This window comes from Cucumis melo, chromosome 11 (assembly GCF_025177605.1).
Source record: "Cucumis melo cultivar AY chromosome 11, USDA_Cmelo_AY_1.0, whole genome shotgun sequence".
Lineage (NCBI taxonomy): Eukaryota > Viridiplantae > Streptophyta > Magnoliopsida > Cucurbitales > Cucurbitaceae > Cucumis > Cucumis melo.
In genome coordinates, this window is record NC_066867.1 from 24,577,786 (window position 1) to 24,649,874 (window position 72,089).

The 72,089-nt window shown below is 32.4% G+C and overlaps 4 protein-coding genes and 2 long non-coding RNA genes across 8 annotated transcripts; 2 read left to right on the plus strand and 4 right to left on the minus strand.

The window, feature by feature from the left end:
- Positions 1-13,938: 13,938 nt before the first annotated feature.
- On the minus strand, positions 13,939-15,796 carry LOC103496299 (uncharacterized). Its single transcript, XM_051079650.1, has 4 exons — positions 15,263-15,796; positions 14,989-15,132; positions 14,498-14,656; positions 13,939-14,360 (listed from the first exon to the last, which is right to left on the minus strand). The coding sequence occupies exons 1-4, from the start codon at positions 15,686-15,688 to the stop codon at positions 14,277-14,279; spliced, it is 813 nt and encodes a 270-aa protein (XP_050935607.1). The 5' UTR covers positions 15,689-15,796; the 3' UTR covers positions 13,939-14,276.
- A 7,191-nt stretch (positions 15,797-22,987) lies between these two features.
- Positions 22,988-24,485, plus strand: LOC127144075 (uncharacterized). Its single transcript, XR_007815698.1, has 2 exons — positions 22,988-24,138; positions 24,248-24,485. It is a non-coding gene; the product is annotated as an uncharacterized LOC127144075 (long non-coding RNA).
- On the minus strand, positions 24,067-27,875 carry LOC103496298 (uncharacterized protein At4g15545). Its single transcript, XM_008458089.3, has 9 exons — positions 27,603-27,875; positions 26,622-26,690; positions 25,881-25,931; positions 25,717-25,780; positions 25,526-25,597; positions 25,059-25,310; positions 24,790-24,835; positions 24,620-24,698; positions 24,067-24,523 (listed from the first exon to the last, which is right to left on the minus strand). The coding sequence occupies exons 1-9, from the start codon at positions 27,873-27,875 to the stop codon at positions 24,431-24,433; spliced, it is 999 nt and encodes a 332-aa protein (XP_008456311.2). The 3' UTR covers positions 24,067-24,430.
- Positions 27,171-28,278, plus strand: LOC127144074 (uncharacterized). The gene is made up of 2 exons (XR_007815697.1): positions 27,171-27,659; positions 27,737-28,278. It is a non-coding gene; the product is annotated as an uncharacterized LOC127144074 (long non-coding RNA).
- A 3,050-nt stretch (positions 28,279-31,328) lies between these two features.
- Positions 31,329-43,697, minus strand: LOC103496297 (cyclin-T1-3-like). Of its 3 annotated transcripts, none has more exons than XM_008458088.3 (7): positions 43,378-43,697; positions 42,565-42,800; positions 41,524-41,605; positions 33,874-34,008; positions 33,204-33,379; positions 32,954-33,105; positions 31,329-32,636 (listed from the first exon to the last, which is right to left on the minus strand). In XM_008458088.3, exons 2-7 carry the CDS (start codon positions 42,795-42,797, stop codon positions 31,699-31,701), a joined length of 1,716 nt encoding a protein of 571 aa, XP_008456310.2. In that variant the 5' UTR covers positions 42,798-42,800; positions 43,378-43,697; the 3' UTR covers positions 31,329-31,698. The 3 variants fall into 3 exon arrangements, with proteins under 3 accessions (XP_008456310.2, XP_050935608.1, XP_050935609.1); XM_051079651.1 differs by having other exon boundaries at positions 43,374-43,697; XM_051079652.1 differs by lacking the exons at positions 41,524-41,605; positions 42,565-42,800; positions 43,378-43,697 and adding an exon at positions 35,445-35,544.
- A 15,280-nt stretch (positions 43,698-58,977) lies between these two features.
- LOC103496296 (uncharacterized) lies at positions 58,978-61,113 on the minus strand. The gene is made up of 3 exons (XM_008458087.3): positions 60,693-61,113; positions 60,299-60,487; positions 58,978-59,978 (listed from the first exon to the last, which is right to left on the minus strand). Exons 1-3 carry the CDS (start codon positions 60,876-60,878, stop codon positions 59,481-59,483), a joined length of 873 nt encoding a protein of 290 aa, XP_008456309.2. The 5' UTR covers positions 60,879-61,113; the 3' UTR covers positions 58,978-59,480.
- Positions 61,114-72,089: the final 10,976 nt, after the last annotated feature.

Genomic DNA, 72,089 nt, shown 5'->3' on the forward strand with positions numbered 1-72,089 from the left:
CTCCTAAACGCTGGATCATTATCAGAGAGAATCCTTTGTTCAACAAATCTACGTCTACTTCTAATCTATCAGACAAAGAATCACATCTTGAAGTAGAGTTTGTCATGATGGCAGATGTGACAGTTGAGGCATCCATGGCAGAAATGGAGAGGAAAATAAATTTCCTAATGAAAGTTGTTAAGGAGCGAGATCATGAAATCGCCGCTTTGAAAGATCAAATGAAGGCTTATAAAACTGCTGAGTCGAGCAAAACTTCTGCTATCAAACCTAATGATAAAGGAAAAACTGTGTTGCAGGAAAACCAAACGCAACAGTCTATGTCTGTCACCTCCCTATCAATCCAATAGCTACATGATCTGATCGCAAATTCCATTAGAGCTCAGTATGGAGGACCGCCGCAAACTTCTTTCATGTACTCTAAGCCATACACCAAGAGAATTGACAAATTGAGAATGTCGCATGGTTACCAATCTCCAAAATTTCAGCAGTTCGATGCAAAGAGAAACCCAAAATAGCACATTGCCCACTTCGTCGAAACATGCAAAAATGCAGAATCAAGAGGGGACCAACTAGTCAGGACGTTCGTTCGAAGCTTAAAAGAAAATGCTTTTGAGTGGTATACTGATCTAGAGCCAGAATAGCAGAAGGAAGAGCCAGTCATCGACTACATAAATCGATGGAGAGCTTTAAGTCAAGATTGCAAAGACAAGCTCACAGAACTGTCTGCAGTGGAGATGTGCACCCAAGGTATGCACTGGGAACTACTCTATATTTTATAGGGAATAAAACCTCGCACGTTTGATGAATTGGCAACTCACACTTATGATATGGAGCTGAGTATCGCCAACAGAAGAGGAAAAGATTTCTTGATTCAAAGAACGAAGAGTGACAAAAATGAAACCAATGATACTAAAAATATTACAAATAGTGTCCTAAACGAGTCTATGGTTGTTCAAGAAACTCAATTGAAATCTTTCTCTAAAAGAAAAGAAACAAAACATGAAAGAAATCATAATGGCGATGAAAAACGACGCCCAACTCTTAGAGAAAGAAAGAAAAAAGTTTATCCCTTTCCTGACTCTAATGTTACAGACATATTGTAGCAATTGATAGAAAAACAACTTCTTCAGTTGCCAGAATGTAAACGACCAGAGCATACAGTAAAAGTAGATGATCGTAACTACTACAAGTATCATCGGGTCATTAATCACACTATTGAAAAGTGCTTCGTGTTGAAGGAGCTAAGTCTAAAGTTGGCTCGTGAAAATAAGCTTGAGCTTGATATTGATAAAGTAGCTTAAATGAATCATGTTGCAGTCAAGATGACGTCAAGAGTTCTGCCATCAATGTTGCTTTATGATCAAAGGAAAAGTTTGATTCAATTTGGGACTTTCAAACCTATACTTGTTCGATTCCAACAAAAGATCATGATGACGAACTCTCAAAACAAAGAAGAGCCTATCAAGGATGATGAAAAAGAATGGATAGTCGTGGCTCGTCAAAAGGGAGAAAAACAAATTCCATTCAAATGAAGTCATACTTCCATCAAAAGCATTCAAAAGGAAGCATCTCTCATAAAAATAAGGGAAAAAGAAACAAGAAGATCTCGAAGCCTAGGCCTAACAAAGAAAAAGACGAAGACTTCCTCCGACCTCAACGGTCGATAATTTTGACAGAATTCTTTCCAAGAAGCTTCCTTGAGGATAATCCAAAAGAAATATCAGAAGTCACTACATTTCATGCTGTCAACGTAGTAGGAGTCGACAATTATGCATCTTTCGAAGAAGCCCACAATTCAAATTAAATGAAGCAAAGGACTTCTGTCTTTGATCGTATCAAGCCTTCAACTACTCAATCTTCAGTCGTTCAAAGATTGAGTATGACCATGAAAGAAGAAGAAAACCAATGTCCAACGCCTACTTCCACTCGAACTTTTTCTTTCAAAAGGCTAAGTATCTCTACATCGAAGAAAGATCGACCTTCAACATCTGCTTTTGATCATCTAAATATGACAAATGATCAACAACAAAGAGAGATGAAACTTTTGAAGACAAAACTATTTCATGAAGAAAATAATGATGACAGTAAGATTCACAGTCGTGTCCCATCACGCATGAAGAGGAAGCTATCTGTTGACATAAGTACAGAAGGCTCCTTGACAGTGAAGCCAAGACTTATTATATTCACCAATTCTACAAACGAAGAGGGTAGACAAATCCTTGATGAAAATATGAGCTACTAAACATGCAAAGCTTCTTATCGCAAGAGTCTAACCTGCATGGTGCTCCAAGCCCACAAGAGCTTAAAAGGTGAATGGCCAAAAAAAATTGAACTACGTTATAACTTGATCCCTATATTATAAATGGTACGTAGGCAACTTAAGGGAAACTTTAAGTTCAGTCCATATAAAAAAAATCAGTTGAACTACGTTATGACTTGATCCCTATATTATAAAGGGTACGTAGGCAACTTAAGAGAAACTTTAAGTTCGGTTTAGTTAAAAAAATCAGTTGAACTACGTTATGACTTAATTCCTATATTATAAATGGTACGTAGGTAGCTTAAGGGAAACTTTAAGTTCAGTTCAGTAAAAAAAACAATCAGTTAAACTACGTTATAACTTGATCCCTATATTATAAAGGGTACGTAGGCAACTTAAGGAAAACTTTAAGTTCAGTCTAGTAAAAAAAAGAACTCAGTTGAGAAGAATGGAAAACAAGAGTAGTGTCATGATCACATAAAGCATGGCACTAGCAATTAATGGTTTTCGTTCTTATCAAAGAATATCAACTTAAAGTTGAAGATGCCTTACTGAGGGTAATATAACAAAATTAAAAAGGTGTGGCACTAGGAATAAGTGTTGCAAAGTTAGATGCTTATAAGGTGTCAACACTCCTCTGAAGTTCAACACTCCATCGTTAAGTTTAGAAGTTCCTCATAATCAAAATTCTAAGGCTTTGTTGATGTTTCTTCAAATTCTAGTACAAAAAATTTCATAAAGGCTCATTCAAATGCAAGACTATAGACTTCACCAATGCTCCACCAGCTTCGGGGATCGCATTGTTACTTTTCCATGTCCAAGTTTGAAGGTTTCATCGATGCATCCTCATATTTAAGCACGAAGGCTTCATCGACACTTTCTCATATTTAAATTCAAAAGTTGTCGTCCTCAAGCCAAAAAAAACCTTCATCGTTGCTTCTTCAAGTAAGTTTGAAGACTTTAAGCTTCATCGATGCAGATGCAGCTCCGCATCCTCTAAAAAATGCTGATGCAAAAAAAAACTCTACTTTATCTTCAATATCTTGTAGCCTTAAGAGGACTATGATGGTGTAGCTCCGCCTTTGCCTCTCCAAGATAACGATGATACAACATTTCCTCCATCTCTCCAAATGATGATAATGGTACAACTTTGCCTCTATCTCTTTAAGATATTCGATCGCTCCTACCAGGGTGGTGGATCTGATTGCAAAAGTTTAATTGTTCCCCAGTAGAAGTTGGATCGCTAACGGCGGAATCACCTCTCCAAACGACGAAGATGTCCGATCGCTCCTACCAGGGTGATGGATCTGACAGCAAAAGCCAGATCGTCCCTTAGTAGAAGTTGGATCACTGACGGCAGAGTCACCTCTTCAAACGACGAAGATATCTGATCACTTGTACCAGGGCGGTGGATCTGATGACAAAAGCCCGAATGTCCTCTAGTAGAAGTTGGATCGTTGACGGCAAAGACATATCTCCAAACGACGAAGGTGTCTGATCGCTCCTACCAGAGCGGTGGATCTGACAGCAAAAGTCTGATCGTCCACCAATAGAAGTTGGATCGCTGACGACAGAGTCACCTCTCCAAATGACAAAGTTATCCGATCGCTTTTACAAGGCTAATGAATCTGACGGAAAAAGCACAATCGTCCCCCAGTATAAGTTGGATCGCTGACGATGGAGTCACCTCTCTAAACAACGAAGGTGTTCGATCGCTCCTACAAGGACGATGGATCTGACGACAAAAGTTCGATCGTCCACCAGTAGAAGTTGGATCGCTGACGGCGAAGTCATTTCTACAAACGATTAAGAAAAAAAAGAATAATAAAAAAAGCAAGAAGAAAAAATCCTCACCTTTTGAAGACGCATTTAAAAGCAAAAAGAGGCACGACAACTTTAGTTCCTAAAAAAAAGAGACAGAGAGTTAAAAAGAAAAATTATTAGAAAAGAAGAAAAAAAATAGGGAGAAGAAAACTTTTTTTCTCTCATATCTTTGTTCTGCTTGATGAGGAAAGAATAATCAAGGTATGCCATTTATAAGGCTTGTGTCCAATTCCTAATAGGATTTGGAATGACTTTAAAATTTTTAAATAATAAAATAAAATTAAAATTCAATTATCTTATGTTATTTTATTTTGAAATAAAATCTCAGATTTCACTTTTGAGATATCTAATCATATTTTAAAATAAAATAAAATTTCGAAGTCCACTTTTTGAGATAATTAAGCGTATTTAAGTATTTCAAAATTTAGATTTTACCTCTATTTTTATCTCAAATTTAAATTGAAGTCATAAATCTAAAACTTTATCCCAAGATTAAGGTCTTGTATTTATCCCAAAATTGAATTTGGCCATTTTATCCCAAAATTAAAATTAGTCATTCCAAATTTTTGTGCATCCTCAAAACAAATTGGGGTATGATAGAAACTTAATCCTTATCTCAAATTAAAATATGGTTTCAAATTTTATAAAAAAAATAATCATCAAATTTATGTTTTTTTATTCTTGAATCAAAGTAAGCCGAGGATAAAACCTTACACTTTTTTCAAATTAAAGATTGGTCATATTCCAACCTTTATTTCAAATTTAAGTCAAACTCATGTACTAAATTCATAGTTTGATTAATTTGATATGTTAAATTGAGCAAAAAAAAGGGGGGGGAACTTTCCTAAATATAACAAACCAGTGAAATATTTACGGTCGGGTAACAAAGCGCATAAAATTAGTCATTTTTTAAATATTTTAGGTTTGTCCTTCCATATTTTTCTCCTACTGCGATTTTTTAATCATCCTCCTGTACTCTTCTTTTTTAGCTGCGATTTCTTCTATTTTTTTTAGATGCGTGCAATTCTTTCTTCCTCTTTCTTCTTCCTTTTTTTTCATTCATTGCGCATTGTATCGTCTTTCTTCTTTTCTTTTTTTACGTCTAGATTAGGTAACCAAATCTGACAGTATAAGAATCTTAAAAAAATTGGCTAAACATTTAAATTAGTAACCAAAACTAAAAGAAAATTGTGTATAAAGAATATTCAAAAAAATCGTTTATACCAAATTTTGAAAAAAAAAATTGTTTAGATTTGGGATAGCCAAATCTAAACGATCTTATACCAAATTTTGAAAAAAAAACATCGTTTAGATTTGGAACCCAAATCTACACGATCGTGTAGCCAAATCTAAACGATCGTATACCAAATTTTGAAAAAAAAAATCGTTTAGATTTAGAATCCCAAATCTAAACAATCGTGTAGCCAAATCTAAACAATCGTATACCAAATTTTTTAAAAAAAATGGTTTAGATTTGGGATAACCAAACCTAAACGATCGTGTAGCCAAATCTAAACGATCGTGTAGCCAAATTTAAACAATCGTATACCAAATTTTGAAAAAAAAATGGTTTAGATTTGGGATAACCAAACCTAAACGATCGTGTAGCCAAATCTAAACGATCGTGTAACCCAATTAATTAAACGATCATGTAACAAACTAATCAAATCTAAACGATCATGTACCAAATCGCGTTACGTGCATTGTTGATGGGGTATTTTTGGTATTTTACACGTTGAGCCTCTGGGCTTTTTTAATTTTCGGAATTGTTCTATACAATGTAAATATTTTGCCGCTTTTTTATATTTTTTTTATATTTTTGAAAAAATCCCAAAAAAAAGCTTGTATTTGGACTTTAAGTTTATCTTTTCGAGATTCACTCACCCATATACGTGCATAAATCTCGAAAGTTCTCTCATGGAAGAGGAAAAAAAGTATTGTTTATAACTAAAAAAATTCCTTCAAATGGCTAAAAATTCAAATTGGTGGGGTTTTTTTTATTTTGAAATAATACCAACTTTGGCATACTCCTCGAAAGGAAATGGAGCATTTGACAACCAAAACCTATTGAAAAAAATTAATTATCTACCTACCATAGTTAGTCTAACTAATTGATTTAGTTACTTTAATCAAACTACCTAAAGAGCTTTAAAAATAGTTAAATATCATTCATTTAAAAAAAATGGTTAATCACAAAATAAAAAAAAACTAAATTAAAGTAAAAATTAATTTAGCAATTGAATTAATTTTGAACAAGGTTAGGCAAAATAGGTGACTATAGTTGATACTATCTTAGTTAATATAGCGGAACACATTAAGATACTTGTTAGTTATGTTGAAAAATAATGTCTTTATCATTAAGAAAGAACTAAATTTCAATTTTGACGACTCTATTACTTTGTGATTCATAAAATATGAAATTTTCATGTTTTCAACAAGTATGTGATTCTTAAATTGTATGTCTTCTTTCTTCTCATCTTTCATTATAGATAAGATTTTGTAACACCCATCTGCATGTGTAAAATTGTTGGTGCTTCATCATAATTACTGTAAGGATATTTGTGGAGTACTTGTGTTTGTGAAAGAATTTGATGATTATCTACGCTATTTTTTTCTCTTCCCATTTTCTTTTAAGAAATAATAGATTTCTTTTTCTACTGTCAAAGTTGGTTTTCTCTCAATCAATCGGGCTGTCATTTTATGGCCAAAAAATCCAAAAGTAATTCTTGTCATTTTACATCCAACGCATTATTTTATTTGTTTGTTTGCTTAAGTAAACAACCAGTCTAACATGTCTGTCCAGATCCTCCTCAGACAGAACAGAGAAGACAGTAGCTAAAATATTGTTCCCGAAAAATACATCATAAAATCTTTTAAAGAGGAGGAAGACAAACAAAAGCCTAATAAAACATTTCAAACGGAAGAAACTACTAACTTTGGCTAGCTATTGTGCAACCATATTATATATAATCCCTTGGACACTCAGAAAAAGAAATAAATTTGAAGGCATTAATTAAAACACGAACATTACATGATAGATTATATTCTTGATTTCAGAAACCACTGTTAGGTCTGTTGTTGCACTTCGGTCTTCAATAACGGCTTGGTTAGATAGCCAAATTTTTACGTAGAAATAAGAATAGCAACAGCAAGGCAGATCAGTACTAAAACAGAAACTACAAAAGAGAAACAAAGTTAGTAGACGGTTGAGTCATGGAACACGCTCTCTTTCAGACGTTTCGCGGCTCTTCTCTAGATTGTGCAAACATAATATTGTATCGTCATCCCTAGGATAAAACAACCTCTTGTCTTCAATCGATTTTGCACGGAAATCAACTGGAATCAAAATCACTCAAAATGGCAGACACACTATAGAGCTCAAGAAACTTTGTTATCACAGAATGAGAATGAGAAGACGATTTGTTTGTGTGTTGGAATGAGAGAAAAACCGAGGTATATATAGTGGTATAAAATAGATAGCCAATGGTCACAAAACAGTCAAAAATTTATGAGGGAGAAAATCGTGGGAGTAATGATCTTAAAATGCTAATAACGTTTTTTCAATTAATTTCCAAACGGTAATAAAACTTTAATCTATCATACACTCTAATTGAGGTGATTTTAGTGACCAGGAAAAATGTATCGAAGAAATCTATGTTTTTCCTCTGCCTAAATCTTTTTGCTACTAATCTAGCCTTATACTTATTACTGATCCATCAGGTTTGAGTTTCTTCCTTAAAACCCATTTGCAGCCTATTGCTTTGCACCCAGGGGTAAGTCAACTAGGTGCCAAGTTCCATTGGATTCAAGAGAGTCCATTTCATGATTGATAGTTTCTAGTCATAAATTGGCATCTACTGAGGATAAGGCTTCTGTTAGATCTTTTGGATCTTCTACATTATACATTTCGAAGGTTTCTCCAAAGTTTTTTATGGTTCTAGCCCTCTTGCTTCTTCTATGTTCAGGATCTACTTCCTTTTTTTTGGGTTTGAATCCTAATTGAAGTTAGACTATTGGAACTTGAGCCCCCACTATTTCTAGATTTAAAAGGAAATCTATATCCTCGAAAAAAAATATACGTCATTCGATTATATGATTACTTTGTTTTCTAAGTCATAGAACCTATAGGTTTATTATTTTCAGTGTATCCTATGGAGACACATTCATAGGCTATACTTGCTAGTTTCCTTCTTTTTGGATCAGGTATTCTAACATAGGTTAGACAACCCCAAGTTCTAAGATAAGACAAGTTTGGTGTTTATGTTTAAGGACTTCGTATGGTGAAGTTTTTTTATTTGAGAATCCTATTAAGGACATAATTTACAGTTTTAATTATTTCACCCCACCAAGATGATGATGCTCCTGATTCAAGTAAGATAGCAACTACTAGCTCAGTTAGAGTTCTATTCTTTCTTTCTGCTTTTTAATTCATTTCAGGAGAATAAGGTGCAGTAGTTTCGTGTATTATTTTTTTTTTAGTTATAAAACTCATTAAAAACAACTGAATCATATTCAGTTCCTCTATCACTACGAAGTCTCTTAATTCTTTTGTCAAACTGATTTTCTATTTCAGTTACAAACACCTTGAACATGTCAAAGGCATCACTTTTATTTTTAAGCAGATAAATAAAAGTGCAGTCAGAACAGTCATCTATAAAGGTTATTACATACTTTTTACTGTTCCTAGTTAATGTGTCATCAAATTCACATAAGTCAGAATGAATTAATTTTAGATGCTTTGTTACTCTAGTTACAGACTTATGCAAGGTTTTTGTTATCTTAGCTTGACTACAACATACACATTTTTCAAAATTATGCAAAGATAACTTAGGTATAAGATTTAACCTACTCATGTTGCCAATTAGCCTTTTATTAACATGACAAAGTCTAGCATGTCAAACATTAAAAGAAGATAACATGTAAGCAAAAGATAAATTCTTATTAATTTCTAAATTCAATTTGAACATACCATCAATAGTGTAATTAACCTTTTCCCACAAATACATTATTTTTAGTTAGGATAAACAAGTCTGGTCCTATGGTTTGTGTGAATCCAGCCTTGTTAAGGAGATATCCGAAGATCAAATTCTTTCGAATTTCTGAAGTACGCAGAACTTCCTTCAGCACAGCATCTTACCAGATGTGAATTTCAGTTTTACTTCTCCAATGTCAGCCAACTTGGTTGTGTAATGATCTTTCATAAGGATATTCTTATCATTAACATCATTATATTTTCTAAAAAGACTAAGGTTGTGGCAGACATGGTGAGACGCACTAGTCTCTAGCCACCAACCTTTAGACCCCCCAATTACATTCATTTCAGAAATCATAGCTACTAATTCATCTTCTATCAAGTTCACCTGCGCAGCAGGACGACTCCTGTTTCTATAATTTTTAGCTAAGTGTCCAGGCTTATTACAGTTATAACAAACAATTTGTACCGTACTTCTAGACCAAGGGTTGTTTTGTTTGTTGGATTCACGTTTCATCTTGTTTCCTTTCAATTTTAGGTTCAGTTACAGAAGTGCAGTGGGCTTTTTTCTGGGTATAGCATTCACCTCTATTTTATCATGCTTCCTTGTCTCCTCCTCTATCCTTAATCTCGTGATTAGGCTTTCCAGCGAGAACTCCTTGGTTTTGTGTCTTAGAGTGTTCTTGAAATCCTTCCACAATGGAGGCAACTTATCAATAATAACAGCAACTTGAAATTGATCGTCAAGTGGCAGACCTTCACTGATAATTTCATGGGCTATTTTTTGGATTTTATATGATCGTGCCTCCACGGATTTGTCATCTGTCATTTGATATCGCAATTACGGCTCACAACATACTTCTTTGACCCTGTTTCCTCAGTATCATACTTCTTTTGTCATGCGTCCCACACTTGTTTTGCAGTAGCCATGGTACTGTAACAATCATATAATTCATCAGTAAGTCCATTAAGAATTAAATTCTTATAGATGAAATCAGTTTCTATCCACATGGTGAACTCCTTCATTTGTTCTTCCGTAGGATTCTTTTCTTGAACATTCGGTTTTTCAATAGTACAAGCGACAACCACCTTTTTCAACGTGAGAAAAAAATCACCTTTTGAAGTGTGCCCCTTCAAATCGGAACGGACTGTTGAGATCGGAAGACATCAATTCGGATTGAAACTATCCGGCCATCACACCAAAAAAGGATTCGTCTTGAAATGGTTGTTGCACTTCGATCTTCAACTAAGGGCTCGGTTAATTAGCCGAACTGTAACATAGAAATAAGAACAGCAAAGGCAAGGCAGATCAGCACTGGAACAGAAACTACAAAACAAAAACAAGGTTAATAAATGGCTGAGTCACAGAACACGCTCTCTTTAAAATCGCGGAACACACTCTTTTTAAGGTGTTTCATGGCTCTGCTCTAAATTATGCAAATAGAATATTGCCCCGTCATCTCCAGGATAAAACAATCTCTCGTTTTCAATTGATTTTGCACGAAAATTAACTGGAATCAAAATCACTCAACATGACAGACACACTATAGAGCTCGGGAAACTTTTTTATCACAAAATGAGAATGAGAAGACAATTTGTTTCTGTGTTGAAACGAGAGGAAAACCAAGGTATATATAGTGGTATAAGATAGATAGCCAACGATCACAAAACAATCAAAAATTTATGAGGGGGAAAATCGTGGGAGTAATGATATTAAAATGTTAATAACGTTTTATCAATAGATTTCCAAATGGTAATAAAACGTTAAGCAATTAATTTCCAAATGGTAATAAAGTAAAATGTTTTGAAAAATGAAAAGAATTTTTTAGTAAAAACATACATATTATTTTATCTCTCCTCTTCTCGACTCGCCTCACCACACCTAACTGACCAACCAACGGCGGCGTGCATGCGTGTGGAGATATAGACATATCCATACATCACATAACACACTCTCTTTAAGACGTTTCGCGGCTCTCCTTTAGATAATTGTGCAAACAGAATATTGTTCTGTCGTCCCCAAGATAAAACAATCTCTCATCTTCAATCAATTTTGTACAAAAATCAACTAGAATCAAAATCACTTAAAATGGCAGACACACTATAGAGCTCAAGAAACTTTGTTATCATAGAATGAGAATGAGAAGACGATTTGTTTGTGTGTTGGAATGAGAGGAAAATCGAGGTATATATAGTGGTATAAGATAGATAGCCAATGGTCACAAAACAGTCAAAATTTTATGAAGGAGAAAATCATGGGAGTAATGATATTAAAACATTAATAACATTTAATCAATTAATTTCCAAACGGTAATAAAGTAAAACGTTTTGGAAAATGAAAAGAAATTTTTAGTAAAAATATATATATTATGTTATCTCTCCTCGCCCGACGGACGGCACGTGTGGAGATATAAACATATCTACATTTGTCTATCTCTTCCCTCTTTTCAAAACCTGGATGCTCTGAGGGCCCAAAAACATTGATCAATGAAGGAACCTCCACTATTAAAATTAATCAATGTGAGAATACCAAAGAGAATAAAATAATATTATATTTTTTCTTCCACAAATTTTTCATTGAATAAGGTCCAACAAAGCAAAAAAATAGGCTCAGACGAGTTGGATTCGACAGTCAACGATGGCATCAAAGACTCGAAACGCAGCAGCAAGGCCCTCAAGCCCATCTCAAATTCTCTATAGTTTTTATCTCTAAGCACTTGATCTTCCATTGTTTTGTACAACCATTGGAAGCTCACCCTGATCAAGGATCTAGTAGAGTCACGGATGATCCATCCCACACCACTCCACCTGAGCCTATCACACCAAGAGGCACCGGACTTTAATTTCCAGCCACTAGGAGTCATCCCCGACAGACACTAATTATTCACCGAGGGAAGGGCAGCAAAGCACAAGAAAAGAAACATAAAAAAATATTGAAAAATGAATCAATATTTTGATTGTTCTTCAAAAATCCACTAAAGATGAAAAGTAAGCATCAAAATGATGCAAATGTGAATATAAGTTATATGATATCAATAATTAAATATTTTAACTGGTTTAAAAATATGTAAAAATATTTGCTTTTAAATTTTCTTCGAAATACAACATCAACATCCATATTTTTACAAAATTAAGATCCCAAAACTTTCTATAAACATGGACATTTTTAAATATAGATTTAAGAAGAGAAAACACATCATAGCCAACTCATGCGCTCCAACCACTGCATACTATAGCACTCTCTCATAGAGGGTCATTAACATACACTATATAATAAATTAAAGTTGGGCTCATGTATGAGTTTCCAGTGGGCTTAAAACTCATGGAACTTTTCAATAAACCCCACATTTATATGTTATATATTGTCTATTTTACACTAAAGTTCTTTACACGAAAGATCTATATATCTATTGTACATCACATACTTTATAAATGTTTTAGATTTCAAATTATCTCGTTAAAGAATTTTTAGCTTTAATTTTGAATTTAATTCTTTTCTTGTTACTGAAATTTCAAATTCTTTTTTTTTTTTTTTTGTTGTTTATTAATTTCAGTTAATCTTCATTTAAATCAGTATTTCTTTCGAATTCAAGAGATTTCATTTATAAAGTAAAGTTGGTCAATATTTTGCGTGAAATAATAAGTCATTAGGTTATTGATATTAAAATATGAAAGTTTACAATTGTACAGGTGAGTCTATGTATTTAAGCCTATGAATGTAGAAAAGTCCTAAAGTATTCATACATGCACGGGACTCCTTTTTATTTATTCATTCATTCATATTTGATGGTAAGACAATGTTCGCATCTTCAACAAATGAGATCGCTTTTCAAAGAGTTTGGTTTATCTTTTATTGATGTAGGAAAGAAAAGAATCTATGTTTAAATGGTTTATCAACCACCAAAAAATACAAGTAGGAAAAAAAGGAAAAAGAATCCATGAAAGTCTCTTTGTAAAACACATCAAGGAGGCAATAAGTCACCCACAGAATAGGTCACCCACTTCTCAAGGCTCAATTATATGTACTTAGTGCTGTCTTAACATGATATGATCTCTCCCAAAACCCTAATGTGACCCCCATCACCTTTTTCTCGATTCCTAAATGATTTCATATGCATCTTTGATTTTGAGGCCAAATTTAGGGCCAACAAATCATACACACCCATTTGGAATATCTTAACTTGCTACTGTTTGTTTTAACTTTAACCTCGCACCCCGTGTTTCTTTTTTTCAATCTCTAATTAAATTAACACCATTTCTTATAGATTTATTTGTTTTGATAACTACCCCCCAGCTTTGTATGGGTGTTTTAAAAGAATCTAAGCTAAGTATTGTGAGAAAATTAGAAAATGATGCTTAAGGAAAGACGTGTCTGAGAAATTTAATACGAAAATAAGAGAGCTACAAAGATACGTGCTAGTAGGAGGCCGGCAATAGTAGAAGCATCATAATTATGAAAAAGAATATAGGATTTAGTTGACCAAAAAGACCAAAATTCAAGGCTATCGTGTCTTCCAAAATGATGTTCATGTTATTCGTGATTGATCGCCAAAATTCGACAAATAGTTGTTTGGAAAACTTGAGAAAAAGTAGTTTTTAAAATACTTATATTTTTCTCAATTAGAATTAGATTATGAATTTAAAAATGTTTCTTTTTGAAAAAGATGAATACGAGACATAAATGAGATCATAAAGAATGATAAAACAATGGAAAAGAGGGGTTAAGTTGGAAACAATGAGAATAGTAGAATGAGTTTGATATTACATATTAGGCCTTAAACGCTCAATATCAAAACATGGTGAAGTTTTGGATATACCACAAACTTATTACATAACAGACATCGTCCAAACACTTTGACAATGTTTAAAGAATGACAGTGAAAAAAGCAAACACAAATTTCATAAACCAAAAATAAAAAAATGAAATGATAACTCATGTGAAGCTTTGGTCAAAGGCCAAAGGGGCCCTGACTACATATAGCAACAACACACACACAGAGATTACAGGCACATGATCTTCACAAAAGCAATCAAATATAACTTGACTTTTATCTGTGAAGAAGCACTAGATTGAAAAAGAGAGAGAATTTAAAAACCCCATGCCTACAAAAAAAAAAAAAAAAAACAAAGGCCATTTTTAAATAGTTAGTTTAAGATACAAGGGTAGATATACATATAAAATTTTACATTTGAGTAATAATTATTGTTAATTTACTCAAATTACATTCCATAATTTGTCACATAAGGTAAATACATTAAACTTGCTGCCAATTCTTGTAGCCAGCTCTCTTCTTCTTCCTTGTTCTGTCCAAAAAACAATCATAACTAGAATAATTAGCAAATTGACTAACCCCATTTGATAAAGGTATTATCTTTATGAACAAAAATTAATTAAGAAAATGGAAATGAAACAGTAAAAAAGTTGTATGGGGGTTTCTTACCGTTTGATCTCTTTGTTTAATTAGGTTGTGATTAGGGGTAGAAAATTGGTTGGTTTTGAGAGGGATTTCATGATCATTGTCACAAAGTTCATTATTATTGCGAGCAAATCTTCCTCGTACTCTTGTTCTTCTGTCTGCTAGGGTTTTCCTACATGCATACTAACATAAAAAATAAATCAATTAATTAGCCATGATGGTTATTTTAAGATCAACATAAAAGAAAAATAACAGATTTGCTGCCCGTAATTTGGTAATCCTTTCGTTTTTTTTTTTTTTTTCCCTCAAATTCTTACTGTGATTTGCATTATTATTAAAATTTCAAACACTCTTTAGAAAAATATAGTTTCAAAATTTTCGCTTCTAAACATTATCTAACCTTGGGTGAATTGAACAAAGTTTTTAATAGGTTTGATTATTAAATACCAAAAAACTAAATGATTATCCAAGGAAGCTTTCTTCATTTAGAGAAAATAATTGAAAATTATCTAGACCTTGATGGTTTTGTTGAAATTCCTCTGGTTTCTCTTTTTTAAATATCTGACAATTCTCTCTTTCCTTTCTTCTTCTGAGTAGCGACTCGCCACCTTAATATTTGTCTCTTCCACTGCATGTGTCTCATACCTACTCTGATTTCCCTGCATCCCAAAAATTTAATTTTCAACTTCATATATCAAAATGGACTAAAGATTCATAGGTTTGAATTTTCGATCAACCACGATCATTAGTTATATTAATTACCCTAAACAATAGTAAAATATTAATTACCCATGTGTCGCGGTAAAGGGGCTTCAATTCGGGCACGAAGCCTAAGAGTTCGTCGCCGTAGTTACATGTACCAGGGACTTGTGGTTGACAGGTGATTAAGCTATGAATGTCATACGTACTCATGTTAAATTCAGGCAACGACGGAACGGTCATATCGGAGACCGGCCCGTATAGGTCAGGATGCTGCATTGTTAGGAAAGGCGATAGGCCGGTATCAGATGACGATTGCTCAGGTGACACGGTTTGATCAAAGAAAGGGATGAAAGTTTCTTCCCTCGAAACAAATAAGTCGATGTTGTTGTTGTTGTTGTTGTTGTTCCGAATGCCACACATTCCACTGTCTCCAGCAGCCATTAATAGGGTTTGAAGGTCAGAAAAATTGTTAGGATAAAGGTCAGAGTAGAAATTATGAGGAAATGAAGCCATAGAAAACTGATTAAAGATCTGGAAAAAGAAAGAGAGAAAGGGAGGGGTCTCTCAATACAAAAATTTATGCTTTTTCTTTTAACCCAAATGCTTTTGTTAATGCATTCAACTTTTATAGATAACAAATATGGAGAAACATAAATAAATAAATACATAAAATGGAAAAAAAGAAAGAAGTTGGTCTGGCAAGGGGTAAGACAGTAAATTCGTATCATGAATTTTCCTGTTCATTATTCACTCAAATTTCCAACAAAAAATTCCAAAACATCACCCAGTAAACTCTTCTTTAATCTTTTTCCTTTGGCTAAATTAGCAAAATAGCATGAAATTTGAGGTAGATTTCAATTATTATATAAATATATATATATATATATATATAGGTAAAAATATATTTCTTGTCATTCTTTTTTAGCATAGAGGAAAGGAATTGAACCTTTCACGTATTGAATGAAAGGTCTTTACTAAACGGAACTCATTTTGAATATCATCTTTGGTTTCAATATTTTAAGGTTTAATTTGTTCAATTTTCATCCGTGTAATTTCAAATATCCATAATTTAGTCCTTTATATTTTTAATAAATCTTAGATTTAGTCCCTCAAAATTAACTTTTATCAATATTACCTCAATAATAATAATTTAAATACAAATAATAATTAATAATAATATGTCAATATGTTTTTAAAGTTTAGAGTGAAAATGCCAATAAATAACCAAATGTGTGAAAAGAACAAAAAAGAAACAAAGATTTTAGATTTAGGGGTTTTCAAAAATAGTAAAAAGAACAAATTATTTACCCTACGTAAATAAAACCACTACAAAACAAAATATCATTATACTTATTTTTCTATAAACTGTAAATATTTTGTTATTTTTATTATTTTTACTGATTTTCTTAAATTTAAGTTTTTATTTCCTTAAAGTTTGAGACTAAAGTTATGTACAATTAAAAATACAACTATCAAAATAATCGAGATGAAAATTATATATCTTAACCCTATATATATTATTATATGAATTAAAATAGTTTTTGAGAAATTTTATTTTAACTGTTTAAATTTGAAATTGTTTTAAAGAGTAATATATCCTTAAAGATTTTTCTATTAAAATGATGAATAAAATCAATAACAACTAATAAAAGTTATACATGAACGTTTTACAACTTAAATTGGCATAATTTATGATTTTTTTTTAATTAATATTTTTCTTTTTTATTATTTTTTTTCTTTTATTTGTAGTATTATCTATTTAATTACTCGCTTATATTTAGTACGGAAAAGCTTAATTTAATTATTCAAAAATATTACACAAAATTATAATGTATAAATGAGTTGAAATAAATGGTAAGAGTTATAATAACTTTCAATGGAGTTAAATTGAAATGTAAATAAAATTAAAATCTCTCTCTAATTTGCTCATTTAGCCTCTAAATCAATTTCTATCTTTAATAATGATAGAGAAGAAAAGTCTCTAACAACATTATATCTATCTATGTATATATATACGGGAGCAATTTCAAAATTTAATGAAAATTTTGAAATTCTAAAGGTGAAACAAAACCAACATAGGTTAAAAGTATCTATGGATATATATTATTTTTTAATATTTTTCATAATAATACATTGAAAAAAAAAGAATCAAGTTAGTACAAATAATTGTATCTTATAATTAAATCCCAATCATAAACTCATACATAAACATAGTTTGACTAAACTGAGACATTATTATTTTTGGAGTCGTACGTTCGAATCACTGCCGCTATCATATTCTTGCCAATAATATATAGAGAGAGAGAGTGTGTAATTAATAATGTATATTATATATATATATATATATATATATATATATATATATATATAAAATAGAAAATTAAGGAGAAAAATGAGAGAGAATTGTAATTAAAGGGAGAAGGTTAATAATATAAAAAGGGAAAAGGATGAAGAAGCAAAGAAGAAAAAGGGAAAAATGACAGGCCTCGTGCGAATAGTATTCTTGTAGTACTGATTAAAGTGCCTATTTCAGACACACTAAGTACTTCCAAAAGAACTAAAACCCTATTCTCTTCTTTCTTTTTTTTTTTTTTTTTCTTTTTAATAATATACAGAATAAGAAATCTGTTCGTTCTTAAGGTTGTTGTTTAATTTGGTTTTCATTTACTTCCTAAGTTCTAGCATGTTACTTTTAGTTCAATTTTTAATTTAGCCTTTATTTAATAAATCATCAAATTTATTAACTAAAATTGAAACAAAACAATTTCAAGAATATATAAATTAAAACTATAACATTTTGAAACCTAACCCCATAAAATATAAATTGAAATCAAACTCGAGCTTAAAAGGATAAAAACAAGACCAAAAGTTTGAAATGTTATTTTAAAAGATATAAAACATATTAAAATATTTATAAATATAATAAAATATAGTAATTAATCTATCTTAGATAAATATTTGTCATATTTTGTTATATATTTTATAAATATGTTAGTTGATTTCGCTAAAATAACCAAAATCAAAAGGTGGTTTTGTTTTTTTTTTTTAAATAAATAAATAAACAAGTATGTATATATATATGAGAATCAAACACATGGGTTGGGGTTTAATTTGCAACATACAAGATATCAAAGTACAACAATATATCCCCAAATCTGAAGGCTTCTTTCTTGCGATTACCCATTTTTTTTTTTTTTATTATTGTTTATAAAAATATATAATTTCATAGCATTGCCATTAGATGATAAAGTGATGAAATAATATTCCTTTTAAATTGCTTATTCAAAGTCTTTATTTTCTTCAACATTTGGGCATTTTCAGATGTCCTTTAAAGGATTGATTTGAATTTTAGTCATTGCAATGACCATAGAATTGGGTTCTCTCTCTCTCTCTCTCTCTCTCTCTCTCTCTCTCTCTCTCTCTCTCTCTCTCTCTCTCTCTCTCTCTCTCTCTCTCTGTGTATATATATATATATATATAATTTAATTATCTCAAAAGGGTTTGTTTGTTTAATTCTGTATATAAATTTAATTAATTATTTGAATGGTGCAATACGACCAAAGCTAACTTTTGAATGGCTACCTATCTTTTCTTTGTCTTGACCACACAAAAGAAAATTATTATTAATCAAAGCATATATACACTGTTTGGTCTTATTTCTCAAATTAAATGCAACTGTTTTTGGGTCTTAGGGCTTAAAAGGAAAACTTAAAATAGGAAAGTGAATATATATATATATATGTGTGTGTGTGTGTGTGTGTGTGTGTGTATATATAGTTATGAGTGTAAAGTTAGATATCTTCTATATTTGGTTAAGTTGATAAGACATTCAAATTGGGCTAAGGGCTAAGATGTTAATACTCTAGCTAACTTAATTAACAAGGTCTATGTGTCTATATTCAATTTGGTACTTCATTTTTAAGTTTCTTTTTCTAAAAAAAAATATCCAACTTTATATATAAAAAAATGCTTATGAATTTTATATTTGGATTCAAAATATCCTTGAATTTTTAAGTTTTCAATGATAGTTCATCGTTGACAATGCTATGAAATTTTCAAAATATTGTTGATTATGCTATGTTACATAGTTAAAAGCTCTTAAACTTTAGAAAATAGTTCAAAAATACTCTTACACAGTTAGTTTGGAAATCGATAGGCTAAAGAAAACTCTAATCAAAAGTTTAAAAAATACCCTTAAACTTTAAAATAATAAAAAATATATATTCTCACTGTCAACTTGTAGACTTCAAACCTTTAACCCAATGACGTAGTATATGATCAACAACAATTGCTGCTAATTAAAAAACTATCTTTGAATTTTTAAAGTTGCATTAGTATCTTTTTTTTCTTTAAGAATAAAAACAAACTTCGTCGTTATAACTTTTCAAAGCTTGAACATATTTTTTAAATAAGGTACTAATGGATTTTATCCATATACTAACAATAATAGTATCTTTTAAGAACTTTTTGAAAGTGTAAGGATATTTTTTGAAAACAAATATTAACTTTTTACATTAAGAAACAATAAATGGTAAGAATAGTTTTGAACTTAGTACATTGCGTTAAAAGCTCAAGATTATATATATATATATATATATATATATATATATATATATATATATATATTAATCATAGATAAATATCAATTATTTTAATAATTATTTTTGTTTTAATTCTATAATAATAATTAATCAAAACGATTGTAGTTTAGCAGTAATTGACATGATCGTGTAAGTAAAATATGCTTAAAAGGAATTTTAGTTGTGAGGTTTAAAATTTCGGTGATCTATATTTTTATTAATATTTTAAACCAAAGGACCAAAATGGTTAATACAAATGATGTTCAAAATGAATTTGAAAGTAAAAGCATTTCCTGAACTCAATGGGTAACTTTTTAGAATATTTGTGGAACTTTTGGAAGGGTAAAGTTAGTTGAAAAGAATATAAGTATTCAGTAGCCTATCCACACCTATACTCTTTCATTAAATAAATTCCAATAAAATAACTTTTATTCAGAAATTACATTCTTTTGTTTTTGAGTTTAACCCAAATTGCATTTTGGTTCTTCAATTTATATCTGAACAAGGACAACAAGGGAAAGGGAAGAGGTGGAAACAGGAAAAAAAAAATCAAGTATATATATATATGGTAATTTTCATGAATGTAACAAAACATCCAAATGTTTACGGCCTATGTAACAAAAACAAAAAGTCCATGAAGCCGGTAAAATATTTACATAGTTTCAGATTTGTCATTGATATTACGAACAATTTGTTACTTCCCTTTCTTCTTCTTTTTTGCGATTTATTCATCTTCTCTTCTAGATTTCTTCAACTCCTCTTTCAAAAAGATTTCCTTCTATTTTTATTCATCTTCTTTTTCTTTCTTTCTTCATCTTCTCTTTCTTTCTTTCATCTTCTCTTTCTTTCTTTCGGCTCCTCTTCTAGAATATCAAGAGAGCATTTAAATATCACTTTGATTTTAATATGATCTAAACGATCGCTTACTTAATCAACATTGTCGTTTAGCATGGTTAGCACGACCGTTTAAATTTGAATTCATTTTTCCATCTTTTATAAAAACTACATAATCATGTGGATATGATATAACAATCACTTACCTAGTCAAAACGATCATTCAGCATGATCAACACGATTGTTTAGATTTGATGTATTTTTTCCATCTTTTAAAAAAAATTACACGATCGTGAGGATATGATCTAAATGATCGCATACCATAGTCAACACAATCGTTTAGCATGGTTAACACAATCGTATAGATTTGAAATATTTTTTTCATCATTAAAAAGAACTACACAATCGTATTAATACTACCTACACGTTCGTATACCATTTCCTACACGACCGCATATCATGATCATTTAGAAGAAAAACTACACGCGTGCATGTGACTGATTGATCATGTGTTAACTGAGACAATTTTTATATTTTTCATTATAGGCCTGTATGTTTTTTTCGTTTTCAAAATTATTCTATACAGTGTAAATATTTTGTTAATTTAATATATTTTTTAAAAAAACCCCATCATTTTTTAATATAGCAAAATAAAACAAAATATTTATGGATATAGCAATATACCATTATCTCTCAAGGTAGACAATGTCGTTTTTCAATATTTATGTATATTGTCACTTAAACAGTTACCCTATTTTTAACGAATGGAAAAATGATAAAATCATCTAAAATTATTGCCAAATATAAATTCGGAAGTAAAATTGTTTAAATTTGAAAACTTAAGAAGTTAAAACAAAATCTTGGAACTAAAATTACAATTTATATATCTAAACGAAAAATTCAGAATTGATAAAAGTATTTATAAAATAAAACTAAAATTCATATTATAACAATAATAAACACTAATAGAAATTATATATTTTAGTTTATTATGTCATATTTAAAAATGTCCATGTATACAACTTTTACATTTTAGTGTCTATATTTTACTCTTGCTTTTTCCATTCTTCACTTCATTAAATTATTCTCAACATGGAAGCATTTTTTGAAAATAAATAAATAAATGAGGTGAATCACGCAATTTAGTATCAGCTAATCAATATAAACTTGTTATTTTTTAATATTTTTTCTAAACCAAAGAGGAAAACATATTATTTGTTAATTAAATTACTTTTACTTATAAATCTTCTTGTTGACGTTCTTAATCATATTGAGATCAAATGTGGCCATCAATCTTTAATATCAATATCCAAATTCTTCCCTTTATGAATATATCAACATATTCACGAATATTTCAATCCTTGCTTAGATGAATATGAACACCTACTAAATCTACCGTTTCAAAATATGTCTAGAAAAGTCAAAAGGCAAAGAAATAAATAAACATGAAAAAATGCAACTTCTCATGAGAATTGGACATTAATTAAAAGTTCTGATTTACCGTTAAGAAAACATTACATCCAAAGAAAAAGGCAATACAAAACAAATCTGTACATTGTACAATATAATATATATTTTACCCTAAAGTTGGAAAATAAAATTAACTTCTAAACATATTTTACCCTAAAGTTGGAAAATAAAATTAACTTCTAAACAACCGTGTCTGAAAGTTGGTTAACTTCCTAACATTTGGAATAAAATTGATATTTCGTAATATGAAAAGGATGAAGTTTTAGAGTATCAGTTTCCATTTGTGAATAAATATATTTTGAAAAAGATGATGTGTGGGTGACCCTCTGGTTATCTGAAAAGAGAGATGCTTTTAAAGCAAAGGCATATATACACACACACATTCACTCTTCCAGACATTAACTAAAGACTTGGGAACTTTGGGCATTAACTTGACTTAGGGAACTTTGGCTACGTTTCAGTTATGTACCTAAACTTTCAAAAGTTTTGATTTTGTATTTGAACTTTGATCTAAAACAAATACCCCATAAGAGTTTTTTTTTTCTTTTTTTTTAGAAAATAAAAATCACACCAACTAAAATGTAAAGATTAGAAGACATGATCACATTAACTATCAATAAATATGATGAGAGTCAACGCATACCCCTTCTAATTCTTGCATAATAGTTATTATGTAGGTCAAAATTCAAGAGTAAAAATGAAACATTTAAAAAACATAGAGCTAGAAGCATATCAAAACATATCTAAAAAGAATTAAGGGTATTTTATATTACTCAATCTTATATTTATGCCGAAAGAGAAGGAACACAACTTGAGAACCTCAATCTTATCAAAACTAGTGGACAGCCATTTTTGCAGATTCTTTTGACCAAAATCTTATCTTTCCGTCAGCCTCTGTGTTTTGCCTAAAAAGTAGAAAGAGAAAAAATGGATCGAATTTGAAATATTTCTTAAAGCCTACGAGAGAGTATCAGGTGCTTCTGATTACCCTTTTCCATCCCATCATTGTACAAATCAATTTCTCTTCTCTTCCTTCAATACCCCAAAGCTTAATACCAACTTCTTCTTTCTTCTTGTTTTGGTCTTTGGGTCCCCCTACCCTACAAACCACCAAATACTTCCTATCTGCTAACTGTCCCTAATGTTTTGGTCCCCTACACAGTCCTTGTTCTGTACCATCACACTTCACTTCAATTGGGGAGAGGGGATTCCAAGAAAAAAGGCACTTGCACTTTGGCCTTATTATGCAGTTTGGTAAACTCTTACAAAGCATTTCCATTGTTGTAAGATGTTAGCTATGTTCTGGGATGTGGGTTTTTGTTTTTTTTTTTTTTTTCAGCACAAATGGGCATCGGTTTTGGGGAATATGGTTTTTCGAAAATCAAATGGCGAGGTTAAGTTTCACCTGCAAATTCTATATTAACCTTCAACTCATCATTTCTCTTCATCATACTTAAAGAAATGAAAAAAAGAAACACGTGATACTAAGAAGATTACTAACATTTGATAAGAGGTAAAGGTTTTTAAATATTTAGAAAAATGTAGGGAACTTTTAAATTTGAAATCGATGAACTAAAATAGTAAATATATAACCTAAAAAGAAAAGTGGAAAAACAGATTCCCATTTGTTTTCTTGGCAGAAAGAACCACAACTTTTACCTAAGGTTTTACCCCCTGAGTCACCATCTAATAATTCAGAATTTCATCAGTCTAACCCAAGTTGGTACCTGACTAGACAAGTTGTAGTTGTGATGGAGCAGATAGCTTGCAAGTGAACGTACGCTGATTTTGGAGCATATGATGATCACTTTTCTGGGTTTTCTTGCAAGCCAAGCCCCTGATATTTCACAAATAATATTAGTGAAAGACTGAACTTCATCACAAACAAGTTAGTTTCTTTCAATCAGATTACACTGACTTCCCTCCTTTAAATGCAAACTTGACAGCACAGAGTTTGAATTCTTCGAATTTGTAGGTAAAGTGAGAAACATGGACTGAAAGTAATACTTTCCCCAAATAGAGTTGTCAAAGAGACTGGCTGCAGCTTTAGATGCTACAACTAAAAAGCACATGATGGAGGTAGATTCAACTGTTTTTTCTTTCCTTTTCTTTTTCTTTTTTCTTTTTTTTCCCCCTCCAAATCTATATTGCTTACTCTTCTAAAAAACTGAACTCATTGATTCTACAGACAAAAGAAGTTTCAACTCCAAGAGGGTTTGATCTTTTATATTTTACAACATAGTGGGTCTGCATGCAGCATACATGCGCCTCCAGAGAGAGCAAGACAGCCGTTGAGAATAAACATTTTGGATTCTAATAATCTAAAAGAAGCGATCCTGTGTGAACTAAACAGTCTCAAGTAGAGAGAGGCCTAGTGAACATTGCGGTTAACCAATCCTTGAAATGACAGAAAAAGATCTTTGTTATCTGTCCCAAATATCTCTTCTGCTTTTCTTAAAGTTTCCTGGAAGCAAAGGCAGTTGAAACCATTTATTAGTAAGTAAAAGAAGGTCCAAGATACAAAAGTTTATAGCGAGCTGTTAGAAACTGATAAATCTACCTCTCTAGTCTGCTTATGAGCATTGAGTTCCTTTATGTTCAAAAGGAAGGCACTAAACTGCTCTAATGACAGACGACTCCTGGAATAAATTATGTATTCATCAGTCCAACATGTTCTTTTCTATTCGTAAAATCAGAAAACACGTAATTCAGTGGAATATAAAAACAAACCTGGCTAGGCGAAAAAACTCCTTGCCATCCACCCGGGCAGGGCGACCTACAGTATTTAAGTGCAAAAGATGAAGAAATATCACAATAAAAACAGGCAAAGGGATAGCTGAAATCTTTATCCTAAGGGAACACCTAAATTTAAATGTTTCCTGTAGGTTACTAGGAAATCCACATAGAACAAACACACAAATATAAAATTGCAAAACATGCTTCAAAAAGTTCAAGAATATTGTAATCTTCAAGAGGTAAAAGATAACGCTTTCTTTTACCAGACAGTTGACGAGAACGAGGAGGAGAACTTGCTGCTGAAGACTGCTGGCTTGATGGGTACCATGGAGATAGTGCAATTCGTCCATCGTATGAGTGTTTTGTTGGAGAAGTTGAACCAGACGTTATCTGTGGAGAAGCAACAGTGGAATACCCTCTGGGGGATACACTGGTTGAAATAATTTTTGGAGTTGCCGATGGAGTGAGCCTTGGGGTGATATACGGCGATGAAAATCTTTGTCCAATATGCTTTCCTGTTTGAGATGAAACATCGCCATTAGCGTATAATTTATCCATCAAAAGTTGAAGAGTATTTCTTGAAAGCCAACTGGCAACAAAAACTGACATTCTCCAGAATTTCAACTAACGGATTGATTTAAGATCTGGTATTTTACAACCATAATCTAATTATTACCAATTCCTTATCTTCAATTCTATCTTTTGCATTGAACAGGGTAATAATGAATACCTTCAACTATTGTGCTTCTCGTCTCTGTAGAACCACTGAATGAATGCGTGGTGTGTCCATTAGTTACCTCATCTGAAGTCCAGGTGAAAGTTAAGTCCAATTAAATACCGAAATATATCAAATAGATGAAAACTAATGGTTCCTTGATATGTCAGAACTTAGGATAATGAGATCAAGGAATTCTATAATACCCTTGTCAGTATATGCTTTAGGAACTGCTTGATCACAGGTTCCAATATCAACAGTTTCAGTTTGCTGGTAAGAGAAGACATCGCATGAGAAATTTTAGATGACGAATTATGCATTAGGCCAAGCATAAAATAACTGGTAAAATTCATGGTCCAGGGAACCTTACAGAGGATTCATCACTCAATGATAGCATAAGTTGTCTCTTAAATGTCTCCAGCTGTCATAAGAAAGACACCATGCTCACAACAAAAAATATGAAATCTCATGAATTGACGCAATCATTTCATATGCCTAAAAAAGTTATATTAGAACAACATGAGAAATGATAGCTATAAACTGAAAAGAGCAAAGGTAAAAATTTAGAGACCTGGTCGAATAGGTACACAACCTCTATATAAAATCACCTAGCAATCCAAAGAAATAGACACTATTTATCTTCCTTCATAATTAATTGTTTAATTAACCTAACCCAACTTCCCAAGATCCTGACTGAAGTCTCATGAAGCCAACAGAATGATACAAGAAGCAAAGAAATCAAGAAATAAATGGTGAGTTTATATTTCTCGTCAAAAAAGTGATGAACTTATCTTTGAGGATTCATATCCTAAGGTCTCTATCATTCTATTCCAGAAGCCAGGAAAAAGTTTATGTTCTAGATATATCATATGCCATAATGGACCCACATGCTAGCTCTTATCTTAGTCTATGAGCAAAACACGACAAATCACCTTTCAGTTTGCACCATAAGGTCGTTATTTTATGCAAAGTCTTGAGACTTTCGATTAGTAGCCAAACCTAAATATTACACAGGTCTCAAGCTTGACAACAACAGTGGTAAAACAGCCAGAGAAGAAAAGGCAACAAATCACGCCCAAGTTTCTGTATAAGAGTGGCCTCAATCAGTTACCTTTGCTAAATCACGCCCAAGTTTCTTTGAAGTCATTGATAGAGAATCGCGTTCCCTGGAAAGCCTCGTCTTCATAGAAAAAGTAATAAACAAGTAACAATAACATCAGGTCAATATGCTTCAATGCGAAACTAAAAAATTAGGCTTGAGAGTTTATCAAAATAAAAGCTCAGGAAGTAAAAGTATGTCGCAGTAATCACCTCTTTTTACATTTTTAAAGGAATTTAATACTCTACTGATTGCTTAGATAAATTCCCATAATTTACATCTTAGTAGAACCAATTAAATATTCCACGGCAAACAACTATCAGCGTATTTCAATCGCTAATAGATCCCATAATATACTTCCAATCTTCAAGACAACCCCAAAAGAGCCAAGTTAACGAAACTGCTCAAGTCAGGAGCCCTATAAAGATTAAATACAAAACCAGAGTGCACACTCCCCTTCCAGCCTATTCAAACGATATTATTCCTTAATTCACTCCTCCGATTGCGAATGGAAATAACTCATAAATTCACATTGGTCATCAAATCTAAAAAACCGACCACTATATGGTAACCTGAGCTAGATGATAATTTATGTTCCAGTGCTGATATTAAGAAGATAATTTGGAAAATTTTGACCTTTTCTTGAATCGTCAACCAAAAGCAAAGTACTGAGCTATCAGCCATTTATCCGTTTTCATGGAAAATTGAGATGCTGAACAATCAAGAGCCATTGAATTTAAGCAAAACGAATAAACGGGTTTGTCATTCTCAATCGAAAAATATCACAATACATCACAGAGACCGCCAAAACCATCGTCATTTCTCCAACATAATTGACCCAAACTTCGTTATCTAGACCCAAATGAAAAAAATATATAACACACACACACACACACACACACACACACACACACACACACACACACACACACACACACATGACACACACAATATCTTCCATTATTACTAATAACGAACACTGTACCCACTTACATTATCATCAAGCGCAATCTTCAACCTAGATTCAGCTTCCTGGTTCGCGTGCTCGAGGTGAGACATCTTCTCCTGCAGGTCATAAATAGTTTTTTCCTTCTCTTTAAGCTTTTGCTTCATCCTTATCATTTCAGCTTCAAGATTCGACACACGAGAGGCAATCGCCATGGAGGTGATTTTACGCGCAAGATCGAGCTGATCATATGGATCCGTTGGAATCACCGCCAAAATCTCATCCGGTAGATTGAAATCAGGCCCACTGCTTTGCGACATACTCGATCTATCTCCAAGATTACAGACAGAGAGGTGGTAGGTAGAGGATTCAACAGCAGGAATTAGACAGACAAGAATCCGAAGAGGAAAATTAGGGCTTACCAAAAACGTAAAATTTTCTACGACAACGAATATCTTGCGATGGATCAATTAATTGACGCACGCTCTTTTGTTCATTTGTTTGGTCTGATTTTCAAATTCGTGCTTTGAATTGGAGTAGGTAGAATCGTTCTATAGGTTCGAAATTCTATATGAAAAAAGGGGAAAAAAAATAGGGGGGCCTTTTTGTTTTTGTTTTATCTCATTTTTTGAATTTGTAAGCTTTTCCCTCCAAATTGGCTTACTGCATTGCCAAACACACTCATTCCATTCCATCAAACTAGAAGAGTCTATTGCATTTCTACTCTTGATTTTTTTGATAAACAAGTAATGACACTCAACTAATAAGCAAAGTAGATTACCTAACCACAAGCAACCTTAGTCTGTCGATTGTTGAACTTATTCTTTCTAATTTAATGATTGTTTAAATATTTCAAATGAAAAAAAAAATTAGGATTTTGTGGTAGAATAATTATATTAATTTGCAGTTTTAATAGGTTGAGTGAGCATCGGGATATGTCTGGGATCTCCCAATGCTTCGTTTTGTGCGTTGGGAGATCCTCTATTTTTCTAAAAAAAATAAGTATATTGACAATACAAATTGAGTAACCATCCATTTCTTTATCGGAACCTTCATCGTCATCATCTTCTTCATCTTCCTCCTCTTTTGCAGCTTCTGTGTGCAAATGAGCGTAAACATACAAGGATTCAGGCAAAGACCCAAGCCATGCAAACACACTAGCAATAAGTAAACATCAAGAAAAATAAAATCATACTTATCTTCTAAATTCACCATTGTTGTCAAGAACATAAAGAGCGATTACAACTCATTCCAAACTTTTGAATATAACAAAAACAGAAATCAAGAAGAAATATTGGGAGAGTTAGAATCAAAGAAGAAGCCCACTAATAGAAAAGATAATTAAGAACAAATTCAAAGGGGTTTATATTTAAGATTTTAAACTTTGAATTAACTCCAACAAAGAGGTCATGACAGAGACAAAGACGGAGGGAGTGGCAGCGACGGACAGAGCTGCCACTGAGGACGATGACGCACTGGCACTAACAACGACGACGACGACCCCTAACGATGGAGGAGCAACCCTAGCGCACTTCATTTCTACCCATCCCTTTGCCCTTCTTCGCAGATTTGTAAAAGGGGAAGAGTTTTTTAAAGGCTAACTCCCGACACTTTACTTAAAGCGTCAGGATATATTAGGCTAACTCCCGACGCTTTACTTAAAGCGTCAAGAATTCTTGCCTCTCTCGACACCTTAGTTTATGCGTCGAGAGAGACCATAACTCTTGATGTCATATCTCCTGACGGTGTAAAACAGCGTCAAGAGATCCAGAATTTCTTGTAGTGAGAAATCGAACAACACAAGACTTTGTGATGTTTCAGATGATCCACAAGTACTTGATATATGTAATAATAATGAAAGGTACATGGAAGAGAGACATAATATGTACTATCTACCTATTGTACCTCCAATAGTTCGTAGGGGACGTGACTGAGTGGAACAACTTGAACTTGATGAAGTTCACCATAAAATGGAAGAAGTGCCCCTATGACACAGACACAAAGCCAAATTGGTTATGCTAGTCTGATGATGATGATGTCAACATTTGGATCAGGATATTGTGATCCTAAGGTCAGTATAAGATATTATGATTCGGGGATCAATCCATCATCTTCATACATAGATGCCGATTCAACGACTTCTTACATGCATGGACACGAACATGGCCACAAAGAACATAACGAATATTTGTACTATGAAGCACTGCAGAGGTATCAGATCGATAAGAGTACCAACAATAACCAGAGAACAAGGAGAAGCCAGAACAACATAGAGTTCAGAGTTGACAACTCGAAATTGAGACTGAGCTCTAAGCTTTGCTCCTGGTGGTGCGCTTGCTTATGTGTGTTGTCTAATCTTTTTTGGAAGAAAGTTTCAGTCTAGTGGAAGGAATTGCATTTTGATGCCTCCGGACGGAGAAAAAAAAGGCTATCAAAAGGAGTGCTTTGAACAAGATCAAGCCTACGTTATCTTGGTCTATGTGGAAAGCGTTCCTCCTTCGGAGTTTTTTGAGTGAAATTCATGAGTCCTTCAGACCTATCATGATTTCTTGCATCTTCCTTATGTCAAAACCATCCGAAGGCACGAAACAAAGCGACTGTTAAGGAGTGCAACTAAAGAAATCCATATAAATCTATGGATTTGAGCTAATAAGCAAATGAAAATTAGTTCCATTCACAAGTTTCGCAACAAGAAATTAATATGGTAGAACGAACAAGTCCTTCACACCTGTCCTACAACTCTAAAGGAATTTTCACATTAGCTTTCATTCCACTAAAACTTATGGTGTCCTAATCTTCTGACATTTCTCTTCTTGTGTCTCTTGATGGAATCCCCAGGTTGTGAAACACATTGATTTTCTTTTATGTAATTTGGTTGTTAACAAATATTTTAATTTATATTTAATTTTTTAATTACGGGTCATTATTAAAAAACGGTTCAACAATCATATTTTTCAATAATTAAAAAATACAATTATGAATTTTTCATAAAATTAGTGACAAATGAATGAAAGATAAAACACATAATCTGTAAATGAACTAAAATTTCAATATGGTCTGATTTAATTATTTAATTATTTTGAAACAATCATCCAAATTTCTCATATTGGAAAGAGGAAGGCAATAACAAAATTTAAATTTTACAAAAGTATTTAAGAAAATGGAGGCAAATAGAGAGAGAACAAACAAGGAAGTAGAAGGCAATAACAAAATTAAATCTTGACAAAAGCATTAAAGAAAGAATGCATGATTTTGGATTATTGAACCCAAGACTTTGGAGAGCCAACAAAAATTACTCCATTTTGATAAATATTTTTAGAACTACAATATTTTGGTACCTTTATCTAAAATTTCCTAATATCACACTATGGGATCAAACAAAAGTTAACGATATAGTTAATTTAAATTTTTTTTCATCTTCTTTCAGGAGTAACATGTCGTCACAGTTGATGAGATTAGATTTTGTTTGAATGCTTCTTTTGAAATTTTTTTCAAAAAGCTAATAGTTTTTCCCCATGAAAACAATAGGGGTACAAGACTAATATGCTGAACTTGTTGAAGAGATGTAATATAAGGAGGGAACATCAAAACCAACCGTTGTGTTAACTGTTAAGCAGGTCTTCCATGATCAAACTCTCAATGAGATAAATAGTTTTTCGTCATCAAGATTGTGAATAGACCACCAACGAGTGTTTCACGAACAAGTTTTATTGTTTATTTGAAACATTTGACACAACTGCATGACTGAGCTTAACTTTTTTAAAATTTATAGCTGACTTATAAAAGTAACAACTAATCATCACATTTTGATGCTGATATCAAAGAGACCCTCAGTGGAGTACTTCAAAATCGTTGCTGTGTTAAAAGTTGAGCATACATGAAAAGCATAGCAGAAGCTGACATTCTAAGAGGGATCCACAAGAGAGCATAGCCCTTGATCTGAATTTCTCAAGTCAATATATCAATTTAATATTGGACATAAGTGATTCCTGAAATGACTAGTACCTAAAACATTCTGAAGAAAGAAACCTCTGGTGGAACTTCTCAAACATAATTTTCTGGCATACGATTCTCGTGGTCCCTCTTTGGTTTGACCAGCTGCACCAACACGACATGACACAACTTGGCTTCCCTTCGAAAGTTTTATCCTGTGAGCTCCCTGCCTCTCTTACGACTGTTAGACTTGGGAGAATCTTGATACCCATAACCGACTTCATTAGCATTTGCAAACTCCCCTTCTTCTATGTTGCTAGAATCTAGAATATATGACGATTGCCGCGTTCGTTGAGGATGCTCCTCTTTATCATCCTCTTGATACAAATCATCGTATTCTTGTTTATTCGATGACTTATTCCAACTTTGCTTCTGTTCTCGCTTGTTTTTCTCACTGCCAACAGCCATCTCAACACCAGCTTCCAACTCCCTTTCAATGAGATCATCCTCATCCATCAATTCTTTTTTCTGGGTCATGCTGCCAAGAGACTTCCTTCGTTTCTCGAGCGCAGCCTTTACTTTGTCCTTATCGATCTTTTTGATAACGTCCTGAGATTTGCCAAGTGTAACTTCTCTAAAATCCTTATTTCGAATTACATGTTTGTCTTTCAATTCCATTGCATCCCTCGTCGTTGCTTCATTCATTTTCATATCATTTCCATGTTCTTGCTCAGCCAATCCCTCTGACTGATGCTTTAGTGAGTTTTGAGTGTTTCCTTTGTCATGGAAAGCCGATGGCTCCATCTCCTGTCTAACCTTAGATTCACTACCTGTTTTGTGATTGGAAGGACTTCTAAAATCTACATTCGAACTTTCAATACTATGATTCTGCATTGTTCTTGATGGCTGGTCACCTGCAAATGAGTGTTCAGATGCTGGCCTAGATGAACCACCTTTTGAGGTTCCAAGTCTTGAGGTAGCAATAACTGCACCAAGTGCATGATTGTCTACTATGGCGCGTTCTTCGCTGTTGGTAGGAGCTTTTGTAGGGGTTTGATTAGTAGGACCACCTCCAATGCTTCCCTCAGCTTCACCAGAAGGGGGCAACCGATTTTGTTCATAAAGTTCTAACATTTGATTGCTGACTTCTGCAAAAGATAATTATTCACTGTTAGATTCACATCCAAATATTAGAGGGGAAAATGAGAACGGTTTTTTTTCAAAAAAGAAACAATGGAAAATGAGAACAGTTGAAACATATCATTTTCCACGTGCATCACTTGTGCATGAATATATGATTTAAAGAATTAACTTATCCCTGGCATAAAATGAAGATTTTTTCTCAGTACACGATCTATGAAACGAAGGCGAATTTTTCAACGTGTACTTCAACAAAATGAAGTTCAATGCACAACATCAGTTTTGGGTACGTTACTACGTTCAAAGAAAATGCATTGACACTGACCCTCCAATTGCCGTGGGGTGACATCAAACTCTTGCCACCACACCTTTTCCCCATCTGATGGGAGTTTAACTTTGAGAAATTTGGCAGCAAGGAAAATGGCACCGGCCGCAATATGGTGAGGCTTAAATTGCAAGCAAAGAGATGTCCGCAATCTGCATACCACATCCCCATTTCAAGAAAAGCGAATGGAGAAAAGCCATCTATAGGCAATAAAAAAACCAAGGCATGCAATCTGCCATACAGCCCATACCCATCATTGACGAAATTCCAAGCTACTTGAGCCAAGGCATTTTGAGCAACTTTGAATTTTTTAATTGCCTCAACAAGGGGTTTGTAAGGATGGTGCACATTAAGATCAAAACCAAGAGTTGCAAGAACAACCCTCTCCCCAAGTAAAATTAACTCTTTTTGCCGTTCATACACCTCCTGCAGGAGATTATGTGAATATGTTGATAAATAATTTAATTGTTTAAATAAATATATGCTTTCACTTTCATCTCACAAGGTAGACAAATTAAGAAGTATGACCCAGAATCGAACTGAAAAACTAAAAGACAAAACCATGATGGCTCTAAAGTTTACTTCCACGGTTCCACTAAATACTACATTACTATAGACCAAAATTTTAGATGACATGTGTACAGACCACAATACTATTTCGTTTAAATTGTAGCCTATCACGATGATCATTAGAAGTTTACAATGTTGCTGAAGGCAAAAATAAAAGAGCTACTAGCTCACTTGTAATTAGGACAAAGAGGAAATACAGATTTTAAATACACAAAGGCACAAACAACAAAGAATAAATCACCCAGTATTGTAGACTAGAATAAGCAATAACGTCAGAAATGAAAAACACATGGTTACAAGATCACCATAAAATGTGAACAGAAAACAGACCCACTGTAACCATTTGATACCTTTTGCCTAATTTTCTGGGCTGCAGTAGGATCCTTTTTGTTGATGATTTCATATGAGACCATGATAACATCCTTCAATGGGCGAGGAGTTTCTTCAACCTTTCCTGCGAGAAACATACACACTGTCGCAATTGTCTGCAAGAAAATTAAACTAAACTGAGGCGCTAAAATAACATCATCTATTCAAACATATATAAGCTCAACCCAAACACCTTTTATGAAGCACAACAGAGGAGACTTGTAAAGACAACAAAATTCTCACTACATACAAAAATGAATCGAAATTATTCATTGAAAATCTCTAGGTTGCATTTAACTCGTAGTCGTGAGAAGAGGGCTGGTAAGTGATCATTGTAGATAAACATTTGAATCAAATCAGCAGACTTGGGATAAAATCAGAAACCCAAAGAGCCAAACACATACAGAACTTCTACGTTGAAAACAGAAACCCACAAATAACAGAACCAAAAACTACTGGGCTAAAAACATAGAACCTTGTATAGAAATCTATAACAAAACCTACAAAGAAGAAAACAAATAACTTTTGGGCTAGAACAAAGATGCTTATAGAGAAATCTATAACAAAACCTATGAACAACCGATTTGAAAACGGAAGGAGACCTTGGAAGATTTAAAAACGGAAGAAACTAAAAAAAAGTAACCAATTAACCAGAGAACCAAGTCAAATTGAACCGAACCAGGCTGATTGAACTGAACTGAACTGGAGTTGGTCTAACACAACCGGTAATCTGAACCAAACTGATCTAAAGCTGAAACCCACAAACACTAAATCTAAACGTGAAACTAAAATGAAACCATGGTCACAGGCTGATGTGCAAAGTTTTGAAAAGAGAGAATTGTAACCAGCTACAAAAAGTGAGGTGAGGCATGAGGCGAAGGTCTGTTGGATCTAATAGGTTGGAGTGGTGAAGCAGAGTTGATCGTGAAGAACTCAGACGAATTGTGAACAGGAATCTAGGTCGATTGGATCTGGCCATGACGACAAAGGTAGCAAATGACCGCAAATCTGGTCAACGGTGATGGCAGAGGTTAGGGGTGACGGCTTGGAGTCATAGATTTGGGCGGCAACGAGCATGAATCTAGGGCTGCGGGAGTCAAAATGCACCAGCACATTTAAAGACTGAGATGCAGCAGAACAACTATACTCAAAACCCTAAAGGTTGCGGGTCTGCCTCCACCAACGACTGATTGACGAAGGAAGAGATCAAATGGGGCCATGGTGACTAGAAATCAACAAGACAAAAACCCCAGAGCTTTGATACCATGATAATTTTACATGATAAAGAAAATAAATCAAAGTATCTAATATCCTTTTTCATTGGTGGAGAAATAGAGACCAAAATACTAATAAAGCAAAAATACAAATATGGAAAATATTAAATAGGAATAAACCCAATAAACCCTAATTTCCTTTGAAATGTCCAAGGATTTACAAAAGAAACTTTCCCAAAGGGTGTACAAGTGAGATCCCTTCAAAGGGTATACAAAGACGCTTTCAATTTGTTATTAAAGAAAAAAAAAAGAGAAACTACGGCTCTTGATGGCCTTACATTTTACACCAAAGAAGGCATTTGAGATGGCTGACTCCAAAGCCTCCTTAGAAGATTTGTCTTCATCGTGAAAAATCCTAGCATTTCTTTCTTCTCAAACCTTCCACAAAATAAGACGTAATTTGTTGACCTTGAAAAGATATAATCAATGATTTAAGCCAACTAAGACTGTCATTAGAGGAAACAAAAGCGCATTGAAAAACTTCAAATACTTCCGACCATAACTCAGCCACAAAAAGGCCAAGGGAGAACAGATGGCTGCATATTTGGAGGCCTTTTTGACATCAGAACACCGAGATGGAGAAAGAAAATTCCAAGGACAGCGCTTTTTTAAAACTCAAGGGCACATATGCACAGTCTACAGAAGAAATCCTGTTCAAGTAAGGTCGTTGCAAGGACAACGTTCTTGCAACCTATCCATAGTGTTCACAGAAGGACGAGCAATCTCCCAAACCAGGAATTTGGTTATTTTAGGGCAACTGATATTCTATACAAGAGAGAAATACACCTATTTATAGAGTTTTATTATAAGTGGGGGTAAGAAGAAATTAACTTAGAATACTAACAAATTACCCAATTAACCCCTATTCTACTTACATCATAGATTAAATGCATTAAAGAAAGATGTGCATTTGTACCAAGGTAGAGCGAGATAGGTAATGTGTTCAAAAAAATCGTCAAAAGAGCTCCCCATTTCTTTGAAAATGCAATTGTTCCTCTCCTCCAAGTAATCCAGATAATCCTCCTTTTGTTGATGAGAGGACGGCCAATTTTGCTTTTCTTAGGTAAATCATCCATCCAAATGACATAATATAAATCTTTCACAAGAGGTTCAACGTACCCACCAAATTATCCATAAGAGACTTAACCAAAAATGATAAAGAAAGTTTGATAGTTCATATCCATGAATCAAGAGAAAGATGAAGGCTGACAAAGAACAAAAGTTGAGACAAAGGAGCCCATTCAACTGTCTCCAAATCATTAAGATTACAACGAAGATGCAAGTCCCAAGCCTCAAAATCCTCAATCCGATAATGAGAAGGACAAAACAAAAGAACACCACAACTTTTCTCTTTTTGATATCTGTGAGTGTCCAGGCCAGCTCACACGCATCTCGACTAATCTCATAGAACACCCGTCAGACCCTACAACATTTGGGTCTCAAGGTAACTTGTAGGAAATTAATTTTTAGGTATGTGGCCACCATGAATTGAACCCATGACCTCATAGTTAGTTATTGAGACTATGTCTCTTTTTTACCACTAGGTCAGCCCATGATGGTTAACAAAAGAACACCACAACCAAACCAAGGATCCTTTTAAAAAGAAATAGAGGTACCAATACCTAGGCAATTTTGGGTGCGAATAGCAACCAAATCAAAGGTCTTACAAATGAACTGCTAAGGAGATTTGGAAGAACCACGAATCACAGTCAGCCAAATACAAGGAGGAGAATAACTTAGCCACAATGAGCTTTCTCCACAGTGTCTTGTTCAGGCAGAATTTTGACGACAGAAGTTTCTAAATTTACATTATACATGTCATCATCACTATTAAAGCCCTCTCAAAAAATTCACGAATTAATTTATTCAATCTCTTAATGATTTCAAAAGAAGCGATCTTCCATACTCTCTTAGGAAAGCAAAGTTCTTTTTTCTCCTTGAATCGATAGGCAAACTGTAAAAAGCTACACGTGTATAAGTTATGAGCTAGAAGTGTGACAATTTAACATGGTTCAATTGCAATGATAGTCACCACCATAATAAGTGAAGGTCGAAAAGGTCAAGCCTAATGAGCAAATATGCATACTAACATGATTTAGAAAGAATGAGTTTAATTAGGAAATATTCTAGGTTAGTTCCTTTTTTACCCACACTTATAATATAACTTATAAATAGGAAACTTCCCTCTTGTATGAAACAGATTATTATTCTAATAAAAGATTCACAATCTTGATTCTAGGAAGATTTCTCCTTGAGGCTACTTAAGTTACATCAATTTGGTCTCAGAGTGATCACCTCGGCCAACATAATTGTCACTGTTGGAAATCCGAGAAACTCTTATTGACACAAACCACAAAAGGAAGCTTCGTGAGTTATGCTCGTTGCCGAACAACACACATCTAATCAGGGGGAACCCTTGAATTCTGAGAAAGAATGAAAGAAACCATAGATTTATCAAGATTTTGCAAGAATTGACTATTATCAATCAAAGATGTCCAAGAAAAAACCATCAGTTGGTATAGGAAAGAAAATCAATTTTACTTCCGAAAACAATGTTGTACTTTTGTTCAAGTGATTCAGAAGAAGAATGCCAACATGCTAATTTTGCGCATGTCCGATTTTCTCAAAGAACCTATAATTGTCCTCATTGGAGATTTGATTCTAGTGATTCTAGTGACTTTGATGATGTTTCTAAGGTAGTTCGAGACAGAATAGCAACATCGAGAAAGGGTTCAACAATCCAATCAAACCCATTTTTTAAGAAGTCAACGTAAAGGTTGAAAGGATGAATTAGAGAATCATCAAGAATGTAATTTACAGCCCAATAAGAACGTTTAAAACTCAAAATTACTCTTTTGGTTACAAAACAAGACTAAGAAAGGTTGACTCACGAAAACCAATGGATAAGTCCTATACCCACTATGAGATTGAAACATATTCAAGCATCCAACAAAATGATTACTTTGATCCCATAGCATTGGAGGAAATAAAGAAAACAATAAAAAAGTCCAACATCCATGGGGGAAAATGACTCAACACATAGATCAACTATCAATTCATTTGCAGGAGTTCAAGAAAGAATTGGTTTCATATATTAAAGAAAAAAACAAAGGAAGCTCCATTAGAAACTTTTCAAATAGAAAATCTTGAAGATAAATTTGGAGAAGATCTTGTTGAGACTGTGATTGGGAAAAACCCACGCGAAAGGAGTAGAAGATCAAAAAGAATAGTTCAAAAATGTTGATCTAGAGGTAGTCTCAAGAGAAGAAGAAAAATCCAACGAAAAAGATAGAAAAAGAAGTATCGAACATTGACACCCTAAACATCGAGACAAAAATCAAAAAATCAACCAAGAACAACATACCAATTGAGTTGAAAATCGATTGACATACATCAAAGAAATTTAAGTAAATGATGAAGAAGATATGATTCTTGAAGTGTTCTATTAGGAAGCTAATTCTTTTGTGATTGGAACTATGATTACAGTTCTGAATGAACTTGATGGAAACTTCTCTTTTTAATTTATGGTCAATGGAGAAGTTCATTTTTTGGTTGTTCTGTCTCAGGTTAACTTTTTAACCAGAATAAATTTGCTCAAAATGGTTTGACCATATGCCATTGAACAAGTTTATTTCATTCCCTGTTTGCTTCATTTTTCTTTTTAAAACTTGAGGTCGATTTTTCTTTTTGGAGGGATAAAATGATGGGAAGAATGAGGTTAATTAGGTAATATTCAACTTTCAAGCTTAATTCCCTTTTTACCCCCACTTGTAATAAAACTCTATAAATAGGAATCTTCCCCTCTCGTATAAAACACATTATCATTCTAATAAAAGATTCACAGTCTAGATTCTTGAAGGATTTCTCCTTGAGGCTACTTAGGATACAACATTAGAAAAAAAGTGTACCCAATTGGCCCAAACGGATAAAGGAATATTAAGAATAAGAAAAAAATAATTTGCTCTTAAACATACCGAGCAGAGGTGTAAGAACAAGAGCATGCATGTATTTTGCAAATATCTACACCATGAACAAGTTGCAATGACACAATTGTGACATAACCGTATCAATGACTAAATCAGCCAGAGACTGATCAAATACTGAATTTCAAACAAAGAGGGAGAAGAAAGTTTGAGTTATCAATATCACTGCAATGAAAAATACCTCCCAAACATAAGAGTAAGAAGAAGCCCAAGCAAACCTTACAAAAAAGGACGTGTGTTACAATCCTAAAGATTCTACTTCGTTTATTTTTTATTTAGTTTATAGATTATAGGGTTTTAGATATCAATAAATATTTATCCTTTGTATCTCAACAAAGTCAATCTCGGTAGTTAGTGAATCCCTATAATCGTACTTAGTACTTTGCTTAGTTTTAGAAATCTTTTCTAGTGAGCTGTTTTAGTTAAATTGTGGAAATCTAGAAGGAGAGAGAATTGTGTACTGTATGAGTCTATTGGGAGGTTGTGATTCCTCGTAAATCTCTTTTAGTAAAAATGGGGTGGAGGATTTGAACCACAAATCATTTGTTCCTCAACGTACATTGGTGTCAGGTGAATGAGTTTATTAACAATTTCTTTCCTTCTATTTCTTTTTATCTTGTATTTCAAAATTGGGTCCATAAGATGTTAATCGATGAAGTAAATGAAGCAGAGCCAATCAAGGTGGCTTACGAGCAACCAGATACAAGGTCTAGAGAAATTTAAGAAACAGGATTTTGTAGTGCCTTGATGAACCTAAGCATTGATGTATACAAGTGTGTAATTTTGATAAGAAACTAATATTTTAGTTTCAAAAAAGATAGTGCAAAAGAAGGGAAGATGAGATATCTCCACTACACCTACGGTGTTACAAAAGAAATTCCCTATTGGAGGATTGGACACTATAATTTCAAAAGTCTTGGATGGAATTCTAACAAGATCCTGAAAGGTGGCTTGGTTAGTGTCTTCCCCTAAAAAAAGCTTTACCTTCCAAACCAGTATCTACATAGTTCATAGAAGCACAATCTCCCATTGGAACATAAGATTCCACTTGACTTTTGAAGCACGTATGTCATATGAATCGAAAGAAACAGCCATGAAGTTTGATTAGAAGACCAAAGACTAATGAAGGTATGAGAGAATGGATCTACAAAAAAGAATGGCCCAATCAAGGAAGCACTTGGAAAATTAATAGAGAATGGCGTCCCTTGGAATTTTCTTAATAAACGAACCAACTTTTCAAGATCCTCAACCATTGGCAATCATAAACGAAGAGCACCTCCACATGAGTTTACAAGTTCATTAACATATGTCAAACCCTAAACCTCTTCCCATAACCTATCAATGCTCAAAAATATTGCCAAAGTGGCCCTTGTTGGGAGACAGAAGATCCAAAATGACTTCTTACAACCAAGACAAGCCAAGAGTTTAATTATTTAAAAAATGGATGATTTTGAATGGAAGCTTGGAAGTAAAATATTGTGGCTTTTATTTATGGGGACAAATAAATTTTGGTTTAGAAAAAAGAGAAAAAGGGTTATGTATTCTCACTTATTATATGTCAGTAAATAGTCAGGGCACAAATTTTGAATACAACAATATTAGAGATTGCACTATTTATATATTGATAGGTACTGAAATAAACTTCCTTTATTATAGATTATCTAACTATTACATCGAATTTTCCTCCCACATGAGAGAACCCCAGACACTTGTAACTGAAAGACTACCCACCCCATCCTTACATAATAAATTTTTATTTAAACACATAACTTAATAACTGTAAAATAACTCCTTTCATAACCAACTTCTAACCACCAGAAATTACCCAAGATGATCATCCTACCGATTGGATGATTCACCCAACTCACTAGCAACCACTTCCTTACCCTTTCTTCCTCTACGAACATTAATGATGTAAGACCAGTGCCCTATCATATATCTTTGAAATTCCACCTAGAATGGATTTGGGATTCCCGTGGTCCATGGACATCAAACATTCAACAAGGGCATTTTTCATAAAACTCGTCACCCAAACATGAAAAGGGTATCTCAAGTTCTCAAAGGAAAGCCATTCAACACATCACAATGTGAAAAGAAACAGAACAAAAGCCACTGCTATAAAATTTAAACTTGTAATCTATAGGTCACTGAAGCTCCTTAATCTTCAATGGAAAAACATCAAGATCGAATACATAAAAAAAGCCAGCTTTAAAAAGACTTTTTATTCAAAAGCATCTGAAAATTTTCAACAAAGAAAATGCCAGCAAACCAGATCAACAACCGAATATAATTTGTCCAGCTTGAGAAAACAATTCTCTTATTCTTATGTACACAAAATAAATATTTCTCAAAAAAAACTGGAGGATGAACTTACCCTTCGGTCATTCTTTGCATGAGATTGCCGAAGAAAGAACCTATGGCAAAAAATTATTGCTGTAGCAATGGTTACCTGGGGACTGCATAATAAAAACAAAACCCACAAAGGCACGAATAGTAGTTTGAGATAACAGAATAATCACTGAGGATAGCTAGAGACAAAGAAAAGTAAACTGCAAATTCTTAATCTCTCTTTTAGAAAGAAAAATAACTTGTATTAACTATTGGATGTCCCCAAAGGAACAGCCTGGGTTAGCACTGCCAAGACTATCACTTCGGAAATTTTTCTGAAAGAAACATAAAGATCTTTGAAGAAAAGCATTTGCTATGGCAAGAACGGTTTGATCAAGTCGACATTGAAGCTTCATGTTCAGTATTCTCATAAGGTCAATTGCACAAATTGGAGAATCTTATTTTCCTCCTAGCTCGTTTCTTTTTATTCTTTCAATGTTCTTTAACTTGTGTCCTTGAAGATTTTATTTTCTTTTATTAATCCACATAAAAGTTTGACAATATATATAGAGGACAAGTATTGCACATTGCACCCGCTTCAAATTCCCATAAGTGCACACAATTGAAGCCAGAAATAAGCCAATCATCCTCCACAAAAAAGCACCCTTTGTGATCCCAAAACTAAATGGAAGAAATATGTTCAAAAGAGCCAAGCATTCATGGGGAAGATGGAGAGAGAAAGAAGAGAAAAGGAGGCACAAATGAAGACAGGAAGCCACTTAAAACAGTTTAATAAAGTTCTTTGTCGATATAATAAAATAAATGCATTTACATTTTCTAATACATCTAAGTCAGACAATAGAAAAAAATCTAGAGCGTATTTAATGTCACTCTTTAACAACACTTGGAAATAAATCAAATCAAGGAGTGAATGGAATATGTTTCATGAGATGATTCTAAAGAAACCGAAACTGAGGGAACAGAAGACAAGGAAGCAAAAAAACTGAATGCCTTGCACTGAGGAAAACAGAATGGAAGGCATAAGCCTTAGGGCAATATCACGTTCAAAGATTGAAAAAGTACTCACACTTTAAGTCTCATTCCCAAATCTTGAAGAAATGTACAGTACGACTTGCGTAAATATGTCTCCTTTTTCAAGTCAATCCCATCTTGTTTAGAAGGTGAAAATTCCTCTAATTCCTTCCTAGAAAAATACCATCGAGAGCCATCCTCCAACCCATCCTGTGAGTGCTTCGAATCACTATTTTCATACATTGCCGAATGTGATGGATCACTAGAAGATAAATTCTCCATATGCATATCCTGTTACCCAAGAATCACACACAACGACAGCTTATTCAGGAAAACAGAAAGATAGATACAATAAAACAAACCCAGTAATTTACAAATTGCAATCACAAATCCACAAGACAGATTCAAAACTCAAATAAACAATGACAATAACATGCTTGTGAATTAGCAATAACATGACACTGACAAATCACAAAACAATTTCTCTCATAAAAAATTTAAGAACAGTGGTATATCAATATGCCCGTGTAAACTAATTAAGATGATAACACCAGTGCTCAGCAAATACCCAACGCCTCAACTCCAAGCTCCACGAACAAAAACAAATAAAAGGAAAAATGTCCAACTCCAACACCCGTGGCCAAAGAAAACATCAAATTACCCCCATTCCCTAAGTTCGAGCAAATCTTCCATTGACTTCCGGGCAAAACATTCAAAAGAAAGCCCAAAATTCCAAGCAAGAAAATCGTAACAAAAGATAACGAGTATTCCCCAAACTAAAAGAATCAGATTCAAACAAACAAAGATTGCACAAACAAAAGAACGGCTCGTTTATATACAAGATTGATAGCCAAGTAATCAAACCTACAGCGATTAAGAACCCCTTTACAAAGTGGGAGGAGAGGAGAAAAGAACTGTGGGAAAATTGAGAAGAGTCGAGCAATTGGTGAAGTGGAAGGAGATAAATTATGGGTAGGAAAAATGAGGGCTAATGAAAATGCCCAGAAGAAAAAGAGAAGAAATTTGGGGATGGAGGGTTAGGGTTTATGAGGAAGAAAGAATGAAAAGGAGTGAAGAGTGAGCTAAGCTGAAGAACTTTGTTGGTACTTTGAGTCCGGGGATCTCCATTTTTACGCTGTTTTTTCCTTTCGTACGATGGGAAGAACCCTCAAGATAATAATAATAATAGTTAACTAATGGTGATGACGATAATAAATTAACTATACTATTTGATTTCTATTCATTTTGAAATTGATACCAAAACTATGGATAATTGGCCAAAGTAGTACATGTTTTATTTTACGTATGAAAAGTAGCGTACTTTTATAAAAATTTATAAATTTATTTTTCTCGATCAATTTCGGTCAACCTCATCCCCCAAAATCTTCTCAAAATTTAAAAAATCATTTCAACATAATTTTTCAGTCCATCTAGGTAGAGATCAACAACGAGATTTTTGGGTTTTGTTTTTAAATTTCAAAATAAAGGGTATTCTCCAATGACCAAAATACACTTAGAAGCCCGAACGTTACATATTCGTAAACCCTAAATTATGTCCTTGTTCCAATTGATAGACGAAACATGTTTGCTCCCAAAATTGAAGAGATTTGTCTAATTTTTTACTCGCTTAAATTTCAAGAAGTCATCCTCAAACTTAAATCTATGAAGGTGATTTACTTTAAACGATTCCATAGTTTAGGGTTGGATTTTAGATTATGTGATAGTGTTTTCCGTGAAATCTGAGGCGGATGGAAAATTTTATAGTTGGTTTTTTGTTGTAGTTGGATGTAGAAGTAGATTTTAATTAAATGCATGTGGTTTCTTTTGATGAATCTCAGCAATTTCTTCAATCTAGGTTCGTGTAGATGAAGAATCTCTGTCGGGATTGATGAAATTGCCCTAATATTTGTTGAATGAGTCTGAGATTTTATTGCGTTTCACATGCATTTTGTAGGGTGATCTCGGAGACAATTTCGTCCAAAATTGGTGCGAGATATATCACAAAATGTATATAAAATCCTTATCTCGTGGCATCCCGGTGCATTGTTGTCCAAGTTCAATATCTTAATTCATGTTATTCTCAGCTAAGATAGCCTTGAGTTTTAGGACAAATTAGTGATTTTACTTTGTTATGTGTGTGTTTATATTTTGCAAACGCCTTTTGTCATCAAAATCCGCAATTCCAACTTCTTCCTTGTAAATGTGACGTGTTGTTTGCACTTAATGAAGACTGTCTCAAACATTAAAAATAATAATAATAAGTTAGCACATATGCATATATATATATACCATGCATCATGCAATGGAGTTGCATGCACCCACCTGGGTTGAACGTGATTGAGTCATAGGTCTTCGAGTCCTAAATGACACATTACAATTCATTTTCTTTTTCCACTTCACTATAGCATCTTAGGGTTTTCGGTCTTAATTAGCACAAAAAATAGCATAATCCAACAACTTCCATACTATAGCACTTCTTCGCTCCTATTTACTGGCCATGGGCGGTAGTTGAATCGTGTGGTTGAAGTGTCAAGTATGACAACTATCATGAGTGAGAGAATGACACGTGTGATCGTTCGGAGAACTTCGTCAACAATCATTTGGTCGTTATAGTTGAGCATAGAGTTGAAGACATGTATCTTGCAATGCTTTATGTCAACCGCAACTATCAACCAATGTTGTTTTAGAAATTAACTTCTAACCATGATCTGCGATCCTTAATGATACCAATGGCGTAGTCAAAGAAGATCTTAGTTTTGGATCGGTCCACAGTTGGACATAGGAAGTTTGGTTCATCCATACGTCCTTGTTACCATATTGAATTAACACCCCTATTGTCATCCAAACATGTAGGAACCATTTCACTCGCCTGAATTGAATCCTTATAGAACACGGAAAAGAAAAATTAGAAATACTAAAGCATTCATCAATCTAATTTCGATAAAGCCTTTTTAAGTAGAGAGAGGTAACCATAAATGATTCGTCTAATACCAAAAACTGGTAGATGCACAAATCCATCCTTGAAAGCATCTTCTTCCGCACATGCATCATCAATAAATCCATGGTCTATAAAAAAGTAAATTATTAGCGGCATAGCATATTAAATAAATAACATGTAACTGTAAACTTACATCTCTTAACACCCAAGTGTTTTTCTCTAATGTCTGGAAGAAATCCTTTTTCCAGAATGTGTAAACAACAGTTCGCTCTACGGTTTTGATCTTCGAATTTCTCCTCCAAGACAATTACACCTCCACTAGCCAAAGGGGATCGTATCTTGATACCCACGGCCTCTCTTTGACTTCTAAAACATGAACTATAGGCGAGGGTTCATTAGTCGATTCTTTTTATTTCTTTCCTTCATATAGGCTTCTTTCTCTTACGTTGTGGTAGAGGTGCGTCCTTGTCCTGCAATCCATTAAGATTTAGTAAATGACCTTAAGTGATCCTAAACCCTATACCTTAAGTTCTGCATGTTGTACATACCTCGTCCTTATCTAGTAATGGTTCGATCGGATTTCTTTAGTAAGCGTTTGTATGTTAAAAGGAAGTCCTTCAGATTGTTGTTCCTCATATGGTAGGATTGGAAGCCTAGCACAACGTCTTCAACCAGATTATCCACCATGTGGACTATTGATTGGGCCACGATATCTTCAATCGAATCTACCATGGATCTACCACTGATTCAACTAATCTTTGCCAACTTGATGGATCTCATCCACATCAATGTTGTGGTCCTCGTGTACATGTCCATCCTTATCACCTTCTTTCTTACGATTGTTCCCATCATTGGTGTCTCTTGATGTTGCATGAAGATTCTAAGACACACTCTGAAAAAAATAAAAAATATGTCAAGCCTAAACGATCATGAACCAATTAATTAAACATTCATGTACTGCTTAATTTAAATGAAAACAAAAAGAATGCAAACATAACATACCTTGACTAAGACCATGAGCAACTCTTTTATGGCTGATAACTCAGTTGTAAAGGATGACTCCATGTAGTCTAATCTAGAATCCATGTGGTCCAACTTGAACTCAGTGTTGTCCAGTCTGGAGTCCATGCGGTCCGCAATGGCTTCCGACATGGGCTCCATGTATGTTGAAGGGTTACTAATGTCAAGAGTATAGGCATCAGGGTTATCCTCACGACTCACGAGGATGGGCAAGGAGTGGAAGTTGATGTTGAGCATAAGGATGAGTAGGGAGAGCATCATCATCTCGAAGATGAGCAACCTATGCAATGGGCGTTTTGTAAAAGGAATATCAAGACTCCAATCCAGATATGTACACTCCTCTTCTGTTGGCTCAATCACTTGTATATAGCCTGAATTTGGAACATCAACCAACAATATATTAGTTATTAAACCTTAACCCTAATGCAAAGGTGAAATAACCAAAGAAACCAAAACGTACCAGTTGCGACTTGAAAACCAATGACTCAATCACTTTCAACCCAGGTGAGTAAGTGAAACTCTATCGCATGATGTGTGGTATCGCATCATGCGATGCCTATTAACTACCTGTCCACTTATGAACTATTGGGTTTTATGTCCTCAAACTCGTAGAAGTCAATGTAATCTATTGATTGTCATTAATAAAGTGTTATTTTTGTAATTTTAATAAAATATTATTTATTACTAATGTTGTCTTAATAACTTAAATATAATAAACTAACATTCAAAGTTATTTGATGAGTCTTGAACTATATGTAGAGACATACATGGATTAGTATATACAACTTAAGACAGATAGGGATAGGGTTGATCCCTATATGTCTCTACATATAGTTCAAGATTTAGGGTTTAGAGACATATAATTCAAGATACAACTTAAAGTGTTTATTATATAGGGATAAGACTGGGTACCTTATTCTAGTAATACTATGGATACGACTCACTTTGTATTTGAAACAAATGCGCATTTGTGTAGATGACATACAGGTGAGGGTATCCTATGCAATGAGTTTGCATAAGATCAGATTATGAAATAGTAACCACTAGATGTAACTTTATTAACTAGTTAATTTGGTTTCTATTTCATTAGGATGACCTAGGTAACTTAGTCTTAATTCTGAGTATATTATGAATTCCAGTTCATGAGAGATTGTTATTTGATTTGTAATGGTGAGATTCGCCAATTTGTCGACTTAATATGCTTATCATTTTGGGGACAATACCAAGTGAAGAGCTGAAAACATAATCACACAAGATGGAATTCATTCCTTCCCGACTTTAAAGTAAGTAGATGAGTGTTTTCTTAAATGGTGTCTTTGAAAGTTGAACAAAGAGTCCTACCCTCTCTATGGCCAAAGAGGGGTTTTTGTTTATTGGTCGGACCATAAACAGGTTGTTCGTTAAAGGAGCACTGGTATTTAAGGACTAGAAGTAACCTATCGATAAAATAGTAATTTGACCTAGCTGGCGTTACAAACACTTTGAGGGACTAACTTATTGTTATTGGTATATATCTGTGGACACAAAAATATATATAGTGAGAAAAGTTCAACTGTGAGTCTTTAGTAGAGTGTACACACACTTAACAAATATTGATTAATATGGTTAATGAGTTCAACCAATTAATTTCATATCGTTGTAGCTTATGATCTGTAGGTCCATTAGGTTTCCTTCCCTAGCTCGTAAAGGGTAATGAGGTTAATATATATTAATTGTAATTTGAAATGTTCAAATTTGTTTTGGGAATTAATATAATGTATTGCGATACATGATAATATAAAGTTTTTGTTTTAATTAAACTTTATAATATAAATTTAATTTTTAGATATGATTCAAAATTAATATATAAGAGAATAAAATATTTGAATGATTTCAAATATTAATTTAATGTGAATTAGATTCATATTAAAACTATAAATTAATTTTTAATGTGCATATGATATACATTAAACTATAGTTTATGAGAGAAATTTATATATGAATATATTCATATTTGGATTAAATTAAATATAAGATATTTAATTTAGCAATTAATTAATTTGAGAATTAATTAAAATTTTAATTTAAATCTATTTAATTAAACTAAATTTAATTAAATTAAAACTATAGGTTATGCGAGAGATATTCATTTAAATATGATTTAATTAATTATTATTTTAATTAATTAATTAATTATTAAATTAAATAAATAACTCCTTTACGTCGTAGTTATCTAGGGAACATGGCATGCTTTCCCACGTATCCTAATCTCTCGTCCTAACTTCCTCTTCTTGGAAGTAGGCAAATAGAGATATAAAAACAATTTTTCTAAGTTCTCTGTATAATTTTTAAGAAAGAAAAAGAAAAAACTCTATATTCTTCCCAAAAATCACTTTGGTTCCCACAAACCAAATTCTCAAATTGCTCAGAGATTAGGGAGGTTTTCAAGTGGTGGTGCCTCATTCTTGCTGTTTTGAGTAGATATAGAGACTTCAATGTATGTAATTCTTGACAGTTAAAAAACATCAAGAGAGTTTGTTTTTGTAGTAGTATAAGTATTTTTTTCTCTTTATTTCTATTTTTTTAAAGTATGCTTAGCTTTTAGGTTACAATAATTTAATTTCTGTAATTTTTCCATTGTACTGGTTTTTCTAAATCCCAATTGAATTTGAGTTAATGGTTCTATTTAATTACTTTTGTTGCAAACAGGTTTTATCTATTCATGGACAACACCATCTCATACGCTCAAACCTAAAAATGGGACAATAATGTTAACAAAAGAACAATAGGCACAAAACTATTGACTACTGGAAAAAAAAGCATAAAATTACTAACCTAAAAGACGAATGGACATATAGGCTATAAGACTCTGGGGACTTATTGTTTTTAGGCTTCTTCTTATGCAAGGCAATTTTTCCATTCAGTGCCCCTTTCAAGCTACCCAGGGTCTTAACCCATATCAACTCACTCTAGTTGTAGCTTACGATGCCCTTCAAATCATCTATGAGGCCTAACATGATCTAGTCCATGTGTTGCCTCCTCTCTCTCTCCATCATCGTTAGCTCGATGAAATAAAATAGGGACATCTTCGTTGCATCCTTCTCACTCTCAAAATTTAGGGTTGGGTACTCTTGGTTCAACTCAAATTCATTCATATTTGTTCTATTGTCCAAGTATAACTGTCTCAATCTAAGGGCTTTCTCCTGTTTAAACTGAACGACACATCTCGTCTCAAACCTCAACCTTGTGATAATATCAAAATCCTCTCGTCTAAAGAAGACCTTCTGACCGAGTAATTTAAAACTAATTAGGTTGTTTCGTTCATCCTCGAGTTATCTCAACAAGATTTAATGACACAGAGGTCCATTAAACATCAACCTAATGTCCAAGAAATGACCAAACATGGTTTTCCTAAACATATATATCTGCCTAGGTGTTAACTTATTTTTTATGTTTGAGATGGTCTTTGCTAAGTGCGGACAATATGTCAAATTAGCTAGGAAGAAGTTTGTAGTATTGATTTTGGTGACAAGAGGTATCTGCAAAATAGAAAACACACATAACAAAGCAAAATCAGTAATCTGTCATAAAACTCGAGACTATCTCAATTGAGAATAACATGAATTAAGCTATTGAAGTCGGGCAACAATGCACCAGAATGTCACAGATAAGGATTTTATATGCACTATGTGATGTATCTCGGACCAATCTCGGGCGAAATCGTCCTCGAGATAATGCATGTGAAACATAACAAATCGTGAGACTCATTCAACAAATCTTGGGACAATTTCATCAATCTCGATCGAGATTATTCATCTATACGAGCCTAAATTGATTAAAGTATCGAGATTTATCAAAGGAAACCACCTGCATTAAGTTAAAATTGACTTCTACATCCAACTACAACAGAAAACCAACTTTATATTTTTCCATTCGCCTCAAATTTCACAGAAAGCCCTATAACAAAACCTAAAATCCATCCCTAAACTATGACATCGTTCAAAGTAAATCACTTTCACAGATTTAAGCTTGGAGGTGACTTCTTGAAATTTCAACGAGCAAAAATCAAACAAATCTCTTCACTTTTGGGAGCAAACACATTTCGTCTCGAACAGAATGATCACATGGTTTAGGGTTTACAAATATGTAACGTTCAGGATTCCAAGGGTATTTTGGTTATTTGAGAATATCCTTTATTTTGAAATTTAAAACAAAACCGACAATATCGATGCTAATCTCGATCGAGATGAACCGAGAAATTATGTTGAAATGATTTTTTTAGAATTTGAGAAGAATCTTAGTCTTGAGGTTGGTTAGGAATGATCGAGAAAAACAAATTTATAAGTTTTTTTTAAGTGTTCTACTTTTGAAATGTAAACAAAAAATGTGCTACTTCTCAAACCTTCTCCAAAAGTTTTTATAATTTTTAGTTAGGTTAAAGCGCTTTAATTACTTTTAACCTTTGTAAAATTATTATTTAGTCGATGAATTTTGGTTATTAATGTTTTTTTCAAAATTAATAGTAGTTTAATAATTGTCAATAATTTAAGGCTTTCTTTTAAACGAGTTTTATTTCTACTTGATATCGTTTGTTATTATTTTTACCTTGTTTAAGTAAAGAGTTGGATTCTTAAACAATTTTAAAAATGATATGTTTAGTTTTAAGAACTTGATTTAATTTTTTAAAACATTAGTAGAACGTAGGGTTATGTAGCGATCGGTAGGAGTTGGTTTTTCGATTAAACCATCACCGAATCAACGATGGTCAATTTAGTAAAAATTTGAATCGATCTCGACTGTCAAAGAGAAAAAGTCTTGGTTTTATTCTTTAGAATAGTTTCATTTTTCCAAATCGAACCCAACTGACTGCCTTCAGTTCGGTCACTGGACTCAGTTTTTTAATTTATCATTTTCATTGGAAAGTAGATAAAAAACCACAAATCTAGAGGTGAAATTGGTGTCTATCTATACTTAATTGTCAAAAATAAAAATGAAAATGGCCTTAGTTATTGTACTTTTTGAATTTGTGGATAATTTAAACCCTATACTTTCAAATTTGTTACAAAAATCTGCAATTTTAATTATATACCAATTTAGGTTTTCTTTTCTTCTATGAATAAACTTGGTTGTTTCTTATTTTGTCAATCTAAATATCAAGAAATTCAATTCAACTTGGACCCTTCTCTTTTAGGGGGCTAAATCTTTACAAGTCGTAAGATGCTAAATTAATATTTTATAATATATATGGACTAAATTGATACAAAATTAGAGGGATTAAATCGCTTAAACTAAATTTCAAGAACTACCACATCTACGAACATTTTTAAACAAAAAAATTATTATTCACATATGGGTGAAGGAAAATTATAGTAAATAGTACATATAGCAAATAAACTACAATGTTTGCAACAATTGCAAATGGCAGCCAGTTAATTGGTAAAATCTTTGGCACTATCATTAATAAAAGCTACTATTGGTAACATCTATTAGTGATAGCAACTTATATAAGCTATCAATTGCTATCAGCGATAGCCATCAATTTTAGAAAACTTGGATAAAACATTTATAATAGTTGTAGTTAGAAAATTGTCAGTGATAACAACTATCTATGATAACAATCAATAACTGCTATCTTTGATAGTTACTGATAGCTTTTAATTTAAAAAATTAGGAAAGAATAGCCCAAAGTGGTGGTTGTACATAAGTCTTTTAGTTTTTTACTAATTTGTGTATTATACGCAATATTTTATCATTAATTTATATATTTTATTATTTTTTGCTTAAATTTCATTTATGTATCCAATCCCATTTTGTAAGTACATATGTATTTGTTTGATTGTTTTAGAGAATATGGTTTAACTTTTGGGTCATTCAATTCAAATTTATCTAGGTGACATTTCCAGTTAAGTTCAACAAAATTATATTGGAAGAAAGAACAAAATTATATTGGAAGAAAGAAATAAATTTGGATTCATATTGTAAGTGGAATATCACGAAATGTAATTATAATATAGTTACCTTATATTAATGGTCATATTACAGAGTGGACACAAACTATATTATAAGTTGTAACAAATGACCACATTCTCTAACCCGATTATACGATATGATCCAACAAATGATCAATTTCAGTTGAAAAAAACACAAATACGCGTCCATTCGAATCCTCTATTTGGTATACATATTTGATAACTTCCATCCACCTCCCAAATTCTAGTTCGTACTTCTATTTTATTTTTGTCACAATACGCTTTCGTGTAAGAAGAAAATGACATAGATGACTTAAAATAAGAAGTTCAAATGGAAAATGAGTACCTCTTTCAAATTAATGAATAGTGGCTCTCATGATATAAGTACGTGAAATTATCACTTTAATCCCAAATGCTTTATTCTTCTATTCATTTTGTATTTTTTTTCCTTTTCTTGTTCTTTCTTTTTTATGAGTTTCATTTTCTTTTTCTCCAATTCTTTTTTTTTTTCATTTCTTCTTTTGTTTTTTTACATTTTTCTTTTGTGTTTTTCCCTACATTTTTTAGTGTTTCTACTTTTTCTTTCATTCATTTTTGTGTTTTTTCATCAATCATTGAACATGGAGAATAAAGCATCAAAGCATTTAGCATTGACCATCAAGCATCAAGTAAGCTTTTGAATTGACCATGAAGTGTACAAAATAGAGGTTGGAGCATGGAGCATCGAGTAGCAAGTGTATAACATAAATAGGTTGAATTGGTAAATTCATAGGACGTTGAAGCAAGCAAAAGGTCACGTTCCATTTAGAATCACTTTTGGGTTATTCAAAATCACTATACACACACCTTTAATCACTCATAAATCCAAACACATCTTTAATTATTCCCAAACACGTCCTTGATCATTCATTACAATTTCAATATTTAATTTACACTTTTAAACACAAAACTTTTATACCATAAAAATTGATTATGTGAATAATTAAAATTATTTTTGGAGTGGTTTTGAAAATGTCAATAATACTTTTAACAATTTCAAAATCACTTGCAAAACATGTCTTTATTTTAACCTTAATATTGCTAACTTCTCTCAAAACATAAAATCACATAAATATTATGGCGTTAATAACAATAATAATAAATAACCACAGTCACTTACCAGGTTGGTTATATGAAATTAAACTAGCTAATTTAAAATATGGTTATTATATCAACTTATACCACATAACTTTTGCGGTTGTATCAATTTAAACCTTAAACTAATAATTATATTGATTTAAACCTTGAACGGTAGAGATTTTATCGATTTAAATGTCAAACTAATAAATGTATCAATTTCAATATTGAACTTTTACAAGGGTATAAATTTAAACCTTGAATTTTCATAATTGTATTAATTTAAACGATATATTTGATTGATTTTAGGCATATGTAGCGGAAGCCGAATCAAAATTTTACTCTCATTGCTAAGATTAACATGTAAAAACCTAAATAAATAAATTAGGTTTAAATGAAATCTCACCTTCGTAGCTTTGTAATTACTCGACATTCCATCCGAACAAGAACTAGATCACCACTAGAGTTGACCTACTATTCTTTAGACTTAAAACTGATTTATGGGACCTAATGGACGAAGGAACCGAGAGAGAGAAAGAGATGGAAATTGAGAAATTGGGCTTGGGGTTGAGAGATATTTTGGTGAAGAAAATTGATTTTTACAAACCAATAGTGAGTGGATAAATCCAGCCCACTTGAAAAACACAATATAAAAGGGCAACATGGTCTTTTCCTAAAATGATTATCCAACAAATTTGTTGGATTTTTCCATTAAGGGCAACATGGTCTTTTCTTAAAATTAGTCAAATTCCCTTTGACAAAAAAGTCAACATTTTGACTTGTTACCATTTTGTCTGTCTTGACTAATTTCAACCTTCTGAGCATGAATCCACATTCATTTTCTCGAAATTCAAATTACGTTTGAATATATTATCAGTCAAAGTTTGACTTTCCAATGTCAAAAGTCAACCCTTTGACGTTCTTATGACTTTGACCTTTTCAATCATTTTCGAGCTTCTAAATATAAATTTTTATTCATATTCTTGATGTTTAAGTCACATTTAAACATAAATACTATCTCTAAACTATAAACCGATTGCTATATCACATATATTTGTCTGTTTCTCTCTCTCTTTACCTAATTCGAACAGTTCGAATTAATCCAATATACTGTCATAAGTTGATTCGATATGAGCAGTAGAAAAAACTAATAGACCTACAAATCATGGGTTCCAACGATCTAAGATTAATTGGCTAAACTCTTTTAAATCGAGCTAATCAACAATCGCTAACTTACAGGTCATTCCACTAAAGTCTCATAATGTTGGAATTTATATCCTAAAACTCATAATTTCTAGTTAAAATTATATTCTATTCAATAAAGTGGTTATTGAAAACTAATTAATGAAAATAGAATACTATAATCTTGAATCCAATAAACTATAGTTTTAAGACTATCTAGTATAGACTTGAGCTTTATGTAGAGACATAAACATGGATCAAGTTCGAGTATATAGCCCAAACGGTCTATAATGTATGAATAAGGTTGGGCACCTTATTTTCGAAAATACTATGGATACGTTCCGTTCTATAGTTAGTACAAACGATGGATCATGAATCGTTCATGTAGAAACGTGGGAGGGGCATCCTATGTAAAGAGTTTGCATAAGACTAGAACCATGAAATAGTCACTTTTAAGTTATAACACCGTTGACTATATAAATGACTATTTCGATTATGGTGACCTAGGTAACTTAATCTTAATCCTGATTTAACTATGAACTTTTGTTCAAACAGTCTTATCCTTAGATACGCATAGATGAGGGCAGCTCAATGGCGCTGACCCAATAAGCCTCCCATTTCAAGGGTAAGATCGGATGTATGGCTAGGGACATAGTGTGCGAGACGAAATTCACTTCTACCCGTTTTAGGGATCCTGCCCTCTCATTGCACTACTACAAATTTGGGTTTTAACAACACTGGTAATCAAAATATTGTGTCGTTAAAAATAAAAAAAAGGGTGGCGTGGAAGTAAAATGTGTCGTTAAAAATAACAAATGCAAAATTTTTAATGACACATTATTTGATGTCATCTAATCATATTTAACAACACATTTTTCAAAGTGTCGTTAAAGAGCCTTTCTTGACAGTGGCTTCAATGACTCGAAAATTTTGTCGTTGAAACTCTTTATGACACATATTTTGCGTCGTTGAAACCCAAATTTGTAGTAGTGTTGGCTCGAGAGGGATTCAATTTATAGGTTGGACCTTAAACCAAATGTTCAATAGTGGATTAGTGGGACTTAAGGAACAAGATGTAGTCTCGGGGATAAAACGATATTTTGACCCAGTCGAGGTTACGAACAACCTGTGAAGGATTAACTTACTGATCATAGTTAATATTAGATGGACACAAATATATCTATAGTGAGGGGAGTGCAACCACGAGACGTTAGTGGAATGACCAGTTAGTTAACGAATGTTGATTAGCTCGGTTTAAAAGGGTTTAGCCAGTTAATTTCGAATCATTAGAGCCCATGATCTATAGGTCCATTAGACTCCCTTGCTAGCTCATATGGAATTAACTTAGAACAATATGTTGGAATAACTCAAATTGTTCGAATTAGGTGAAGAGAGAAAAATCGACTAATATATGTGATATAATCGTCGGTTATAGAGCTTTTTGCTTAAATTTGATTTAAATAATAAAAATATGAATACAGATTCATATTCAAAAGCTCAAAATTATTGGTGGAAATGGTCAAAGTTGTAAAAAGTCAATATGTTGACTTTTGACTTTTCAAAGTCAAACTTTGACCGGCTTTATATTAAAATATGTTTTGAATTTCAGAAAAATGAATACGGATTCATGCTCGGGAGGTCGGAATTAGTCAAGATGGACAAAATGGTAAAACGTCAAAATAGTGACTTTTGACTTTGACTTAGTTGATCGAATGACCATATTGCCCTTGGACTAAAAGTTGGTGGAAAAATCAAACATTTTGTTGAATAATCCCACTAACACTTAGTGAGACAAGTGTTTACATAAGATGTAAACATATAGCCCATTAAAATGAAATCGAAAATGAGGTGTTGATTTTTTGAAAAAGATTTTCATGCATTTTACATGTAAATTTTATATAAAAATATGTTTTTGAAAATTCTTTTGAGACTTTTGACAATTTTGAAAAATTATTCAAATTTTTCTCACCTCTCTCTCATAACCAAATTTTTGGTTCCTTCCTCATTTTCTATCCCTCTCTAATATTTTTCTTCACTTAGCGGGTTCCATAACTCGATACTAAGTCCTGAGAATAGTGGGTCAACACTAGTGGTGGTCCCGATTCGTGATCATGAGGAGGTTTTGAGAAGTCGAGAAAAACTTCAAAGGTAAGTATTTTCCTTAACCCCAATTTGTTTTAATTAGGGCTCTTTAAGTATGTTAACTTCTAAATTAGTTTAGATGCATCTAGAGTAATTTTCAATTCGTACCTCCGCTGCGCATGTTTCGTTTTTCCATCATATAGTTGCACTCTCCTAACTGTAAATATATTTGTGTCCATATGATACAACCATAATTAGTAAGTTAATATTTCAGAGGTTGTTTGTAATCTCGACCGAGTCAAAGTACCATTTTACCTCTTAAATTACATCTTGCTCCTGAATTCCCACTGATTCACTATTGAACAATTGGTTTAAAGTTCAACCTATAAACTAAATCCCTCTAGGGACAATGAAAGGGTAGGACCCCTTGTTTGGATTCAATCCTAAGGTAACCACTTATCTACTAATCCTATAATGGGCATGAGTAAATTTCATCTTGCACTTCATGTCCTCAGCTATCTACCCTACTCACCCTTGAAATGAAAGGCTCGTTGGGCCAGTGCTGATGAGTTGCTTTCATCTATACAGATCCAAGGATAATCTTATGTAAATAGAAATTCATAGTTAACTCAAGATTATGGTTAAGTTGTCAAAATCATCAATAATCGAAATAGTTAGTTTCAATTATTAAACAATGTTATAACGTAGAAGTGACTATTTCATGGTTCAACCTTAAGTAAACTCTTTACATAGGTTGCTCCCACTTTAATGTCTTTACATGAACGATTCAATATCACATCGTCTGTACTAACTACAAGTGGATTGCTTCCATAATGTCCTCAGAATAAGACACCCAACCTTATTCATATACTATAGACTATTTAAGCTATATGCTCGAACTTGATTCATGTTTTTGTAGACATAAAGTTCAAGTTTACTTAAGATAGCCTCAAAAACTTTAATTTATTGGATTCAAAATTATAGTATTCAATTTCATTAATAATTTCTCGATAACAACTTTATTGAATAAAAAATAATTTTAAAGTTACAAACTACGAGTCTTAAGACATAAATGTCGACAACATTGTATTTTATTTAAATAGATTTATGAAGGCTCAAAGGATAAATTGATATATTTACAGAAGTTCGTGGTTTAAATTGATTCACTCATAGAAGTTTTGAATTGATACAATTATTAACTTGAGGTTTAAATGATATTGACTCACAAACTTCAAAATTTAAATGGATACAACGATTAGTTTCGAGTTTAAATTAATACACCCCAAAAGTTATGAGATATAAGTTTATATTTACCTTTTAAAACATTTTAAAATTGCAATTTAAATATGGTTAAGATACGTGTCATGACCAATAAATTAAAAATTCAAATATTCCTCGAGAAAAAAAACTAGAGAAAAAGTATTTATTGTAAATTCGATAGCAATAAAGCAAACTATAATTTAAATAACAATTAATATTTAAAGCCACTGTACTTTAATGTCTACCCACACAAATAAAGAACTTCAAGCCTAATAAATTATTGGAAAATGGTTTTATATCCTTATGGTTTGATTCCTAAATTTCAAAACTGTTAGTCCTAATTAAAAAATTAAAATAAGTCTCAATTTGTTATAGTCTATATATATTTATCAAGAATTTGTATATGTTTATCGAGCATAAAATTGAGGGGCTCGCTTCATCCCTTTGGCCTATACTAAATAGGATAACAATTCTTTAAAAACCAAAGTTAAGGTCCAAAAAAGTTGTTTTCTTTTCCCTGAGTTATATTAATGTCAATAATGACCATTAATTTCATCAGTTGCTTCTTCACCAGAAGAAGAAGTGATTTCTTTTGCTTGCGTAGCAGTAATCTTTAGCCTATTCCCTACACCATCCATTTCCCCAACAGCTTCTTGGTTTGCTTAGTGTCAAAGAATAATCAACAGCATTACTTCTAAACGCTAAAGAAACAGCTACAGAATTTGCAACATGAGAGAGAAAGTAAACATAAACATTTGTTCAAATGGGATTATTCCTAAGATATCAAGAAGAATCATGCTACAGGGAAAAGAGAATGGCTACTTACAGTTACCTCCACATTTGCTGGTTGCCTAATCCTCATGATTTTGGTCCTTTTGGAAAAAAATTCATAAAACACAACAAAGAGAGAAAGGAACACAAGTAAAAAAACATAAATACATTATATATGAAGAAGCAGTGAATTGATAATTCATTCAGGTATCGTCAAACAATAATTTGAAGCTTCTGCAGTGCTGAATCTACCATCAATCAATGGCTGACAGCAGCATATAATAATATGTACCACGTTTTCACAGAAAACAGTAACAAGTATTGAACATCATATACCAGAACTATTATCCATAATCCAGAGAAAGGATCTTCATTAGTGATAACCACCTCGAAATTGATGTGTAGCAGGCGAAACATTACTCAAACTAAACAGCATCAGCTGGAGCTCTGTATAAAATTTTATGTGCAAAGCTTGCTCGTCGATCATATCCACAATGATACTTTTGTTTGTAACCAAATACACTTTACATAGGTCTGAAAGTTTGCTGATCTTAGACATGTGAACTTCCAAAATCAACTAAGGCTCGGAGTTGCTCATTGTTTCTTTTTTCTACCAAGATAGCAAGGCAATTGATTGGATAATTCTTCTCCACTTTATTTCACAGGTTTAACACCAACTGTTCTAACACGAAAACGGAATTGAGGTCCTGAATCTTCTTCTTCATCATCATCGTCATCTTCACTAGAATCATCCTCAACTCTATCCCAACGTGCATAGTCTAAAGCTGAGTGTCCTTTTGGTTTTGGGATTGTTTGCCAGCCATTGGGACCTTGGGTAGTTATGCCCTTCTTAATCTGTTCTCGAGGGGCAACAACTTCACTTTTAGTAGTCAATTTCACCTCAACTTTCTGATTGACCCTTTCTACTTCAGATAATCCACAGTTACCCTGAGTGGTCTTGATAATCTTCTTTTCAATCAAATTGCAGTTATGCTCGGGTTTCTGTACTTGTGCAAAACTCGGAGTGACAGCATATTCTTTTCCCTCGTTGCACTTCTCATTGGCTGCATATACATTGAACTCATCAACGTATTCTTCTTCTTCCTCCTCTTCTTCTAGCTCTGCTTCTGATTCAGGTATTGGAGCAAGTGACTTTCCTTAAGCAGAAAAAACATCTCTTACCAACGGCCGCAATCATAATAGTTTATAATTAAACAAAATCACGCAGAACCAGAGTTGAAAATTAACAAACAAACCAAGCAATCACATCAGCATCTTGCAGTAATACAAATAAAGCCAATCCTAATACAACTCATTCGCCATCTAATTGATTCAATTAGCAAGATAAAAAATAAAACTATCGAATAATAAACAGGCATGATTAGCAAACAATAATGCCAACAACTAAGCCCTTCATCAACTTGATTAGAGAACAAACAGTAAGACAATAATAAAAAGTAGTAAGTCCATACCAATTGCGTCTTGAGTCGAGTGTGAAGATTCTGATAAACTTCTGATGACGGGTTCAACTCAATAAGTCTGTTAACATCAAACAAAGCAGAATGATATTCCTTAAGTGTGACAAGAGTCTGAGCACGAAGCATCAAAGCACCCGTATGCTTGTGATCAAGCTCAAGAACCCATGTACATTCTTCTGCTGCCTAAAACACAACCAATAAGATTAAAATAATCAAACTTCAATATTCGATGACCACGATTCATATCTCGACAAATTACAACAATTAACCAAACGGGAACCCAAATTCAGGGTTAAACAAGAAACGCATCAAAAATCGAAATCAGAATTAAGAATTGTGACAGAACAACACAAAAAGCCCCAAATCAAAGATATAGATTTAGTTAGACCTTGTTGAAATCATGAAGTTTCAAATGGCAAGCAGCTCTGTTACTATGAAGAGCAATCCGTTGGGACTTGGTCTTAGCCATGGAAAGGGCTTCAGTGTAGAATCTGAGAGCTTCGACATAGAGTCCTTCACGGTACATCTGATGGGCTCGCTCAATTTTGTTCAAGGGAACGGTAGCCATAGGCATTGGAGTGGAACCCTACTGAAGAAAACTCCAAATAAAAAAGAGACCCAAGTGGTGAAATTGGGTGGAGATTGAAATCGGAGGAATGGGAATTGAAGAGTGCAACCGGAAACAGAGAGGATGGAGAATTGGAGAAATGAGGTTTGCGGCAGAGAGCAGAAGGAAAGCCTCGTGAAACGCGAAGCTTCGAGGAAGAATGAACAAGTAATGTAACAATGGACAGATCATGGATTGTCATTATATTATTCTTTTATTTTCAAATTTGGTTTGAATTTTTATAATGTTTGTAATGGTTATAATCATAATTTTATTTTTAAAAATAGATGTGGAGAAGATTCGATAATCATGCCTCGAGAACATGAATATGCGTGTATGTTTATTTTTTTAAAAAAAAAATAAGTAAAATAAATTAATAGAATTTAAAATTTTGTTATTTTTTATGATTCTCTTTTATTTTCATATATAAATTTTTTAAATGTTTGAGCCAAATGTAAAAAGAGAAATAATAAATCAAAGGAAGAAAGAAAAGCCTAATTCTCCTCATTTAATTTATATATATTTTGTGTTATCAATCCAGAAATGAGAGGTTATAATTCCTATCTTACACATTGACATAAAAGTAAATAAATTAATGTTCATTTTGTCTATTATATTTCGATAGGTAAGAATTTGAATCTATCATTTCTACCTATTTTTCAACATCTTTATTTATAATAGAGAGTTAGATGCTTTTCTTTGTTAAAGTTCATATCCATCAATTATGTTTAATCTAATTTCTTGTTCATTTAATATATTTTAAATCTATGACTGATTTATTACTGTTATTTTTAAAATTATTTAGTACACAATTAATACTTTTACTATAAATTTTATAAACATATCTTAGGAAAATTATTATTAGTATCTAACTATTCTTTTTAAATATAAAATTTAACTTGGAGGGACTAATTTAAAAGTTTGGTGATGGAATAGATATTTAAAATTTAAAGGTATTTAAAACTATTTTATTTTAGTTTTTTTAAAAAAAAGAATTCAAACTAAAAAGGTAGGTGGGAAAAGATGGGATGTGGTGATTAAAAGCCCGCCCACTTTTGCCTCCTAACCCGAACCATGAGGGGCCCTACCTCTTATACATTTGTGTTCTCGTGCCCTTTCAATTAATTTTCTTCCCATCAATTTCCAACCTTCATTTTACTTTTCATTAATTTTAAATCAATACTCCTTATTCAAATAAATGTAAAGAGAGTGATTACAAATATAGTCATTTGAATATCCAATTTGAGTATATCACCTAAACGGTCTTATAGTAGGATTTTTTATTATGGTGATACTATAGACGCAATCTACTTTGTAATTAGTATAAAAAATGTGATTTTGAATCATTCCTGTAGATACATGAGACATCTTATGTAAAATGTTTTTACATAAGCTTGAACTATGAAATAGTCATTTTTACGTTACAATACTGTTTACTATATAAAACTAACTATTTCGTTTATTGATGACCTAGATAACTTAATCTTAGTCTTGAGTTAATTATAAACTCCTATTCACACATGATTATCCTTAGATCTGCATGGGTGAGGACAACTTATTAGTGTTGACCCAATATGTCTCCCATTTCAAGGAAAAGATCTGGTGGATAGCTGGGGACATAAAGTGCAAGACGAAATTTACTCATACCGTTATAGAGTTAGTAGATAGGTTGTTTCCTTAAACACTGAAGACGTAGGGTGTAAGTTTTTAAACTACAAAAAGTAACTCATTTTGTAATTATATAGTTTTCTATAGTATATTTCTCATATGTAACTACTTTTTAGTAGTACTAATGTATTACCACGTGCATTTGCATGTGTATTTTTGTATCAATACAATTGCACATTTTGTCCTCAAAGAAATATTAAAATTGGAGATGTTGATAATTAAATTTATGCAATACAATGATTGACAATGAGTAGGATCCATCTTTTAAAAAAATGGTAGAACATTTATTTATTTATTATTATTTTTTAATCTTGAATGACATTTTCTCGAGCCTCTACTAATGTACTAAATATTTGAACAATAAATCTACATAAGGCGGTCTTAACATTTTTAATAAAATAGAAATTGTCAAAATTGAAAAATATTAAAACACATATTTATATAACTAATTAAATTAAAAGTTTTTATATAGTAATTAAGAACTACACTTAACTTTTTTTACGATGACTAAACTAAAAAGATATTGATTAACTAATATTTGACATATTCTTATTTCAAAGTTTACATGTTTCTTAAATATAGATAGGTGATGTAACTAATTTAACTAATTATTTTGATATTAGAATTTATTATATAGTATTTAAACCACGTGTTTAAAAATTTTAAATAACTTGAATAAAATTGTTTAATATAATTGATTGTTGATAGATACACAAAAATTACTTATAATTGTTTGTTGATACGATGAGAGGTGTACAAAATTAATAACTCTAATAAATTATCGTTTCCTTTGGAAAATTAAGATCTCTCCTATGAAAATTAAGAAAAAAAACTTGTTATATTAGATTCATTAAAAATCTATTTCAATCGGTTTATTCTATAAAAGAAAAGTAAAAGTCGCACAAATAATATTTTTAATTATTGTTATTTTTTGTTTAATACTTAACAAATATTCATGAATTTTTTAAATAAAATATCAAGATTTTTACTTTCATGCTTAAAATATATGTTCAAGAATGTTAATTTTCTAAATCTAACAACTTAGAAACTAATAGATGAAGAAAAACAAATTAAAAGAGAAAACAAATTTGTTGTAGGAAAAAGATGCAAGAATAGAAGATATTTAAATAAGTTATTAAAACTTTTGGATTTTGAAAACCTTTTAAATTTTATTATTAAATTTAATTAAATATAAAATCACTAAAGTTATTATAAATTAAAAAGAAATGTCATTATTAACTATTAAATATATATATAAAGTAATGTCACAAAATAAAACGTTCAGTAACTTATTATATTAAGTTGTATTTTTTAAAATTTTTATTTAAATTTAAAACATTAAAAAGGAATAGTTTATTATTTAGAGAAATGAGATTGAATGATTAAATAAAGATGATATATTTTATTTACTGCAAAACACAAAAGTCTTGAATAAAGTAACATTTTTCATAATTAATTTAAAATAAAAAAGACAAATTTTTTTAAAGAAAAGAAAAAACATCCTATAAGTAGTTAGAAGACATATTTAGTTCTTTAATTTAAAATTTTTTCAAATTTATCAAAGTTAAAATTGAAATATATTACCTATAATGTTATGCTCATCTTTTGCAACTTGAGTACATCATCATCGATCGTAGAGAAGCCTTGAACATTAAAATTGGCTAATAAAAACAAAACGTACAAAAAAGTTAAGAATTAAGAAAGAATAAAGTGTTAGATGTTGGTGAAGAATTGTAATCAAGAATAGTCGTTTTATAGTGGTAGATAAGTGAGAGTTACAAATTCAGTGGTAGATAAGTGAGAGTTACAAATTTATAAAATGACAGGAGTAATTAAGAATAAAGCTATAAATTCTATAAATTCTAAAGTTTGATCGTTAATTAAATGAATGAAATAAATTCTTTAAAATAATAGGATAATGAAGTTTATTGTTATTTTAATGTGACATTATTATTATTAATATATTTAAAATGTAAGTGCTTGTTCTTTTTCTTGAAATAGACACCTTTAGGATGAAAAAAAAGGCATTTCCACATGCATTTCATTAAATAGTTAATTAAATAGAATATATATATATATATATATATATATATATATATATATATATATATATATGAAATTGAATATTTTTAATTTGAATATTGTAGTATAAAATTATTTTCCCCAAATCATGAAATAGAAGATATATATGAGATTTTAATTTAATATAAAAATCACTTTAATATATAATTAATTAATAACTTTTTCATTAAGAGGTCTTTTAAAAAATATAAACAAACGGCAAAGTATTTACGCTGTATAAAATAATTCTAAAAACGAAAAAAGTCCAGAGGTCCACCGTGTATAATATCAAAAATGCCCCATCAACAATGCTCGTAATATATTTGATAATGTGATTTGGTACACGATTGTTTAGATTTGATTATTGTTTGGTACACGATCGTTTAGATTTGTTTTTTCAATTCTTTTGTTTAATTTGGTTACACGATCGTTTAATTAATTGGCTTACACGATCGTTTAGATTTGTCTACACGATCGTTTAGATTTGGCTACACAATCGTTTAGATTTGGCTACACAACCGGTTAGATTTGGCTATCCCAAATCTAAACGATTTTTTTTTCAAAATTTGGTGTACGATCGTTTAGATTTGATTGCACAATCGTTTAGATTTGATTGCACAATCGTTTAGATTTAACTACACGATCGTTTAGATTTTGCTACACGATCGGTTAGATTTGGCTACCCCAAATCTAAACGATTTTTTTTTTTAAAATTTTAGTATAAACGATTTTTTTCAATATTTTTTATACAATCTTTTAGTTTTTATTACCCTAATTTAAATGCCTAACCAATTTTTTCAAGATTCTTTATACATCATCTTTTAGATTTGGTTACCTAATCTAAACAACGTAAAAACAGAAAAGAAGAAAGATGATACGATGCATGGGGTGAATGAAAAAAAAAAGGAAAAAGAAGAAAGAAGAAGAAAGACATGCACGCACCTAAAAAATATTTTTATGGGTTAATTGGGTTTTTAAAAAACGGAAAACATTTTTTATTAACTATTATATTAATATGTCATTAATTAGCATGAATTTTTAATCTTAGATATTTATAAACTATTAATATATTTTATATTGGTTATTTAAAGTGGTTAAAGTAATGGTATAGATGTGATATCGTAAAAAGATGAAGGGTAAATGTGTCCAAAAATATTTTTTTCTTCATATTCTCGCCTTTTATATATTATGAGAATTTAGATTGTGACCGTTCATATGAGATTTTCGGAGATAAACTTAATGGACGTATATGGGTGAGTAAATCTCGAAAAGATAAATTTAAAGTCCAAATACGAGTTTTTTTTTTTGCATAATTTGACATATCAAATTAATCAAACTATGAATTTAGTAGGTGAGTTTGATTTAAATTTGAAATAAAGGTTGGAATATTTGAGAAAAGTTTAAGGTTTTATCATTGGCTTACTTTGATTCAAGAATAAAAATTTAAATTTGATGATGATTTTTTTATAAAATTTGAAACCATATTTTAATTTGAGATAAGAATTACGTTTCTACCATACCCTAATTTGTCTTGAGGATGCACACAAATTTGGAATGACCAATTTTAATTTTGGGATAAAATGGCCAAATTTAATTTTGAGATAAATACCACTAGAACAAATCTGGCCTTTAATGTCAGTTGGAAAAAATGAAAAATGAGTTTTAATGTCGTTTTTGAAAAGACGGATGTTTATTGTCGGTTTAATTAAACATCCCTGTTTTGAAAAGCGACATTAAAGCTCCTTTTTAATTTTAATTTTAATTTTTTATTTTGTAAAAAGATAACTATTTCTCTCTCTTATTTTACTCTTTCTCAATCACCTACACGATTTCTTCCTTCCAATTTCTTCTTCACTCCTCATTCTCATCTAACAATCTTCTCTTTCTTCTTTGAACAGTCGCTGCCACCACCACCACCATTGTCCCTCGTGCCCAACCCATGCCCGCCACCACCGTTGTCACTCCTCCCTTTCTTCAACCGCTGTTATGCTTGCCACCACCGTCGAGAGTCCTTTTCTTCAACCATGTTTGTGTCCAGCCCTCGCCACCATCGTGCACGTCTGCGTCTATCTCACAAGCTCAGATCTGGTTGGCTTGTGGCTAGATTTGTTGCAGAAGTGTCAATTAGCTATTGTTCGACGATTCTTTTAAGATAGTTCTTTCCTACCATGGGAATTCTTTTGATGGGTGGCAAAAGCAGCCATGCTTGAATACTGTTCAGGGGTAAGCTTATTTCATGGAATTCACTGTATGCACAAGTAATATTGTATGCCATTGGGACCTAGTGACACTCTTTTCATTATTGAATTTTTAAACTGAAGAGTTGTTAAGAATTTTAAATGTAATTTATAGCAAGTGTTTGAGAAGTTAGTTCCAAAAGTACAATTGAAAATCTCATACCTTCATTTCAAATGAAACTTTCGTCTTGTGGATAATGCCCAAGTTAAGTCATTCAACCTTTTTAATCTCGCCTTTCTGATACCGTATCTTCTTATTCCAGTACGAGAGTTTAAAATAATGGTTTAATATCTTTAGATTGGATGTATGAATAGTTTGATTTCAGTCTAGAGATGGAAAACACCGATGTATATAGGAGGATTATGTCTACTTGCATCCTTTGGCAGATTGTTAGAAATATCTATAGAGAAGTTTGTAGATGAGACGAAAGTTCAGATGCTGAAGGATAAATGCTTACCATTAGAAGGATGTGTTGTGGTTGCTGGGCGCACTGACAAAGGGTGACAACTTTACAACAAGTTTGCACATTTTGTATGTTAGCTTCCTAATTTCTGTTGATATGATTTTTTACACACCCCAATTATCTCAACATTTTTGGGATTGGATTAATGGGTGTTCAAAAATTCCTCACCCAATTTTTTTTAACGTTTTGGTAAGTGGATTTAATAATGTGGAAGGAAGTATCGAGATCTGCCTTCATTTTTTGGATTGCAACTTTTGTTATAGTATCATCTTCATATACTAACGACATCAACATCAGGGGAGAAACACAAAAAAAATTCCATCTGATCAAAATGTAAAGTACAGTAAAGTAACGTAGCATGCTTTTGTGCAACTTTATTTCTGCGGTGTCATATGTGGGACTGTTCTACCTTACTGCCATGTTCTTTTATATATCTATCATTTGCAGGTAATTCAATTAATGTTTGTGGAATCAAATTTGTGTTTAATCATTGTTTGTTAATGAAAATCACTAAATTCATGGGAGCCATTTATATGGAGATTGTAAGGAATGTGGTTGGTGAAGAAGAAGTAATTGGGTATTCAAATTGTTACTTCCTTACTTGAACCGTTGGAAAGAAAGTTTTTATCTATTTCACTATTTGTGCTTTACTTGTTGTTAATGTATTTAATTGTATACTTGTAAGTAATTGTCAATGAAGAGTAGGATAAAGGATGAGCGGAGAGTGATACAAGAATGGGACATAAATTTGGTTGATTCATGCACCTGGAATATGGTTGCTTATTTTGTTGAGGGATTTGTGATTTCTCTGTAAGCTTACCTTTCTTGTTTCCTATCTAAACATATGTTTTTCATCCATGCATTGATGCTTACAATAACCATAACTTTTAGAGACAATATTCCAACTCTGTTGTATAACATACAAGCACATTGCATTATGGGGTGAAAATTTGTAGGATGTGTGATTATTGATTGATAAATTAAAGAATTATGGATTAGTCTTTTCTCTGTATCTTTAGTTGAGTACTGAACTGTTGGGTTTTATGTCCTAAAACTCGTAGATAGTAAATATAATCAATTGACCGTCATTAATAAAGTATTTTATTATTTAATTTCAATAAGTGTTATTGATTATTTTATTAGTTTTGTCTTAATAACCCAAATCCAATAAACTAACATCCTAAGCTGTTTGATGAGTCTTGAACAGTATGTAGAGACATACAGGGATTAATGTTCAAGATCAGCTTAAAGAGTCTATAGTATAGGGTTAAGGTTGGGTACCTTATCCTGTTAACACTATGGATACGGCTCACTTTGTATTTGATACAGACACATTGATCAAATGCGTTCATGTATGTGACATGCGAGTGAGGGTATCCTATGCAATGAGTTTGCATAAGACTGGACCACGAAATAGTAATCACTAGATGTAACTCCGTTAACTAGTTGGATTGCTATTTCATTAGGATGACCTAGGTAACTTAGTCTTAATCCTGAGTGTATTATGAACTCCTGTTTGCGAGGGATTGTCCTTTGATTTATACGAGTGAGAGTGGCCAGATTGCCGACTCAATATTCTTATCATTTTGGGGACAATACCGAGTGGAGAGCTGGGAACATAATCACACAAGATGGAATTCACTCCTTCCCACCTTTAGGGTAAGTAGATAAGTGTTCCCTTAAATGGTGTCTCCGAGACTTGAACAAAGGGCCCTACCCTCTCAATGGCACGAGAGGGGTTTCTGTTTAGTGGTTGGACCATAAACAGGTTGTTCATTAGAGGAGCACTGGTATTTAAGGACTAGAGGTAACCCAGGGGTAAAACGGTAATTTGACCCAGCTGGAGTTACGAACACTTGTGAAGGACTAACTTACTGGTATTGGTCTATATCCGTGGACACAGAAATATATCTATAGTGAGAAGAGTTCAGCTGTGAGTCTTTAGTGGAGTGTACGCACAGTTAACGAATATTGATTAATGTGGTTAATGAGTTTAGCCAATTAATCTCATATCGTTGTAGCTTCTGATCTGTAGGTCCATTAGGTCCCCTTCCTAGCTCATAAAGAGTAATGAGATTTATTTATATTGGTTGTAATTTGAAATGTTCAAATTTACTTTGGGAATTAATATAATGTATATTGATACATTATAATATAAAGTTTATATTTTAATTAGACTTTATTATATAAATTTAATTTTGGATATGATTCAAAATTAAATTATGAGAGAATAAAATATTTGAATAAGTTCAAATATCAGTTTAATGTGAATTAGATTCATATTAAAACTATAAGTTAAAATTTAATGTGTATATGATACATATTAAAACTATAAGTTATGAGAGAAATTTATATTTGAATATGATTCAAATTATGGATTAAATTAAATATAAGATATTTAATTTAGAAATTAATTAATTGGAGAATTAATTAATAGTTTTTGTTTAATTTGATTTAATTAAATTTGATTTAATTAAATTAATTAAATTAAAACTATAGGTTATGTGAGAGATATTCATTTAAATATGATTTAAATGAAATATTAATTAAATATGATTTAATTATTTAATTATTTATTTAATTAATATAATTAATATAATTAATTAATTAATTAATATTAATTAAATATTAATTTATTAAATTAATAAGGAACGTGGGTGGTTTTCCCACGTTCCCAATTATTCTCTCTAACTTCCCTCTTCTTCCGACTGAAGAAGAGGGAATTTTTTTGCGTAACAAATTTTTTTTTCTCTAAAACGGGAGAGAGTTCTGCGAAGAAGTCTATCCATTCTCTCTAAAAAAAAAAAAATCTCTCCATTCCCTTATTCCAATTTTGGTTCCCACAAACCATCTCAATCAGAGAATAGGAAGGTTTTCAAGTGGTGGTGCCCAAAAATTTGGTGATTGCAGATTCAGAGTCGTCAACGAGCGTAAGTTTTATTCTCTGTAATTTTTTAAAGCATGTTTAATCAATATTTTTTGCCAATGTATTGGTATTTTTAAGGTTCTAATTAAAATTGAGTTTCTGTATATTTTCCGCTGTAAAGGGTTTTCATCCCTTCAATTGGTATCAGAGCCATCTCAGTTTTAATTGAGAATTTTAAAAATTTGCATTGGTTAGGTGGGATCTCTGCATTATGAATGTGGTTTTTGCAATTGAATGTTTCTGTAATTTTGGCCATAGATTTACTGTTTTGATAAGATCAAAATGTAAAGGCCCCTGCGTTTTTGGGCATTTTAATTTGTAAATCTGTAATTTAGAGTCCAATTTTTGGATTCGGGGTGTTTTTCTGAGTTTTTTGACACCAAATTTGCCCAAAACGGACACCCGGAAGGCCATCAACGAGAGTTTTTCGATTCTGTACGAAAACCGAGAAAAAAAAAAAAAAAAAAAAAAAAAAAAATCCGCGGCTGGAGGTTGAAGAAGGGATGACGTCATCGTGACGTCACTGGATGTACGGACGGCTCCCGCGGCTCGGCTCGGCGGCACTTGTACGGACGGCTCGGGTGTACGGACGGCTCGGCTCGGGGGTGTACGGACGGCTCGGCTCGGGGGTGTACGGACGGCTCGGCTCGGGGGTGTACGGACGGCTCGGCTCGGCTGTACGGACGGCTCGGCGCGGTCGGCTCGGTTCGACTCCGATTTTTTCATATGGTGCCGGTTCAAGGGGTTTTGGGCCGGTTCTTCCTATTTTAGGCCGGTTCAAGCATTTTTTAGCCGGTTTGAAGTTTTTTGAAGGTTTTGAGGCCGGTTTTGGAGCTTTGAAAGCACTTTTAGGATTTTTTAAGGCTTTATTATTGTAATTATTGCTTTATTTTATCCTAGAGGCCAATTTTACAGGTTCAATTGTTATTTAATGCTTTATGGATGTCATTTAGATGAATCCCACCTTAGGTTAAGCATGTTCATGCATTTTTATATATTATAAATGTTATAATGTATGGTTTTAATGCATGATTATGAATTTCATGAGTAATTTAAAATATGTTGATATTTTAAATATATGAAATTGAATAAGCATGATGCATGACATTACTTAGTTAAATATAATTTGTTATATTTAAATTAATGTATTGTGTATGCTTGATTGTTTTTCATATTTTTTAATATAATTGTTATATTAATAAAAGATGAAAATTAATTTGCATTGTGCATATTACATCCATAGTTTAATATAATTGTTATATTAATATAATGTATGCATGTAATATGGTTTTATTTAATTATAATTTGATTTTAATTATTTAAACCATAGTATGTATGATTATATGGCTAATTAACTAATTTTATAATAGTTATAAAATTTGATTATTAGAAACCGTCAACCTATAATAAAGAGTTGCATGCAAACGTAGGATCTTAGGATTAATTTGGTTTAATTTTAAATTGTTTAAAATTAAATAGACCTAAGATCACATTAATTCTAATAGGATTAGAATTAAGTCTTATTTTTAGTTTAATGAAACTAAATAGGACAAATAGGATTTTAAGGTTATAAGGGAACTCCACCGGTAAAGTTCTGTCTAAGGCTGGGGGTACTTAAGTTGACGGTTTACGGAACACCTCCTACCTGGGAACTGACCCGGAACCGGCGTTGAATTAACCTTATTCCTATTAGCATAAGATGTCACTAGGTAAATTAAATGGTTTAATACACCTAGAAACTTTAGTGTAAAGTTTTATTATAAGTGTTATAATAAGAATAGACTTAGTTAGATTCATTTAGCCGGAATTTAGCTAAGTGCAA

Bases quoted from the DNA above. Each gene is read 5' to 3' on its own strand.
- LOC103496299 (XM_051079650.1), bottom strand. From the start codon at position 15,688: ATGGCTTCATTTCCTCATAATTTCTACTCTGACCTTTATCCTAACAAT. The intron at 15,133-15,262 runs GTAATTAATATT...TTTGGGATGCAG, and splicing joins CCCTTTACCGCGACACATGG to GGAAATCAGAGTAGGTATGA. The intron at 14,657-14,988 runs GTCTAGATAATT...TTTTTATGTTAG, and splicing joins ATTTCAACAAAACCATCAAG to TATGCATGTAGGAAAACCCT.
- LOC103496298 (XM_008458089.3), bottom strand. From the start codon at position 27,875: ATGTCGCAAAGCAGTGGGCCTGATTTCAATCTACCGGATGAGATTTTG. The intron at 25,598-25,716 runs GTATTATAGAAT...CCTGGACTTCAG, and splicing joins TAAAGCATATACTGACAAGG to ATGAGGTAACTAATGGACAC. The intron at 24,524-24,619 runs GTAGATTTATCA...CTTTGCTTCCAG, and splicing joins CTCATAAGCAGACTAGAGAG to GAAACTTTAAGAAAAGCAGA.
- LOC103496297 (XM_008458088.3), bottom strand. From the start codon at position 42,797: ATGCATATGGAGAATTTATCTTCTAGTGATCCATCACATTCGGCAATG. The intron at 41,606-42,564 runs GTGAGTACTTTT...TTTATTATGCAG, and splicing joins TTGGGAATGAGACTTAAAGT to TCCCCAGGTAACCATTGCTA. The intron at 32,637-32,953 runs GTCAGTGTCAAT...TATCTTTTGCAG, and splicing joins CACCCCACGGCAATTGGAGG to AAGTCAGCAATCAAATGTTA.
- LOC103496296 (XM_008458087.3), bottom strand. From the start codon at position 60,878: ATGCCTATGGCTACCGTTCCCTTGAACAAAATTGAGCGAGCCCATCAG. The intron at 60,488-60,692 runs GTCTAACTAAAT...GTTGTGTTTTAG, and splicing joins AACTTCATGATTTCAACAAG to GCAGCAGAAGAATGTACATG. The intron at 59,979-60,298 runs GTATGGACTTAC...GCTTAAGGAAAG, and splicing joins CTCGACTCAAGACGCAATTG to TCACTTGCTCCAATACCTGA.